Source organism: Pezoporus wallicus, unplaced genomic scaffold (genome assembly GCF_028554395.1).
Source record: "Pezoporus wallicus isolate ANWC-B61680 ecotype Strahan unplaced genomic scaffold, APGP_CSIRO_Pwel_v1 contig_7339, whole genome shotgun sequence".
Classification (NCBI taxonomy): domain Eukaryota; kingdom Metazoa; phylum Chordata; class Aves; order Psittaciformes; family Psittacidae; genus Pezoporus; species Pezoporus wallicus.
The window spans coordinates 1176020-1236967 of record NW_026636333.1 but is presented as its reverse complement, the minus strand read 5'-3'; the positions used below and the strand labels follow the sequence as shown (position 1 = coordinate 1236967).

General features: G+C 48.5%; 1 protein-coding gene and 1 long non-coding RNA gene across 3 annotated transcripts; both read left to right on the top strand.

Moving 5' to 3' along the window:
- Nucleotides 1-4476: 4476 nt before the first annotated feature.
- On the top strand, nt 4477-14424 carry LBH (LBH regulator of WNT signaling pathway). Its single transcript, XM_057400058.1, has 3 exons — nt 4477-4533; nt 5250-5352; nt 13903-14424. The coding sequence occupies exons 1-3, from the start codon at nt 4508-4510 to the stop codon at nt 14104-14106; spliced, it is 333 nt and encodes a 110-aa protein (XP_057256041.1). The 5' UTR covers nt 4477-4507; the 3' UTR covers nt 14107-14424.
- An 11120-nt stretch (nt 14425-25544) lies between these two features.
- LOC130594278 (uncharacterized) lies at nt 25545-52704 on the top strand. Of its 2 annotated transcripts, none has more exons than XR_008971046.1 (5): nt 25545-25826; nt 26107-26254; nt 27351-27536; nt 34199-34294; nt 51733-52704. It is a non-coding gene; the product is annotated as an uncharacterized LOC130594278 (long non-coding RNA). The 2 variants fall into 2 exon arrangements; XR_008971045.1 differs by lacking the exon at nt 51733-52704 and adding an exon at nt 35743-36510.
- Nucleotides 52705-60948: the final 8244 nt, after the last annotated feature.

Here is a 60948-nt window from a genome sequence, read left to right as displayed (position 1 = left end):
TCCCTAGGAAATAAATAGACCATGGGCCACAAATATGGAGAGGAGAGGGTTCATGCCAGGCCAGGTGCAGGTAGGGCCATGCAGGGACAGTCTGGAGTTTGTCTGGGCAGAAGACGATGCCTCTTAAGGAAGGTTTTGCTGGGCAGAGGCATATGGGACAGTCTCTGGTGATGCTACCTAGGTGTCAGGCTGCGGGTGGCAGTGGTTTCAACCTGTTTGGAGCATCCCTGGGCATGCAACCTATTTATAAGGGGGGCAGAAAAGCAAACTACTGCATATGCAGGTAGCAGGGATCAGGGAGAAGCTGAGCACCCCTGCCCTGTCGGCTGACATGGGGTCTTTAATGCCCTGGGTGTCAGCAAGCTGGAGCTCGATGCCTGGCTCCGATATGGCTGTGGCAGTGGCCTGGATTCAACTATTTCAAAGGGCACCGGCCGGTCAAGCCAAGCCCCAGATTTAAATTTGCTAAAATAGCTTTTTGCGAAACATGAGGATGGAGAGAAATGTTTCCATGGTTTTGTTTTTAAATTCCGAGTGGGAAGAGTTTATTTTTTCACTAGGAAACTTTCCCTGTAGGATTCGCGATGCTGGCGGGGAGACAAGAGCCAGCGAGCTCCTCTCCCGAATGGAGGGGACCTCAGGGGTGACCCTGTGCCTGTCACGTCGCCTCACGCAGCCTCACTTACCCCCTTGGCAAAAGGGAGGTGGCAAGGTGCACGGCTGTGGCGGGTTGGGATGCCAGTGCTGCTGCAGGGATGCTCAGCCCCATGGCTATCATGGTTAGCCCCTGTGCTACGTCTGGGCAAGTAGTATGGTAATAGCTGCATGGTTGGAGGTGAATGCAATGAAAACCCTTACACTGCAAGCAGATTAGGGGAAAACCTGGGGAAATGACCCCCCAGTAGTTTTATTTCTCCTTGGCTCTGGTTATGCGCAAGTGCCTTGTGGGGGGATAGCGATGGTCTGTTCCACACCAGCATGCTGCTCCTCCTAGATTGCTGCCAATTCGTAATGTACAAGTGAAAAAGGCTGTTATTTGTCCCCTTATTTGTCCCCTTATTTGTCCCCTCTTGGTTTATGCTGTCCTAAAAGGAGGACTATTATAGAGATTTATAAAATAAAAGCAAAATATTACAGAGATTTATAAAAATAACTGAAGAAAAAAAAACGAACAACACATAATGGCTCATCTGGTTTCAATCATTTCAGTGCCCTGGAAATGAGTTTACCCCAGGTGAGAGTTCAAGTGCTAAGGTTTCTGCCTGCAGGTTACCATTTAGTCCCAAGTGTTCAATGCAAAAACATGCAGCAGCGAAACAGGGGGCTGGTGAGCACTCAAGACAAGGAAAGAAGTGGAAATGAGGGCAGGCTGGGCTACATTTACTAGAACTGGCTGACAATAAAAGGATAAAAAATGGCAATTTGAAGTGCTTGCATCTTGCTTCTGTCCCTGGAGCAGAGGAAGACCACAGTGGTTTGTTCTCATTTGCAATTAAACACTTTGATCTGATCCCATTTTATTCTCTCCTCCCATGTCCTGCTTTATGGCTGTGGTGCTACGGGTGGCAGGAAACTTCTCTTGCTTTGCATCCCGAGAGGAGTGAGAAATTGGCCTTTAGCATCTGGGATTTAATGAAAACTGATTGCTTGGACATGTGGATTTCTAAGGTAGTGGCTCAGCAGCTCAAGGGTTAATGGGGCTCCCCCACTTTCAGCCCAGACATTGCTATAAAGGCTTACCTATAATGGAAAGCTGGTTATTACTAAGGTAGGAACTGCAGATGGGGGTACAAAACCCCTCCTGCTCCACCTCTGTAGCCCCAGCTTTTCATGCCTGCCTGGGGCAAGCAAAGAAGGAGGCACAGCTACTGCAGGACACCTCCTCTTCATGGAAAACATCTTCCCAGGCTTATAAAGCACCCCGTTTCGCTGGGATACCTGGATATCTCCACAAAGACTTTCCCCAAGGGAAGGGCCAAAGACGCAGCATTCCTGGTACACACCTCACCCAAGAAACATCACAGTTCGGAGAGGGGACGAGGCCACCCCTGCTCCAGCAAAGTACCCGAGCTGATGGAAATCACGGGAGGTGTGCCTTTGCTTTCAAAAGGACTATTAACACACTTATGGTTAATCACACACATAAATCTCACTGTGGCTTAAAGCCAAAGCGAGCAATAAAAGCTCACCGATCCCCAGGCCTCCCGATGGGAATTGGCTGGGGCTGGGGCTGATGTTCTCACCAAGTCGCTGGGAAGTAGCCTGCACCCTCAGCACATACATGAGCAGGGATTTCGGTTGGTTTCCCCCCTCCAAAAGCCTGTTACTGGGTAGAACCTCGAAACTACCTGCCGAGATGGCAAGGCAAGGGTGCAGAGGACATGGGTGAAGGGTTGATCTGAGCTGCTTTTTCTCAGTGGTGGCTGTGGGAGGGTGAGCCCCGGTCCTGTCCCTTTTAGGGTTCAGGTGTATCAAGAATCAGATGTTTAAAGGGATGTGCTTTCCAAGGAGGAGGAAACCTTGAGCCTCAAGCACTGCCAAGTGTAGAAGAGAATTTAGGGAGAACTCTGTGTGCAAGAAGAACCTGGGGGCACGTGGATTTTTTGTTGGCTTTTATTTTGTATGGGCAAGACCAGGAAATCCATAGCAAGTATGTGTCTGTCTGAGGGAGATAGGCCTGTTTCTGATGAAGTCTTTGTGTTCTCTTAGGGCAGAAGTTAGCAAAGCCAGTAAGCATGCGCGTGTGTGTCCTGGGGTACAAAGCAGCAGCCAGGCCAGATAAACACAGGGGAGCCATTTCCCCAGCACTTTGGAGACTTGGTTGTCTTCTTACCCCTCTCCCCAGCTCCAAACCTCATTATCAGGATGCTCAACGGACCAGGGCATGCACAGAGCCCACCCGGCTGCCTCCCTCCCATTAAGCTCATGGAAGGTTACCGGTGGCCCTTCGCAGCGAGCTTGCCCGCACCCACCTGCATTTCCACACATCTACAGGGGCTAGGTCAGCTCTTTGTGATTCGTTTTAATCTGGCACAAAGCAGCAGCTTGATGTAAAACACCCACAAGCGCTCCCGTTATATAATATGAATCTGAGAAGATTAAATTATCCGGTCTGAGGAAACACATGCACGTATGTATGTACACAGCTATACACAGGCTGGGGCTTGGCTGAGCGGAGCTGAGGGCAAAGCTTCCCTTCAGGAACATTGAACTTGCACTTGTAAGCACTTGAAGGGACAAATGATGTGTGTATACCCGTGTGCATAGACACGTGTCTGAAGTGCTGCAGCAGCTCTATGCCCTGCCTTCACTGTGAGACACTGGCACAGGGTGGCCAGAGAAGCTGCGGCTGCTCCACCCCTGGCAGTGTTCAGGGCCAGGTTGGACACAGGGGCTTGGAGCAATCTGGTCTAGTGGAAGGGGGTTTGGAACTGGATGAGTTTTAAGGTTCCTTCCAACTCAAACCAGACTGGGATTCTATGATTTGAAGATGATGCAAAAAGCATTTGTAGCTGTGTGCTTTGTTATCTGCTTCCCCGGCAAAGTCTGAGCAGCACTGTGGAGCCACAGGTGGAGCAAAACCAGACACTGCCTTAAACTTTATCTGCCAGCACAGGGCAAGATGCTGCTCACTGGGAGGGGCAAACAGAGGGTTGAGCAGTCCCCAGAACCACCCAGCATCTCTCAGCAGCCGTGGGGAACCTCGTTCATCCTGTGGCCAAAGGCCCTGCCCTGCACAGCACAAGCTCTGTCAGTGACGGATGTGCACAGCCTGGGCTTCAGCTGGGTTTGGGGGTGCCCAGACCTTTTGCCCAAGGGCATATTTTACCTTCCAGCAGTTTAATGTCGGGAAGGGAAGGCAGGAGCTCGTGCTTCCTGGGCAAGCAAATGGGTTCATCTCCTTTTCCTGCACCTTCCAGTCATTGATTCACATCGTTTTGCGAAATACAGCTCTGCCTCGTGAAGCTTCTCGCTCTGCTTATACTCGAGCTCGAGGGGCTGGACAGGGAGTGTCCGGAGAGGAGCAGGGCTGCTGCTTCCCTGTGCCGGGAGCCTGTGCCGGAGCCAGCCGGCTTTGCCCCCTGCCATCGCTTGCAGACAAAACCAGGCACGGGCGATGCTCGGGGCGATACTGGGGGCATCCCCCCCGGCACCCCACTGTGGTACCCTCCTGTCGGCACCGAGGGAGGCCGAGCCGAGCCGAGCCGAGCCGAGCCGAGCGCGCCACCGCCTCCCGCTCGCGAGGCACGTGCCCTTCACCCCAACCCCCCTGTAGGCGGCGGGGCGCGCCGAAGCCATTCATGAAAATGTTGACGTCAGCCGGGGGGCGGAGACTGAAGCCAGGCCCCGCCCCCCGGAGCCATTTAAGGCTGCGCGGCAGCGGTCGTAGGGCTCAGACGGGCGGCAGCGGCAGCAGCAGCGGCGCGGTGGGGTGGTAGCGGGAACCGCTTCGCAGCGATCGTCCCGCAGCGTCCCGAGGGCTCGGGGCAGCCTCCGCCGGGACTTCATGTCTGTGCTGTGTCCCCTGCCCTGGTGAGTGCAACTCTTGGTTAACCGGTACCAAGCGGTTCCCGCACAGGGGTGCTGTGGGGGGGGGGAGGTCGCGGATCACCGCTGCTGTGGTGTGGGGAGGGCTGGAAGCGGAGCCCCTTTTTCCCGGGATGAGGCCCTGGAAAGTGTTTTCCTGGGAGAGGGGAAAAAGAGGTGTCAGCGGCGGGATGAGCCGCGATCTGTGGGAATTCGCTTCACTTTCTCGAGCTGGGAATGCCATTTAGGCTGGAAAAGCAGCGCTGGAATTGGCGCCGTGCGAGCCGCTGGTGTGGGAAGTCCCGGAGGTTGTAAAATAAGTCAGCGGGAGCTAAAACACAGCAGCTTGGAAAGAAAGGGGAGAAAAAGACCAACCCCCGCAGCGCTCGCACTTTATTGAGTGTTTTTTTACTTACCCCCCCTTAGGGGGCAGAGCTGGAGGAAGTGGAGAAGTGAAGCCCTGCTCTGGAAGCCTCCGGAGGGGTTCTCGGGGGTTTGTTCTTGGGGAGCAAGCCAGGGAGATGCTCCCAGGGGCGGGGGGTAGCGCTGTTTTGCGAGGTGCTGAGATTTTGCACCCCCTTTTAAAGGGGGCAGCAAAGAGGAGTCCAGAAAGAGACTGCCGACAGCCTCTGCTGCTTGCTTTTCCATCACGATGCCACTTAAATCTTGCTTGGTCCTCCTGGAGCCCTTCAGAGCATTTGAATGATGTCTTTTGTTTCTAGCCCTGATTATCTGAGATCAGCTGAAATGACTGAAGTGATGATGAACACCCCAGCTATGGATGAGATTGGGCTAAGCCCCCGCAAGGATGGCCTGTCATATCAGGTAAGTGCTTTGCCAGCTTCTTAGGCAGTTATCCCCTATGGAATTGCTTGGGCTGGACTGCAGACTTGGTCTAATGTACCTTTCCATAGCCTGACCTAATCGCAGGTCTTGCTGTAGTGAGGACTAGTCAACAGACTGGAATGCTTGCTTGGCAGGAGATGGTTGTCTAAAATATCACTTGGTATCAGACCAGATTGGCAAAGGACTTGGTTGTTTCCGAAGGAATTGAGCCCCCACATATTCAGTGTTTATGGGGGCTTGGTGGGAGACAGGGGAAGTGTTAAGGAAGGGTTTGCACCTCTCACTGGGCTGAGAGGACTCTTGAGGTATCTGCAGCATGGCATACAGATGACCTGCCTAGAGCAGGGGAGAGTTCTTTATATGGCGCTTAGAATGTTTGGATCTGTTTCTTGGTTATCCAGACTCACGGTCCTATTTGAGACAGTAACACTCTTCTGTAAGACATGGTGAAGCCCAGAGACAGCCTAAACAAGCCTTGAAATGTCACTGGAGATAGCAGTGCCTGAAGGCATGAGCTGCATTCATTCTGAAAGTTCTGAACAATGTCATTAGCTATTAACCTCTAGATCAATGAGTGGGGTTAAGATGTGGTCTTGGAAACTAGCTTGAGCCTTAATCCTTTAGTCTCTGTATCCTTTTCATTTCTTAGCTTGTAGTTAATCAAAAGGCAAGTTGTGCATCTTAGCCTACTAGATCCATGTTTTCCTGTTCTTTCAGGAGACTTGTTGATGGGATTTAACACAGGCAATGTGTGCGTGCAGTTGACTCGCATCTGGTCTGTGTGTTGGGTGACTCTTAACTGGCAGATCCCGATGCAGGGCTCTCTTCATTTGCAGATGTTACACAACCTGCACAGAGGCAGTTGCTCTAAGTGTGCATTCAAATGAGGCATGCTGTTGTAGCTCATTTGTAAATATTCAAGTATACAAGGCAGCAACAATGCACTGAAGCATGAAATCAACTGAACTTAGGGGCCTCCGGCCAAAGCTATGAGGAGGAAGAGGGGCTGCGTTGCTTTTTTTGGTCAGAATTCTGGATCTGGATAGTGCAAGTTGTTTGGTTTATACCTGTGCTGTGCCTCAGTGCTTGAGTTAGTGGAAAGCATATGGCCTTTCTTTCCTGTACAGCAATGAGAGTGTTTGTTAAACCTGAAGCAACCAAACTAGCCTGTATGGGATGCTCAATTGTCTTTTATGGTCACCTTATGAAGAAGCTTAACTCAGTCAGGTCAATGCTTCTATTTACCTATACAAATTTTCCAGTGAGAAACAGGATGTAGGTGCCCTGCTTGTTCTAATGATTGCTTCAGCGAGGTTTTTTTCCCTGATGCTAATGACCTTGATAAGTCTGCTTGGAATAATCGGGGAACAGGCCTGTTCAGTTTTAAGTAGATCATCTGAACATGAAGGTATGTGAGTCATAAATGCTGGCAACTCATACCTATGCAGGACTTTTGCATCCTGGATCTCTTCTCTATATAGTGGTCGAGTCATAGATGACTTCTTTCAAATGCCTGCAATAGCTGGGGACTGCCTGTTGGTGCTTCACCTTGATGTAAGCCAAACTGCTGGCAGGAATGGGTGAGGTGTTGAAGTGGATGATCCTGATGGAGTACTAGCAGCATGTGGGCTGTGTACAAGGTCTGCCTCTAAATCAGATTAGTGTAAAGAGGATTGGGGAGCCGGCTCCTGCCTTCCTTCTCTGGCTAAGGATATCACAGTGTAAATCAAGGTAAGTTGAAAGCATCCTTAAAAGGCTGGAAACTCAAGTTAAAACAGCAAGGACAAATCTGATGTAAATAGCATCACGAGCTCTTTGTTCTATCTCAGACTTTGGCACTTTGTGCTTCATCTTCCTCATGGAGAGAGTTTGGTACATTGAAAACTCTATGCTAGTCTGAGGGCTGTAGTGCAATAACTTAAAACCAGATAGGGCTAACGGAGCATTACTGCTCCTACACTGGGGCTTGTTGTTCTGAGCTGCAGCATCTTCCCCTGCTCATCTGCAGCTGGGCACTTGTGATGTGAGTGTAGCAGCCTTTGGCTGACTATGAGAGGCAAAAAAGTGGAGCCAGAACTGGGAGAGGCAAGCTTCCAGTTTTGAAGGTTTCTCAGGTTCAAGCAGTAGAATTGGGATTTACTTTGCTGCAGAGATGACCTCAAACCAAGGTTCAGAATACCCCTCTTCAGGCCGTGCAGAGCATGGACTGCCTGGGAGGTGGTCCATAAGACGCTAGCTGTGAGCTTGGGGGCTGCTTCTGCTGCCATGTGCAGACATGAAACTGTCTGGAGCAGAGGAAACGGGCAGCAGCTTTGTGGGAACTGTAAAGCACATTAGTATCTGCTACAGACAGACTTGTCCTACCAGCAGTGTGGTTCCAAAGTGGTTTTGCCTTTACTTGGAAGCAAACTGAGGAAACTAACCCATACCCTGAGTATAAACTTCAGCAATCTGATTCCTCTGTCTTGTGGAGTTTACTGAACTTCAGGGCTCCTGTCTGTCTCACTGATTATGGAGGGAACTTGGCTTGTCAGCTTCTGCCTTCTCTACCCCCTTGCCTTTGCTCATGGTCTGGAGTGTCTGCCTTGAGATCAGCTGAAGCTGTGCACCTTGCCCCGGTGAAGCTTCCTGGCCTTTGTTGGGCTGCCCATCACTGCTTTTTAAGCACTGATGTGGAAAAAACTCAGACTGCAGAAGTCGTATGTGTGTAGGCTTAGTAATTTGTATGTTTCCACTTGCAAAATGCGCTTCCTCAGCATAGAAATGCCTTTTTCCAGTTAATATGCAAAATGCTTGTAAGCTAATGTGCTACTTTGAAAATCTTTCTATGTAAAGCAGCTTTTATTACTGTATTTGTGCTGTAAAGCTGCTCTCTGAGCCCCCTGAAGGTGGTTTAGCCTCAGCAGAAGTGAATGGTGAAATCGGGGCATTAATCTTGGAACAAGGTGGCATAGACAAAACAGAAGATGCAGCTTTAGAGATGATGTCATGCTGGGTCTTGTGCCTGCAGTGAAGAGCTATTTCTGGATCCTTAATAGATGTCCCATAATTCCCATGGGACTTACTAAACAAAAAACTCCTTGAAATGCAACTGATGGCTCAAGATGCCCCTGCTACAAACAGATGTGCCTATGGAGGGCTTCACGGGCTTCCTGCCTGGCAGTCTCCACTGAGCTGGGTCCTTTTCACTGCCAGTCAGAGCTAATCTACTGTTTCCTATTTCCTAGCCCTTCGGTATACCTGTTCTCTGAAAAGCCTCCTCGGCACTAAGTCAGCTTGTCCTCTGCTGCTGTAGCACAGCAGCACAAATGATGCTACAGAAACCAAGGCTGGATTAATCATTTCGTGGAGCTGTTGTCAAGAGATTGCCTTGCTTCTTGGAAGTGGAATGGGGTCTGAGCACAACTGAAATCACTTTAATGCCCCAAGTGTTTTATTTTGAGCTAATGCTGTGTCCTGAGTTGAGTCTGCTACTTTGCTGCAGACTGGCTTGCTGGTCCTGTGGGACCTTAGGTTCCCTTTTAGGACATGGGCCTGTGGAGGCTCAACTTGCCTCATGCCATCAGCTGGGGTTTGGTTGTCATGGGGAGCTTGAGCTCTTTAGGTCATGATCACATCATTAGGTTAATCACATCTACAGTTAGCTGTGAATCATGCCAGACTGAATCTAGGTAAATAGGCTTAATACTCTATCCAGTGTCTATGGTGAAAGCTCAGGTTGTCTCTGTTGGTGGGGAAGTAGTAATTTGTATGCAACACCTTCACCAGCACCTGTGAAGCACTGACTTTCCCAAGGAGCTGTGGTGCTTGATGCTGAGAGGTTCAAGCTGTATCTGCTACATCCTCCCAACCTAAACTGTGGGACTGACATGTTACTGCTCCAGGGGCTGATGGCAAAGGGTGGAAATTGCACTTCCTCTAATAGCCTTGCTTGCTTGTAGGTGTTTCATGTCTGTGCAGCCTTGATGTGTGCAGGGGAAGTCCTGTCATAGAGCTGGCGCTCGCTACTATGGAAGCTCTTGAGACTGGGCTGCAAAAAGATGGGGTTAGCAAGCGAGTTGAGGATAACTTGCTCACACAGCGCATCCGTTGCATGTTACTAGACAAGATCAGTAGATGTGTATTCTGAGTCAATGTGTATTCCAGGGTCTGGGATGTTAAATGAGGGCAGAAGCAGGATATGGGATAAACAGAGCCAAAACTCGTCATGTTCGCAGCCATGCTATGCAAAAAAGTGTTCCACTGAAATGCAGACTGAAGACAACAGCTCATTACATCTCGGTGCGTGTGTTTTCCTCCCTGCTTGATACCTTGCTCCTCTGATGGAAAATTGCTGTGATGTATGAAGTTTCCCTGCCACTGTGTTCCAAGATAGGACAATCTGTGACTGGGGAGTTGTCATATTTCATAAACCTGAGTCACGGGCTGCTGTGTGCATACTAGATGGAGCTCTGTTTCGAGTCATGACTGCTGTGTGAGTAAATATAGGCATTAGCACTGTTAGAGCTGGAAAATTCCTCCAAAGGAGGGCACTGAGAGATGATTTAAGTATTTCCTGAAGTGAGCTTGCCATGCTTCTCAATGGCAGTGAAGTTTCATTTTGAGAGCTGAAATGATGACCTGGGATTTGGGATATTGGCTTGATACTGCTGGCGAGGCACAAAACTTAGCTTCTTTTTTTACTGGGAGGGTGAGTGATATGTGTACATCGGTGCATATTCTGTACCTGAAGTGGTATGCCTCTCAATATAGCCTTTTCAGTCTTGGATAGTATTACCATAGTGAAGCAAAGCTTTTTTTCCCCCTAAGACAGTAACTTAATTTGGAAAGATCTCATTGCTTTAGTCTCCCTGTAATAGAATTGAAATAGTTTTCATCCCCATGGGAGGGGAGACAAGCATTTTAACTATGGGTGTTGGTATGGAGGACACATGTGGAAGTTGTTTTGAGTTTACAAGTGTCAGTTGGATTATCGTAGTGCTGAGCTAATCCTCTTAACTGTCTGACAGTGTCCTGCTTTTGGTGTTTCTCCATCCCTGTGAATGCTGAGAAGAGGGTATGAGCCTCCCCAGGGCAATGAAAACTTTCCATTCTTGTTGCCAAGGCTTCATTCAAGGATAGAGCTGGATCCTCTGAAACAGAGGCGAACATGATCTAAAATCATTTCAAGCATCTGTTTCGAGTTCTGCTTTTCCCTGTCCTTTCTAGCTGCGAGGCAGGAGTTTGGTTGATTTGTAGGTGATCTGAATCAGTCCATGAGGAGAGTGGTTCCCAAGACACCATCTGGAGAGGCCTGTGTTTGTGTTGAGTAGTGCAAGAAGGAACATGTATGTCCTCTTTGGGCTCAAAAGGTGTTGAAAAGGGGGCTGGGAATTGGGGCTCAGCTACAGAAGGGGAGCTCTGCAGAAGCAGTTGCAGCTTCTCATGCTGCATCATGCAAGGAGGCGTGTAAGAGGTCTTTGAATTGCTGCTAAGTTTGGTTTTCGGTAGCCTCCACAACCAGCTGGGGGCTGTCACTTGTCTTCCCCATCAAGTGGCCGGATCAGCTAGAGATAGGCATCCACTTCATTTGTGTGCAAGGTGTCTCCCTCTGATGAACAAGGAGAAGCTAACCCCTTGCTGCTAGGCCCTTTGGGTGGTGGGGAGATGCAAAGTCTTCCTCCCACATGCGTGAGCTGGGTATTGTGAACAGAAAGGCTCATAGGCAGGCTTTGCTATCCTGGCTGCTGTGCAGGAGGGTGCAGAGCTCACAGGTCAGAGCTGAGCTGCAGCATTCCCAGTGAGGACCTTGCCGCAAGCTTGAAAGTTGTTGTTTTTCCTTCCCATTGTGTAAATCTGGAGTGGGACCAGATTGGGCATACGGGGCCAGCAAATGCAGCGTGCCACCGCCGGTGCAGAGCAGCAGAAAACCGGCGCTTGCTTGTTTTAATAGCCTGGCAGTGCAGCTTATTTTGGGGTGAGTGGGGAGGCCGGTTTGGATTAACTTTTCCTTGCAGCTTCCCCAGATGTACAGCTCAGTCTTAATCTGAAAGCCTGTTTTCTTTGGTCCCGATGCTTGGCCTGCCACGACACCCTGCTTGTCACATGTGAGGAAATCTGCCTTTGTTGTAGTTTTTCCATTGACCGTCCACACCCCTTGAAAGCGCCGTTGCAACATCTCCCTTCGTGCTGCCTCGACGATTAAAAAGCATGACTTAGTGGAAAAAATCCTGACCTTCTTGGGTTCGGCCTGTCCTGCAGCTGTTCGAGATAAGATTGTGCTGGGGTTTTTTAGTATTAAAAGAGCTGCACACCACGTTTTGTGGGCATTTGTTTGTAAGGAAGTGACTGCTACTTAGTTTCTGGAAAAAAAACCTGGCAGGCTATTTTCAAAGAAATTGCTCCAATTTGACCTAATGTGCTTAAAATGATAGCAGCCAAAGGTTAGCTTAATTATTATACTCCTATTTTTCTTGCACAGGAGGCTATTTTCATGACATTATCAGCTTATGTAACCTCCTGAACCACACTTCTTTTTTTCCATTGCAACCTTCTAAACCGTGTAATGTCAAGGGTATTTTTTTTTCCTATCCCGAGTTTAGATAATGAGTTGATGCTTAAAAGCCACTGACTGAACTTCCAGTAATGCACCACATATCTGAAACTGTCTTTGTTTGGCCGAGCAGAAGCCACAGAGCTCCCAGAAACAGTTGTGCTGGGGGTGACTAATAGCAAGTAGCTTATCCTGCAATGCTCATGTTTATGTGGCCACTCTCAAAGACCTCCCTTGCTCTTGTGCACCTGAAAAGCATATGGAAGGTGGGTGGTACAGTGGGAGCTGGGCTCCTGCACCACCCTGCCCAGGACCAGATGGATGTGCGTGAACAGCCCTAGTTGTGCATTTCCTTCAGTTAACCTTGTCTGGCTGCGTTAAGTAGTAACCCAATGGCTTTCTCATGTTGGTAACCTGGTTGTCCCAAAGCTTTGGATGCAAGGAAGAAGCTGGACAGTAGAACACTGAGTATATTGGCAAGGATATAATGGTGGTGTTAGCTGCTAGGCTGAAGAGCAAGTTGGTGCGATATTCCACTTTGGGGTTTGGGCCAGGGGTTTGGGCCAGGGCTTACCAAGGTGGTGGGTTACCTGCACGGTTGGTATGAGGAGAATGATACTTCATGGTTAATGCTTAGGGTTCCTTGATGGGGAGGTTTTGTAACTGGAGCCACAAAGATCAAAGCACATCAGATCTTGCTCTCAAACTGAGGTACTTGTGAGCGGCATGCCTGAGGCTGGTAGTGCTGTTCCCTGCAAAGATGCTCTTACAGCTCACTTGAATTCAAGTACAGTGCCTGACTCCTCACCCCATCTGCAACCTTGAGGGGAAAACACATTTTGTCATTATCTTGGGGGTGTTTAAAGACACCTGTAAAGCAAAATGGGCACTCTGATAAAATTATTTAAAATAAAGAGATGGTAATTGTTTAATACTCTGGTTACCAACCACAGGGGTTCTGATGTGGCAATTGGTTCTTGTCGCCTAGGAGCTCTCTTCTGGATGAGCTGGGGTTTGAAGCTGTTCCCCTAGTAGGGCATCCTTAAAAGTACCAGCAACCTCTTCAGTTCACATTGTGATCTGAGTCATGCAAAGCTCCTGCTAACACTGCAGTTGGCAGTTTTTCCTGTTCCCATGTCTTTGCCTCAGTTTAGAATCAAAGTGTGCATACTATTGGCACTGCCACCAAGTATGGGCTCTGGTGCTGCTGTAGTGTATGAGCTTGTGCACCCATGTGGAATGGAATGGGTAAGGTACTGCTCTGTGCATCTCGGGGTGCTGGAGAAAACTGGTCCTCATTCCTTGCATGAACAATATAGTGCATAATTGCTGACTGTGCTGCAGGTACCTCCTGCTGAAGAAATATGGTTCAGTCTCCAACCCATCCATAAAATGAGTGTCTTTCTGCTGAGTTTGCTTAAGTGTGGTAGCTGTAGCATGCAGAACACTACTAAAATTGTGTCTTAAAATGCAGCTGAACTTCTTTCAATCTGGAGCTGTGGCTCTGGAGAGGTACCAGAGGCAGGCCCTTGCTGCAAGGGTCTGGACTGCCCTAGCACTGGGTTGCCATGTGCCTCCTCTCCCCTCTAGCAGCAGAACCTGGAGCACAAGCCTGTTCTGCGCAGCTTGACCAGCAGCAGGAAATGAGATCTCAGATTGTCTGATCGAGATAGCTCTGTGTGCAAACTCAGGAGCATTAATGCAGAAGCAGTGGGTGAGGGTGAGGTGTGTTTGGATAAATATCCAAAAGGGCAGGTGCCTGTTTGCCGAGCACTATCCAAGCAAGCATGTGCTTTGGAAGCCTCTTGGGTAGCGCTCGTTTCCAGTACTCTGAGATTAGAGAAGCTTATTTCCAAGTTCAAGAGTCTTTCCATCATCCAGTGGTTTACTTTGTGCCCAGACAAGTCTGCCCTGGGGAGCCGGGTGTCTTGAGCTGGATTTTGGCTAAGACTGCTTGAAGGCAGCCCCTCTCACAGGCTGTTTCTTGGCTCTTTCAGATCTTCCCCGATCCCTCTGACTTTGACCGCTACTGTAAGCTGAAGGACCGCCTGCCCTCGATCGTGGTGGAGCCGACGGAGGGCGATGTGGAGAGCGGTGAGCTGAGATGGCCACCCGAAGAGTTCCTCGTGCAGGAGGAGGAGGAGGAAGAGGAGGAAGAAGAGAACTGTGAAGACGCAAAGAAGGACAACAAGGAGCAATAAATGGCATCAGAGGAAAGGCGAGGGACTGCACCCTTCGGAAGGAAGAGCCACGCTTCTTTTGAAAGTCTTTTTAAAGGAAAAGACAAGTTCAACTTTGCACCTGCGAGATCTTAGTTATTTTGTAATTCTCTGTATTGAGAACTGAAGCCCTCGGTGTCACCAGACCTCCTGAGGAAGGAAGGAAGTAACGCAGAGAAATGTTTGCTGTTCTCGAGATCATTGTCTGTATTTTTCCGAGGTGGAGGCAGCAGTGAAATTCCAAGCACATGGCAGAGGGTGACCACATGAGGGACCGTGGGGGGGGGGGGCTCAGGGAGGGGGGGGCTCAGGGAGGGGGAGGAAAGGCAGAGGTGGCAGCGCTCGGTCCGGAGCTGCCTCCAGCTACAAGCGTGAGAACAGAGCTGTAATCCCTCAGATTTGCCTTTCTTACAGCTTCCATTTGTGTGTCTTGGGGTGGAAGGGTGTCCGTAGAGAGGAATGGCTGAAGGCTCTGCTGATGAGGAGCCTGTAGCTCTCCCCAGTTTGGCACCTCCTAGGGTAACGTGAACGTCCGTAGGAATAATTGGGTTTCTTGCTCTTGCTGTTGAGCCTGTTTTCCAGCCACTTTTCCCAAAGCTGTTTTCTTCCCCTCTGCCTTTAGACTCTTCATTGCTGAACAGCTGTATTTGCAGGGTAATATTAGGCTGCTGCTTGTCATCTCTACTGCGAGGCCCTAGTTTATCTTGCCGGTGGTTAGCGTGAGGTAATGCGCATCGGGTGGAAAGATGCTTTTGTCTGCAGCGAGAGCTCACATAGGTTTGAACACCTCAGATTTTCCTCTCCTATTTGCTGAGGCCGCTTTGATCTCATCTTTACAGCTCCCAAAGCCAGAGAGTGGAGGTTAAGCCTCCTTTCCTTGGTGTCCATGAGGCTGTAGGGTTTCATGTCTCCGGCTTGCTGGCCAATGGCCTTGAGAGAGCTGGCGTGAGGGATCTCTTCCAGCTTTGCATTGCAGGACAAGCTGGTAGGGGTGTGCATAGTAGGGAGCACTGCCAGACCTGAGGTAATCCGAAGACAAAACACTTGGATCTAGTGTGGATCACCAGTGGGAAAGGGGGGTTTGCAGAAGGGGTCTGTTGGGAGAGGATAAGCCTGGGTGTCCTGAGGCAAGATGTGGCTTTGCTTCATAGCAAGGGGAAAACATTCATGAGCTGCAGAGTGGCTTGCAGAGTCTGTGGTTGTGTCCTCTTCACCATATCCTGCTTCAAGGAAAAGTCATCTGTCTCTGTTTGGGGAGGAGGCCAGTCTGCTGCCAGACAGGGTAACCTGCTGCTTGGCTGGAAAGATATCTTGCAGCTTTGGGGACCAGCTTGGAAGCCAATTGGTCTTGGGATAGGATGAGAACAGGTACCACCTAAACCAAATCTATGGTCATGGAAGAGAAAAAGAAATGTCAAGGCCTTAACCAAACTTTCATAATAATCCCAGTGCCACCCCCCCCCCCCCTTTGCTTATAACTGGTTCCATTTTTAAAATCTATTTGAACATGTGTGTATTTGTATTTTTAATACCTCATGAGTAGTAAAACGCTGGTGGGGTTGGGAACTGCTTTTAACATATTGGCAGGATTGTTTTAGTCTTGTCTTGCTTGTGTTTAAACATAATGGCAATAATTTATCAGCTCTGCATAACTGTTTCGGACAGATAGGAGTTTGGAGAGGAGTTAGCACAAAGCAGGAGAAATTCAGTGTTCCTACACTGCGGCTGGTCTCCAGTCCAGCAACGCAGACCCGGTTATACATGCTCCCTGCCTGTCTTGGTGGACAGTTGATCACCAGATGGTCATGATGTGGTGATACCATTTTCTCTAGTGATGGATTCAGCTGTTGTACCTGTAACACTTGTTCTAGTCTTGCTGTCTTACTGGAATGAGCTTGTACACCTGCATACCAGCCAGTCATCTTACTTCTAAGTGTTACTCTCTATTGGTCTCTACTGTCTGTACCACCAAGTCAAAGCTGTATATCAAAGATATTACCGTATGGGCAGCAGCGAGATGGCAATCCTTGGACTTTAGACCTGCTGTCTGCCCTAAAGACTTGCATATTTCTGTCTGCATCCTTTTTTTTTGGAAGTATTGTGTATATTTCTATTTGTTGTTGAACGTATCTAAAGAACAAAGCACTCCAGTAAATCTCCTGTTGTATGATATACATTCTATATTTCTGTAATTCTTTTTGAGCCTCAGGGAGAAGCTAGCATTTTTTTCAAACTACATTTTTGTCACTGTGACAGTTGTAAATAAAGTTTGAAAATGCTTTCCAAATATTCCGGCTCTGTTCTTACTGCCAAAGCGGGTTTGGGATGGTCGACCTTCCAGCTAGTAGCCAGTCCTTGTGTTTGAGGTCTGGGTGTACTCACTTGCAAGGCTAATGCAGATCAGTTGAGTCTGTTCTGTGAACTTGGAGATACTTGTTTCATGGATGTGGCTGACCTCAGAGCATGCCCCATGGGATTACAAGCCTAAATCAATTTAGGGTGAGGTGCAGCATTCTTGCCTCTGTCTTCCTACAGTTGCTTACTTACTGCTGGGTGAAAGGCTGCAGGAAAGTGGTACTCCATCCTGGATCTGGAAAATCTGTATTTAGATCTATAACTATATACCTGTAATCTATGTCTACCACTTTCAGAGCAGGAACCTCTGGAGAGCAGAGGTTATTAGTTCCTGCTGTTAGTACTAAAGCAGTACCTGTGCATGTTCCCTGCTTGTGCTGAGCAACAAGCATGAAGAGAAGCTTTGCTATGCTGAGTGCTGTAAGGGTCTCAGCTGAGCTACCTGGGGTTGTTTGCTTTGGCTGGTTTGGGTCTACAGGTCAACTCTGCTTGAGTGGTTGGCTGGATCTTGCCGCTCACTGGTAACTGTGTGCTCTGTCTCATAGTGCTGCCAGAGGAAGACCTGGAGGAAATGGCATTTTGGAGTACGATTTTGAACTCCTTTGGTACCAAGGCAGTGTGTTGGATGTGGAAATCTGACCCTGTCAGGATTCAGTAACTCACATTGTGCACTTAATGGGATTAAATTTTCCACTGAAACCAGGCAATGAGAAGCAGATTCCCTGGAATGCCCCTGTCTTTCAGATACGTGAAGTTCCTGTGATTTAGCAAGTAACAGGCTCTAATCTTACATATGCAAACAAGCTGGATTGAGGTTAGGGCATTATGTTTACATGAGACTGGTTTAAATGCACTAACTAATGACCCTCAGATTTAATGCTTGATTTGAGATAATGCTTAACACCAGCCTCACAGTTCAAAGATTGATTGTATAATGCTTAACTCTCATGGATGTTCTAGACCATATCATAAATGCAATATTAAAGCTTGCCTCTCCTCCGAGCTTTAGCTAAGATGCCTTGATTCTTCCCCTCCTTAGGTGTGTATTTACTTATAGAAGCTGTTGCACCATTTCCCAGATGAAGCACCAGTCTGAAATGAATGAAGATGTTTAGTCCTGCCCTAGAAAGTTTCTGATTAAAATACAGCACTGGTTATGGAAACTGCAAATGAATTGAACTTGTCTGCAATGTGCTTCACGGGAACAGGTTTTTCAGGCTCATGCCAGAAGGAAGCCACTTGCTGTTTCCTGATGCATCATGCTGTTTTGGGGTTGGAGCAGAAAGGATGGCTTTGAGTAGGCTCACTGTGCCTGAGGGTCTTTGTTGGATGAGCCTGGAGCAGTGCTGGCAGGAGAGTGACGGGGAAAGGGGCTCTTTCCTGGTCCCCTGCTCTAGCTGTTATGGCCAATGGACCGGCATCAGCAGATGAAAATGGGCTTGCTGCTGAATGGGTGTCCCTGAGTCATCCCAAGAACTTGCTGAGTGGCATAAGGACCTTTCTTTGTACATGGAACAATGATTCTTTTCCTGGCCCTTACTTAAACTTGAGGTGTTTGTCCTCCTCGAAGCTTTGCCCTCTATTTGCAACTGATGACACAGCAAGCTCTGCACTGCTGCCCTGCTTAGTTCAGCCTGTGTTCAGTCTCTCGAATACTTCATTTATTGTTATTGGTGTGTATCCACTTGTGGCTGGCTTTGTCGATGCCTAGCCACTTGAAGCATGCTGCAGATGAGCTGTTGGCATCTGGCTTTGCATATGTTTGGGCAGAGCTAGGCAGAAAGAGCCTTTGTCCATGAGCACAAAGATAATTCACCATCAGTGCTGTACTACATGGGGAGCAGCCACCCCCTGGGTACATGTCATCTTAGTGTGGGTCTGAGTCCTGCTATGGTGAAACCACACTCCTCCTCATTGCAAGCAACAAAAGAACCAACACTGCCTTTCAGGTGAGCTGTCTCCTTCCCAATTTAGCACCTGTAGGAAGCTCCCAGGAGCTGAGGACATGGAGTTTCATCCCTGTGATGTTGATCTGCTTTGAGATGCCCTTAAGCACAATCAAAATCAGAACACAATCCCCCAAACGCTAGCCTAGTCACCTGTAACAAACCAAGGGAGTGAGGAGCAATGGCCTGTAATGCATTTGCTCTGAGCTCTCAAAGAGCCATCGTGGGCCCAAATATGTCTGTGTACATGAGCAATTGTTATCCCTAAAGCCTTGCTTGAGAAGAAAAGCTCGGGATGTTTCATGGTTCAAATGATGCCTTTTTGTGTACGTTTGGACAGAAAAGGAGCGGTTTTAGGAGAGCAAATACCTGGACCTGAGAGCAGCACTGCAGCATTTAGTTATGCACATGTCCAAATTCCCCCCCCCCCCCCGTCAGTGGCATCCATGTAAATGCATTTGTGCTTCCAGGACCACATTGCAAATTCATTTCTACCCATCTTGCTACAAGGTCATCGCTGCTGTGCTTCAGGGTCACCTGCTGAGAAGCTGGGATAGAGGGTGGGTCAGGCCGGTACCTGCACAGGAGGGCTGCATACAAAAGCATGGGGTCTCCCTTGAACTGCAGTTCTGCCCAGCTGCTCCCAGCTGCCATCAATGCCGATAGAACAGCAGCTTTGGCTTTTCAGCCACTCTGGTTAAAAAGGTGTCTCCTTCCTACAGCTACAGCTACCATTCACCTTTGAAAGGCAGTGCAAGCCCGGCTGGAGAGCAGCTCTGCTGGAGTAAGCTCCAACTGGCCTTAACAAAACTGAAAGCTTGTGAGCATTGCTGCTAGGAGGGGGAGGGAAGAGTTTTCAGGCCCAACACCTAGAAAGGAACTGAGTGCAGATGAAACCTGCTTCAACCAGGGGATGCCCAGGACCGTGTGTGCAGGCGGCTATGAGCAGAGCTGGAGAACAGGAGAGCTATTGCCAAATGAGGAAGATGAGGAAGAGCCTATGGGCAGAAGGGGGAAGAGGCTGGGATGGGGTTGTAAGGTGCAACAGTGGGGGGCTGCCCTGCTGAAGGTCCATGGTTTCATGCCCAAAGGATGCACCCAGTCACCTCCACAGCTCCAAATGTTCACTTGGTGGAAGCTCACCCAGAGGAAGGGGTGAGTAGGGCTCTGCTCTGTCATGCTGTGCCAATGGTCACAGCAGGAGCTGAAATCCTGGGGTAGGTGCTTGTCATACCTTGGTGCAGTTTGGGTGCCAGAACTGGAGACAGACCAGGTGGGGAAGGACTACAGAGCCTGAAAGTGTCTTCAAGTACAATGAGCTAGTGGAACACCATCAACAGAGATGTCTTGGGTAGGGCTGGAGCACATATAAATCCCCCGATGAGGCTCTGGTGCCACCCAGATGTGGGTCATCACTACCTAGGGATGGTGGGAAGCCCTTGAGTAGGCTCAAGGCAAAAGAAGTAAGTTTTCATTGCTTTTTCCAATTAGACTTTATCCTGTTGATGAAGAGTTTTTCCCCAACCCACATTATCAGCTCTAGAAGAGTTATTCTGTGCTTTTTCCACATCAAAACAAAAAAGCCCAGCCTTGTACTTGGGGTCAGAGACCTGTACTTCACCCACCAAAGACAGCAAAGTTAGGTCAAGGAGAGGGGAAAGACAGCAGTGGCTGGTGGGCCAAGTGAGCAGAGCCCAGAGAGGTGAACCCCTGCCCATCACAACAGGCAGCGTTCACAACTAAGGCATCACAGAGTCAAACATTCTATTTTGAGAGCCTTGAGGGGTGGGAAGACTGAGCGGGGTGGGAAGCCACAAAGGAAACATGCATTTGAGCACTTGTTCACTGCCAGAGCCGTAACCACACAGGGTTACCGTAGCAGCGACCATCAGCTTCATCTGATAAAAATAAGCAAGGAAGTCAAGTGTACGAGAGGGAGAGGATGTCAGAAGCCAAGCATGAAAATGTCACAGCAGCTTGGCTTTTCTTTTCAGTGCTTCCTTCTTTATTCTGCCCTCAGCCAGCTCCGGAGCCCAGGTATTTCCTGCTTTGTGACTCCCAGAGCGCCTCCTGCCAATAAGTACCTCTCTCCCAAACTTTTCTGCCTTCATGGGCACACGCTGGCGTGCATGATGCCCTGCCATACCTGCTGGGAGCCAACAGCTCTACTGCGAGCTGCAGAGACGGAGCTGCAACGAGGCAGCTCCCCTGGGGTTGCATCGGCTGATGCCTTTGGTTACGGCCTGCGATGGTGGGGATCAATGCAAGGGAAAACATGGGAATAAAATCTCAGCACGGTCACTGCCATGTCATAGCCAATAGCCCGCTCCCACTGTGCTCCATGAGGAGACAGCCCAGGACTGCAGCTTTCTCCAGCTGTGCTGGGGGAGGGAAGAAGGGTGGTGATATTAGAGGGGTTTAAACTCTTCCCCACAGGTTCTCTGCATTCAGAAGCATGAGCCAGGCGGGCTGCAATCAGCTCCACAAATATTTGTCGAGCACAAGCCTTCCTGAGCAGGGTCTGACGACTCTTTTCCACTGTGGTTGCTGCCAGCACCGTGGCTGTCAAGGCTGCTCTGGATGCTGCTTGTGGGGGCAATGACCAGCCCCTGCTTCAGAGAGAGCTGTGGTGGGATTTCCCCAGGGTAAAACAGTGCCTGTTTGGTGGCTGGTGTGGCAACACCTCTGGGTCCTGCAGGGGGGAGGTGAGCTGGATGGAGTTGGGTGGCTTGCTTTACCCTCCACAGCCTTCTGACACTGAATGGGTGGGTTTCACCTGGTAATGATCCAGCTAATGGGATTGGGGATACCCTTGCAAAAGGGGGATGCAGAGGGGGCATTAGAGCAGGGTCTCATGCATGAACTTGCTCTGAGGAGGGGAGTGAGGGACTGAGGGCTCATCAGTCCCCATGAGGCTCAGCTGATCCATACTGTGGTTATTATCCCCTGCACTGAAGGACAAAGGAACTCTGTAGTGCACAGTCTCAAGAGTTGCCTATCCATGGGATGCAGAGCTGAGCTGAAATGGGATTTGCTGAAATCCACAGTGCTCAGGTGCCAGTTCCTGGCTGGATTTGCTGTGGGTGCCTGTGTGCAGCATATGGGAGATCCTGCAAGTGTTCATCTATGGCAAGCAGGAGCCATGCTGTGTGCCACTGTGCACCCTGCCCCTGCTCCCAGGTGGAAATCTGTGCTGTTCTGGCCTATTCCAGAGCCTTTCTGAGCTGCTTGCTGCAGCGTGCTTCACAGACCCTATCTTGCCCATCTGCTCCTGTCCACGCAGCATCCTTCCTAGTTTTTCCCAGTGGGAACCCTAGACACATGGGCAGTTAAATCTGTGTAACTAAAATGGGATTGGCCACAGTTTGCATGAAGTATAATATGTAACTTCAGTGGATATTCAGTGCTTTATAGGGGCTTGCCAGCAGTGACTTCCTGTACCTTTCTCTTCCAATAAGCCTAAGACATTTGTCTCCAGGGGAAGTTCCTGGTGTGATGAAGCAGCAGTCAGTTTAGAGGAAACCTGATCAGAAGGAACCTCCAGAGCCACTGCTGTCAGGAAAGAGTTGATTTGGCTGAGTTTCACCCAGGGAGGCAGCAAAAAGCTCCCAGCTGCAGACCCTGTGATGCCACCTCTCTGGCACTGGGCTAGTCATGCTAACCCTTATTGAGGCCTTTCAGTTCTTAAAACAGGCTTATAAGAAAGATGGGGAGAGACGTTTTAGAAGGGTCTGTTGTGATAGGATGAGGGGTGATGGTTTTGGACTAAAAGTGGGAGATTCAGGCTGGATGTGAGGAAGAAATGTTTTACAATGAGGGTGGTAAAACACTGGCACAGGTTGCCCAGAGAGGCAGTGGATGAACCATCCCTGGAGACATCCAAGGCCAGGCTGGATGTGGTTCTGGGCAACCTGATTTGGTTGAAGATGTCTCTGTTCATTGCAGGGGGGTTGGACTAGATGTGCTTTGAAGGTCCCTTCCAACCCAAACTATTCTGTGATTTGATGATTCTATGCAGAACTGCTTCCATTGTAATTAAAACTTGGGTGTCTACTCTGAGCTAATTGTTAGGTCTCCTCCTGTACTCCACAGAAGAAGGTAAACACCTCCAGATACTGATTCATTTTAGCAGCCTATCTGGAAAGAATTACTTCTTGGAGATCCTCTGGCCCTCACTAGATAACCTTGTAGTTTGCATGCCCGACTCTCAGGCAGCTGAAGCTAGATGAGCTGAACCTCACCCCTAGTTTCTTCTGTGCTTTTGCCTTTTAGGTTTGTCCCTTCGTATGTCAACGGCTCTGTTTCTATAGCATAAAAAGGTCTGTACATCTATGACCAGCCATTCTGCATCCACCCCTTGGACTGAATTCACTGTAAACTTCTTGTTCCTCAATCACCACAAAAAGACCTCCAAATCTGTGCGTTGGTGACATGAAGGGACACAACAGGGTGAAAAAATACCCAATGCGGAATGGGAAGAGTGAAGAAAACAAGGTAAGAATGTGCAGCGAAGACAATGGAGGTGGAAAGAGAGGTTGCAGGGGCAAAGCACATGCAGCTTGTGCCACCTGCATGCTGCTTGTGCTGGCTTAACTTGAGGGAGGAGGGAAGGGAGGAAGGCAGAACTTCACAGGCAGGTCCAGTTCAGGGCCACATTCAATCCCACTCGCAGCTGCCCAGCCCATGGACATCCCATTGACTTCGATCATGCTGAAGGTCACGCATGTACTGGAGATGCTGACACAGGCAAGAGCTCTCCTGAAGTGTGGTCACGTAGCACAGACCTCTCTTCAGCCTGGAAAATGTGATTTAAATAACATTGTGTCTCTGTTGGTGGAAATCAGTTTTAAGTGTAAGAACAACAGTTCGTGAGCTCATTTTCTGACCTGTCTGAACCCAAAATTAGCTACAGAGGTTCACAAGCCCTTGAACTTCATGAGGCTCATCCCACCTGAGCAAAGGAAAGCAGTTAGACCAAGAAGTCTGACTTAAATCCACTGCCTGTCTTTTGTCTCCAGCTGTAGAGCCTGATGCTGTTTGTTCCCTCGCTCCCGTGTGTGTGCTTTCCCTCCCAGTGAAACCTCTGGCTGTAGGTGGGTCTTTCAGAGTAGCACTATCTTGCTGCATGCACCAGATTTTCACTGCAACACGTGGTAGACAAAGACAATCCAATAACCAGGAATCACCTGAATTATTCAGCAAAAGTTGTCCTTTCCTCTCTAATTTTTCATATGTAGAGTTAAGCATTTCTCTTGAGTATTTTTCTGTTCTCACACACGCCAGTCCAAGTACTACCAGTGGTGGGTCACCCATGCAGGTTGGCTGGACTAGGGTCTTCCCAGGGATTTCAAAGGGACACTGATCTTTTAACCTCCTCCACTGGGGTCTTACAACCAGTCTGTCCCACCAGGGAAGAAAACCTGGGGACCACCAGCGTGCTAGAGGAAACAGCAGCTTCCCCTGTCTCCTCAAGAGACGCAGGCTCTCTAACACCCTTTGAAATGCTTCTTAGGCTGAATGCCCATGAGCGGTGGTGAGTAGCAGATTGCCATTCGCCCTTTATCTGGCTGCAGATGCAGCAGTGTGTAGTGATGTACAGGTAGTAAAACGCTTTGTGAGCAGAGCAGATGAAAGCCACTGTGAAAACACAGTAGGAGAAGCATTGTTAGTGAGGCAAGGCCCTTAGTGACATGATTTAGTGGTGGACTTGGCAGTCCTGGGGTAATGGTTGGACTTGATGATCTTACAGACCTCCTTTTCCAACCTCACTGATTCTGTGATCCTATGGTATTTTCACTTTGCATCTGTCGATCCTTCCTAGCTGTAACTAGAAAGAGAAATGAGAAAATGATACCTCTGAAGTTTTATTTCTTGTCTTGCCTGCTATTTACCATGCTATATAAAGACCCGGTCTGGAGCTCCTTCAGTGTTCAAGTGCTTTAAACAAAGATGTGCAGAAGAGCTTGCAGGCTTAGGACCTATTTTCCTCACTTGTCTGTCTTAATTCTCCAGACAAAAGCAAGCCTTGGGAAATGAGTGCCAAAGCATTGCCTGTGACCAGAACGCAGTGAAGGACAGGTTAACGACAGGAGCTGATAACAAGCTGACTTTGCTAATTACTGTTTTTAAAGTCCAAAGTCATTGGAAAAAATGAGTAAAGTTACATTTTGCACATGGAGGACAAGAAGAAAGCACGCCGGAATGTCTGAGTCACTGCTCTGAGCACTCCTCATTATACACAGATAGAGATTTCATTCGCGGCGTTAAATAGTACAGATGTGCATGGACGCTTGGAGAAGCCCGATGGCTGTCATTATGCATGTTGTTTACCAGAAGATTTGGGCTGGGTGAGATGACCCAGTGGGCTGCAGTCAGAGAGCTTTATTTATGTATTTATTATTACTATTATTTGCAGGTGATTTTATTTGTTGTACTAAAATTGGAGCAAAGTCTGAAACAAGCAAACTGAAATAGTACGTGATGATTTTCTTCCAGCCCTGATGCACGCACAGCACATGCCAGAGTGTGGCTCACCCACGTTTCATGCATGTGCACTTCACATGCTTCACCCGATGTGCCTTCTACCCTGTGTCTAGACAGTGCCTGGCTCGAAACCCTGTCACAGGCTTGGTCCCTTGGGAGGTACTCTAACACAGATCACAGTGCTGCTCTGTGTGTGTGTGTGCCACCCCACTGCTGGCAGCCTAAGTGAAACATAGACACTAACTGCTCATCCAAGCTTCCCAGACTTGCACAAGTCAGGGCATGGCTGGACCCCAGTGATGCTGAGCCCTCAGTGAGGGGAAGCAAACCCAGGGAGGTCTGTCCAGTGCTCTGGTGTGTCTGAGTGGTGTGCTAGAGGCATGGCCACCTCTGCAAGAGGATGCTGCTCTGGTAGGTCCTGGACTGTATCTGGATAGGTGCCTCAAGTGCCCAAAGGAGCCTCAGAAGGTGGCAGGTACCTATGCACAGGTTCCCATGTATGTCCATGTGGGCTTCCTGGGCAGTTCCAGGGCAAAAAGCGTGTATGTTTTTGCTATGAGCCAAGTTTCCCACAGGGCACATGGACCAGAAGCTAGAGACCCAGCGCCAGTCTGCACTGAGAGGTGTAAAGATGCCCTTTTGCCGAGTGACCTCCTGGGATGCTGGTCCCGAGGCTGTGGGCAGAGTTCAATACCAAAGGCAGTGCCAGCCCCCTAATTGGGCACACTGATAGTGCTTTTCCTGGATTACCTTTGCACCCATGTGACTAAGCTTTCCCAACAAAGCATGCGAGCAATTAAGGAGCTGAAGCCTCATTAAACAAACAAGCCCACAAAAGGGCTTGTGACAGGTAGTGCTGGTGTCTCCAGCACAATTACCCGATAAACATAAGGCTTTGGAAAAATCCAGCTTGGAAAGGTAGGAGCTCAGTTGCATAATTCCTTTAATAAGCTGTTTTGTCATAGACCGTATCATAAACAGGACTGGGGGCAGGAGGACGGGAAGGAGGAGGAGGATGATGAGGAGGATGGAAGACTCCTCTTACCCTCCGCAGGCTGAAGAGGTAGGTTGTTTGCTGGGTGGTGACTAATATTGTTATCTATCTTTTCCTCTTTGAAGTGGTGATGTTTCATCTGTGGTTTGGCCTCTTTATCCTTTTGTTCAAAACATGCCCGTTTGCTTTCCCTTTGCATCCCAGGCCCCCAGGAAACAGTGGTGGAGACCGATGCCTCCTCAGCTCCTGGACAGAGGGCAACTGATGACCAGAGCTGCCAATTGTTGCAGGAAGAGGAAGAGACAGGCAATCAATCACTTGTGTGGTGCCCAAGCCCCATCAAGTGTTTTAGGTGAGCTGGTGTCCCAGGGTGCCGGGTTTATCCCTCTGGTTCTGGCTTTGCACTGCATCAGGGTTTTTGTTTTAGAGCACTCATATTTTCCATCCTATGGTGGGGATGGTGCCTGCTTATTAGTGCGACTGTCACCCCAAGAGGGAGAGATGCTCTCAGGCATCAGTAGTACCAACCAGATACCAGGCATCAGTAAGGCACAAGCTGGAGGTGCTCTGGCTGAGCTAGTGCTTTCCAACAAAGTTCTAGGGGAGGAGGGGGTGGGATGAGGGCATTGCTTGATGGTGACTGCACGTGCACGGACATGCCTGTACGTGTAGGAGCATCTCAGCCTCTTGTGTTTGCACACACTTGTGTGGATGTTCAGCTAGCTCCTTGTGAGACAAGGTTTTGCCCATAGTACACAGTGCTGGGAGGGTGTGCGGGCATGTGTGGGGTCGTTGGGTCCTCCTCCTGCTCCCCAGGGTGTACCAGAGCTAGGCAGGCCTGGATTTTCTTAGGGGAAAAAAAATCTTAACGGCTTAAATGACATAAAAAATGACCTGAAACATAGAGATGAGCATGAAAGAAAGTAATAGGAGCTTTCTGGTAATGGCCCCCTGGAGCCTGGGTTGTTTTACGGTGACAGGTCAGTGCCATGAGGTGGGCAAAAAGGGAAGGAAGGAGGCCCCTCTTCCAGCTCCTGCCTCTTTTTTTCCTGTTGGGAAGGTGTTGCTTTTATATTTTCCATCTGAACACTTTTTCCCCAAGCTCTAAGTGGGGGTCAGGGAGGGGGTTGGACTGTGAGCCTGGATGCAAAGGTGCAAACTCAGCCTCAGCAATGCAGACAACACCGAAGGAACCGCAGCTCCTCCTGCTTCAGGAGGGATAATTAATCCCCGGAGGTGGCTGCTGGCTGCTGTTTTGGGGAACCAGTTCACAAGTGAGGGACTAGAGCATTAAGGAGCAGCTATTAGAGGCAGCTGGGAGAGCAGAAAGGGAGGAAGGCTTGAATTTAAATGAGATTTGAAGCTTAGGGCTGGAGCTGTGAGAGGGGAACGGAGGGGGGATCTAATCTTTAGCTAATAAGCACTGTCCTACCTCTGCCTTATGCCAGATGCCCAGCACCCCACAGTAACAGTCTCCTTACCAGATGCAGAAGGGAAAAAAAACAAAGAATAAAAAGAGAACAGGGAAATTCTTGAGATTCTTTCCAATGGAAAAAATGCCTCCACTTATCACTCAGTGTCAACAGCAGCAGACACCTGTGTTTAAACACCCAGCCACAGTGGCAAGCCAAAAGGTAACAGAGAGCCTTCGCTTGCACGTCCCTGTGTGCATGCAAGTGGGACAACGGACTCAGGCACTTCTCCATCAGCCTGGAGGCTCTGCGGCCAGCATCTCAAAGCCACGTGAAGGCAAGCTCAGAGGTGGCAAAGCTGCCAGCATCCTGAGGTCAGGAAATGCCTGCAGCCTGGCTCTACGCGTCGGGCGTTATCATGCGTTCCTCGGTCAGACTGTCACCTACTTACCCTTCCCTTCTCCCTGTCCTCCCTCAAACTCTTGCTTCATCCTGTGCAGTGGTAGATGCTGGTGCTCGCTCTTTTCACAGCCTGTGCGAGGGGCTCAGAAAGGGGGATGAAGAACAACGTGGGGTGTAAGCATTGGGAAACTTATCACGCACTTCCCACCGTTTGGGGATGCAAGGAATCATGGGGATGCATGGAATCTACACTCTGGGGGGAAGCTATGCACTGTTAGCGGCAGGCTTATTTGCTCTTGTTGGTGCTAATGTGTGGCCCCTCATACCTACACACCTGAGCCACGTGCTGCCCATCTTCACCTCCCAAGAATGCCAGCCATCTCACATACTTGCTGCATGGGGATTCCTTGGTCAACCCAACAAAGCTCCTGCTCTTCCCACTACCCCATCCATCAGTCTCACTGCTAACCTGCGCCCATGAAGGTGAGGGCCTTAATAGACTTTCCCCCATTCCTTTCCCACTTCGTTCAAGTTCTTGTCCGTGAAAAATACAGAAGTTTTGGGGAAGGGGACCTCCAAGCGTTACAGCAGCCTTGTGTTTCCCAGGTCCTATGCAATGCTAAGGTGTTGGTAGGAAGGCATTACCATGTGACAGTCCAGTCAGGGGAACACCTACTTCCCATCCCTCAGTCCTCACCCGTTTCCTGTGTGAGCTTGAGCAAGCTGCTTATCTTCTACATTAATTTCTTAATTAATGCTTAATTTCAGCTTGATTCCTATATGTGAAGAATGGAAATGGGTAAAGCAAAATCTCTGTGCACAAGCAAAGCAAAACAGACAATTCATTTATCACTTCCCATAGTCAGACATGTTCAGCCATCTCCTGGACAGCAGGGCTCCATCATGTCTAATGGTTACTTGGGAAGACAAAGAGCGTCACTCCAAATGTCCCCCCCTCTTCCCTCTTCTTCTCCCAGCTTTATATGTTGAGAATGACACTATATGGTCTGGAATATCCCTTTGGTCAGTTGGGGTCAGCTGTATGCCTGTGTCCCCTCCCAAATCCTCATGCACCCCCTCTGCTCATGTGGGGTGGGGTGAGGAGCAGAAAAGGCCTTGACTCTGTGCAAGCACTGCTCAGCAGTAACTAAAGCATCCCTGTGTTATCAGCACTGTTTTCAGCACAAATCCAAAACACAGCCTCCTACCAGCTACTATGAAGAAAATGAACTCTATCCCAGACAAAACCAGCACACTTGATTAAGGTCTGTGCATCCCACAGCATCTGAGTCAGCAGGATGGAAACGTTGGCTCATGCCTGCCTCCAAAACCTGGTTCATCCTGAATGGTGCTTTTTACCTGTTACAGCAATGCAGACGCTCCAGAGGGGAACGTATACATGTGGTGGGTTGAAACATCCTCTAGAAGGAGATGTCCTTTCCTAGCACGTTTTACTGTTTAAAGTGGGACTCCTGTGGTCCAGCCCCACCACGCAGACAGAGGAGTCTCTGTTGTTTCTGTTTGCTAATAGAGTTGCTAACAGCATTGCTGTACCATTTGGACAAGTGATTTTTTTTCTCACGTTAGCCAATGTTTTTCCCTGTGATCAACCCACTAAGCAGCGTCCGCTAAGCGCTGCATAATTCAGCATCATTTGGTGCCTGTAATGCTACAATTACTCTTCAAGGCTCATTTGCTTCAAGGTCTTCAGGCTGTAAAGTTATGGGAGTGTGGTTAGTGGATTTTCAGGAATGTCTGCTCTCTGGCAGGGGCTGGAGAAGGAAGGAACCGAAAAGAAATGCATGCAAATTCAATGACATAGCAGGAACTTTAGAGGCATTTCAACACAGTGATACCCACAGGCAAAGAAATCATAATTGTTCAGGGGAAATAAGGCTTTGCCAATCCTATGATTTTATCAGGAGTCTCATAATTTCCAGAGTGTCCTTAAAAGCCCAGCTGCTGGAGTCATCCCATTGTCAGGGAGCCTCAGCTTCCTTTTAAATGAGAAGGAACATTTTCAGCCCTTTTCCCCTCCCTTTTTTTCCCCAGAGAAAACCTTGAGAAAGTAAAATATAGACTCATTGAATCACGGAATATGCTGAAGGTTCAGGAATGGAAAGGAAAGAGGACCCAGGTCATATTAAAAAAGAAGCAGAAACCAACACAAAAATGCATGATCAAATCCCCGCTCACTCAGGGGTTTGGTTTTTGAAAGAACTCAGTGCCAAACCCAAGCCCATTGCCCTTTTTATCTGGACATCTGATTTGCAGACACTTGTGCTTGGCTGTTCTAATATTGTGTGCTTGCCTTGCAAAGGCTCCGGCAGCCTTTGGTGACTCTGGGATGGGGCAGGAGGAGATGCTGAGGCTCAACCCTTACTCTTTTTATGTCTTTTCTCCCTGTTTGCACCTGTGACTTGCAGTTCTGCAGCTCCTGGGGGCATTTTCAGCCCTTAAAGTGCACGTGTCCTGGCACAAATGCTTCCTGCTTTGTTACTGGTGTAGGTGTCTGGCACATGGGATGAGGGTGCATGGGATGGCTGATGGAGGACATCAGCTTCACCAGTGCCGGTGAATTTGGTGAGACTTGAGAAGAGCTGACCTCCATGGGGAGGCTTGAAGGTGCTTTTGGAAGGTTGGCCATGCCTTGCCCTCTGTCACGGCTGTGTAGTTAAAACCATGATAGGCACAGGCAAAGGCTGAGGGATTGTAACTCCCTGGTGTTGTGTGAACGAGGTCAGGTGAGGGGATTGAAAGCCACTTGCAAAGGCATGGTTATGCTTGCAGGGTACCTGGGCCCTTCATTATGTGAGTAATCTTCCTGAGCGGGCTTGTGCAGATACAAGCAATGAGTAAGTGCTGCAGGGTCATGTCTGCAAGAGGAGCGTAGGCTTGAGGGCCAGCCAAAGCCTGCACATGGATGTGGAGGAGAGGCAAGGGAAGGAGAAAGGCAGGTGAGAGCAGGGCGAAAGGAGTCTGCCTTGACCAGAGGACATTGCTTGCCTTTCCTAGGAGGGCCCTTATAAAGATCAGGGGTGGGATGCCTGAACTGAAAGTGAAGAGACTGCCTTTCCTTAAGCAATGCACTTCTTCATTCAGAAACAGCACTGGGCTTTTTTGTTAGAGGCAGTGAGCCTTTACAGCACCTTGCAGCAGTACTGTACGTGCCCTCATTCCTCAGCGAGGTCACCCGAGCAAGTCTGCAAGTAAATATAGCCGGGGATGGGAAAACATCACGTTTGTTGAAGTTTCACCCGGTACTGGATCAGCACACAACGTTTTCAGCAGTTATTTTGAGCATGTTCGGGCTGAACTGGGCTTCCTGACTCCTGGAGGCAAAAAACAAGCCTTGTCACAGGGTTTGTTCTGCTTCCAGCAGGCTCGTGGCAGCGCAAGCACAATGTTGCTTTCCTCCAGCCTTCCGAAATAGCCCTTTGGCTAACCAAGAAGCCTCCCAATGCATGGAAGCTGGTGACTCCTGAGGAGCTGTCAGGTGTCACAGAGGAGGTACATGTGTGGGGCTCTCTCCCCAGCCTTACTGTTTGTCCAAAATACAAATCCCAGACTTCCAGCGTGGATTTCCCTCTTTTGGGAAACATGACGAGTGTCAGTTCTGCAGGCCACTGATGGAGCTGGAGCTGTTGTGATGCGAGGAGCTGTTCTACATGCAAACAAGGTACTGCAGTCTGAGCCCTTTCCTGCTCTACCTCTGAGCCAGCAGCTCTGCAAACACCCAGTGCTGTGAGGGGAGGACTCCTGCGCCCTTCATGCAGCACTGAGCTGTGATCCCCTTTGCTCTTCATACTTCAGCGGAGTCTGTCTCGCTGCCTGCATGGCTCTGCCAAAGGTTTGGGTTCATAATGGTGCCAAAACGTCTTGCTGAAAGGGAAGAGGGCAAATATTTCTGTTTCTGAAAGGATGCACGTTACTGCTGACAAGGAGTGAACTCTTTCTTTCCATAGACAAAGCCCCAGCCGTCTGTTCTGGCTCTAAACTTCAGCCTAAGGAAAACAGCAACACATCAGGAAAGCAGAGTTTCCTGCAGAAATCCCAGTGTTTGTCTGTCCAGTAACTGAGTGCTAATTCCAGGAATAAACCAGCTGCTATCCTTGCACACAGGCCGTTGTCTTGGAATGTAAAGAGGAAATGAAATAGGGAAAGGCAGGCTTTGCAACAACAACAACAAAATTAAATTAAACATCGTGTATAAAAGCATGCCGAAGGTAGAGAGAAACAGGGGTTCTCACTCCATGAAGTGTTACGTGATTGCTCTATAGGTCAGCAAATACTGCAGGTGAAACTATGGATCCTCTGAAGTTGATTGTCAAAGTTTGGAGGCTGGACCTTTCTCACAGCCCGAGCTGTACATGTGTAAATGCTTAGGCTGCTTTCATGCTGTTCGTGGCAGAGACGGAGTCCCTGGCCGTGGAAGAGCAGAGCCTGAGGTGCAACCAGCACTAAGTCAAGGTGTTCCTGCAAAAACAAAGTCAGAGAGACTTCAAAGTGTAGGAAAAAATGATCATCAAGACAGTTTCAGTTACTGATTGTGCTAAAACAGAGAGACCTGCTTACGTGGGAACTTGCACAACCCCCATTACTTTGTCATCTTGATGCTTCATCATCTTTATTGAGTTCTTTCTTGCGCAGCCCTAGGAGATGCAGCTCTCTCCTGGCACAGGTGAAGAATATAATGAGAGCGATTTACTGACATCCCTTAGCCTGGCTGGTCTTGCCTATAAAAGCCCTTTGTCTTCAGCTGGGGCTTAGAACTGCTGTGAGACCTCCTTCTGGTTCATCTCTCTTCTATCCCTGTTTCTTCCTCCCATCAAGAGCAAAATGGCTTCCTCTGTTTAGTAGTGATGATGAGCAACCCTGGAGAGCAACATCTTGAGGTAACCCCAAATGGCTTTCAGTCATGCTGGGCTGCTTCTTGCTGCAGGAGCCTGTGTGCACAAGAGTTGCTTCTTAGCTTCTCTTTGCTATGTCTGCTTTACCCTCCCTTCCTGTACTCCACAACTTTCTTCTGTGAGGCTCCTCTTTTATTCTCTCTCCTCTGCTCTGCTGTTCATCCCCACTGATGTGCATGATGCCCATGGTGGAAGGTGTCCATTGTCTCCACCTGGGGCACCTTTGGGCCCTGCTGGTATGCCCTCATTTTGCAGGAGGCTCCTCTCCTTGCCCATGCAGAAGGCACCAGGCCTCTTTGTGGCATGACACTGACCTGTGTGCATCAGAAAGCAGAATGGCTCTGGAGAAGGGGTTGCTTTGGACCAGCTGAGAAGCTGCCATCCTCAAAAGGCTTAAAAGCTCCTGTTGTTGGATCTACAAGGGCTTTAGAATGCATTTGCATCTTCTAGATTGCTAGAGAAAAACAATCTTCCTCTGTCTTTTTTGCCTTTCCTGCAGTTGGAAGATGCCTGGGGAGGGAGAAGCTGTGTTCCTAGCTGTGCGTGATCCTCCTGTGGTAGGAGATCACTGACTTCACAGTGTCTTTCGCTTTACCTCCCTGCAAAGTGCCACCACTGGTGGGGAGCAGGGCTGGGGCAGCCCGCTGGGATGCTTTGCTCTCTCGTCCTCTCTCCTGGCAGCCTCCTGACTGTATGGGAACAATGGGATGACGTGACCAGAGCCCTGTAAATACTAGTTCCCCTTTGAGGCTGTCGCACTGAACGGGAAGTGCAGACAGCCCCAGAATAGAAATTCAGTCCTTGCCCTGCTCCTCAGCAGAGGTTGCTCCCAAATAATGCCTCCTGCCAGACCCTTCCTTGCATGGCTGAGCCACTCTGCCCCTCATGTTGTTCTCCAGGCCCATAGGAAGGTCATCTCCTACCTGGGGCAGGCAGGGAGGTGGTTTCTGGGGCATGCCTTGCCCTGGCAGAGCTGGGGCTGGCAAATGATGTTTCCTACAAGGATTCAGACACATTGGGAGGGTGGCAGGAGCCTTGGGAAGCTGAACCAGGAGGTGACACTGGTTTTGAGGGCAGGTCACAGAGGGGAGGCTGTGCTATGCCTGCTTACGTTACCTCTGCTCTGAGGTGGGCTGCTTGTTGCCAGAACTACAAGTGTCACATTGACCTGCCAGCAACCTACCCTCTCAAAACTCATTTTCCCTTTTGCACTGAACAGCAGGGTGCTAGCACATGAACTTACCATTGCTGATGGGCTGCTGATCCTTCTGCAACATGTTTACTGGGACATCTCTTGAAATCAATAGACCATTAGGAAGTACCCTGTAAGGAGTGAGGTGTTGATCCAAGTGAGGATGCACCCCGGGTGGAAGGTTTGGATGCGTCAGCTGAGTTGCTGCTAAAGCAAAGCATTCATGCCTGCTCCCTTTAAACCACTCTGAGTACTCGGAGTAATCCCCTTGCTCCCTTTGCTTGTCCTTCATATTTAGTGTATTTGCAGTTCCTGTGAGTGTGCACGCTGCATTTCAATGAGGCTTCAGTCATCATGACCTGCTGCTCCTTATCCTGCAGGCCAGCACTAATGTGACAGTGCTGGATTTTGGATGTCAGAAGATTAACTGGTGCTGAGCATGTGCTGGTCAGTGTTGCAGAGACAGCACTGAGCAGGTCAGTGATGCTGGGCGGGTGCAGAAGCGTGGTGGTGCAGCATGGCATTGCATGTGGTCTTGAGGACAGCCACAGCCTTTGCAGGGAAATCCTTTTGTCCCCCAAGCTTTGACTGGCTTCTTGTAAAATGAGGGTAATGGGTCTCTGTTAGGCTGAGCTGTTTGGGGTAGGTACCATCACCTTGTCTTTGTGCAGTAACAAAGCCCCTTACACTGGGAGTGAAGTGTTACCTGCAGCACTGGCCTCTGGTACAAAGGCACGAGCCACGCTGTAGCCAGAACCAAATCTTTGGTGTTGAATTCAGTAGAAAATGCTTGGGCTGGGAAAGGGCTCACAAGAGACAGTTACAGGAACAGTGAGTGTCCCAGTGTCTGCAGATGAGTTCCTCCTCTGGGTGAAGAGGGATGTGATGATGCTTTCCTGGGGGCATAGGTTGGCTTTCTAGCTCAGTGACTCATCAAACCACGAAGTGTCTTTGAAGACCGATGCATAGCTGGGCTCCAGGCATGCAGATGGACTTTGGAGTTGTAGGTATACCCTCCTCTACCAGCCTGGCTACCTGATGGCATAGCAGATCTTGCCTCTACCCGCCTTGAGTCTCTCCATCAGTGTCTGTATTGCTCTAGGGTTTGCCAGGTTAAAAGAGTTCAGAGGGCTGGGGGCAGGCAAACTCTTCCTTTTGTGCCGCTGATATGTTTTAGCAGTTTTGTCTGGTATTTCCTAGAGTTAGCTCTGAGCAGCTAAATGGAAGCAAAAATGCGTAAGCCTACATGGAGGAAGAGTATTTGCTTTGGTAAGCCCCAGCCTGGCTTTTTGGATGGCTCCAGGCAGCTCTTTAAAGACCTGTTTCTAGGGGCTTTAAAAATGAGGACATCCTGAGCTCAGCTGCAGAGGACATAGCTTTGCTTCACTTCCCCAACTGTCTTCTGTCTCTTTTCCATTGCTGTTCTCTAACTTCAGCCTTGCCACCTCCTGACTGCTCTCCAAGAAGTGCAGTAGATAACATGCTGCTTTCTTCTGCAAATTGTGCTGGTACCTACTGATGAAAACACTCGTTCTACTGTACTGCTGGGAGGGGAAGGATTTTCTGCCTTGGCACTCAGGATCTGCCAGGCTTCCTTTGCATATGTAGGTAGCCAGGAGGGTCACCAAGCTTGTAAAGTTTCAAAATGGGAGCAAGGCTTCCTGATGTTTCCAATAACCATCTCTAATCATTATTTTAATCAAAGGAGAAGGGATTGAGCTTGTTACTTGTGTGAGACCTGAAGGTGTATCTAGCTTTCAGCAAGCAGTTTGTAGGAGAGTGGCCCCCTGGCAGTTAGGCTGGGGTAAAGGAGCACATCGCTGCATCCTCTCATGGCTGTGTCTGGAGTTTGCCAGTTACAACACAACTTACTCTCAGCTGTAATTGTATTCTCAATTGCCCATATTTCAGTGCGTGTTTCCAGCTTCCACCATGTGGGAGGTTAAGTGTGAAATGCTGAGTGTCTTCTCCCCTGCACCCTCAAGGTGATGAGCAAGGAGCAGATCAGCTGAGGAGGAACAAAGGAACACTTGGAGACAAGGAGATGTGTTTTCACATTGTTTCTCAGCTGAGATTGGAGGAGAAAGGGCAGAGCCCGAGCTTCTGTGTAACATGGTGATCTGCCAAGAGCAGTGGCAGCTGGGAACTGCATGGCTCAGGAGTCTGGGTAATGGGCTATGCAAGTCCTTCACCTCTGGGCTCAGTGTTCATCCAGGCACTGGCCAGCAGTGAGGAAATAATGTTGCTGTGCAAATAAAAGGACTTGCTGCTTCTCTAATAAGCCCTGTTCCTGCTGTGGCTCCTAGCAAGTGCTTAGGGAGCCAAGAACTTGTTCTGGCAAGACTGTTGTTGCTCTGTTGAAAATTACCAGGACAAATGGCCCCAATTAAACCAGCTGAAACTGGTGTGCCCTTGTGACCTGGGCACACAGATGTCTTCTCCTCTGTTTGCTGCCAGATGAGGAAATGTGTGTGCTCAAGAGAACTGATGGGCTGGATATCAAAAAGCACTAACCGGGTGAGCTGGCGAGGCAAGTAGTGAATGGAGGAGTGTTCACATGGGCAGATCAAACCTTGTCAGTTGTAGCTGGGAGTCTGGAGAATACTCCAAGATTCCAACCAAGTCCCTGATGGTCCTTTTGTGGGAAAAAAGATTACTTTCATCATCAAATGTTGATGGAAACCACTTCACACTCTTGTTACTGGTACCTTATCAAAATGTTGTGTGGGATCCTGGAGAAATCTGCTCCCAAGATGAACAATTTCCTAGCTGAAGGACCAGCTGGCTTGACGTTCAGAAAGAGGGTGGTATAAAGACCATTTGCTATTCAGGAGAGCACCAGGGAGTGCTGAGAAGGTGGCATATGCCTTTGGTGACTTTGTAGGCATCAATGGTGACAAGGCATAAACCTCCCTGAGCAAGGCTGCAGTTCGCTGAAGGTATGACAGTGCCAAAAGATTGGTCAAAGTATGACTGCCTCAGTGGCTGTGGGTGAGGATTGCAATAATGGGCTTGACTGCAGGAGAAGTGTGAGACAGACTCGTGCCTGAACACTGATTTGTGTCAAGAGACATTGGAAAACAAATGTTCAAATAACCACTGATGGAAAAACCTACAGAAGGATGCTCTGTAGCCCTCACATGGGAGAGTAGTTAAGCGACTGCTTCACTGATGAGGCTGGCCTAAACGGATGCTTGCAGGAAAACTGAGGAAAAACTTTAGGAAAGAGGTTCAGGAAGAAGACATGATTGAAGATGAGCATAGATCCGAGTTTTTCTTTCACCTTAATCCATCTTGATGTAGTAGCCTGCCTGTGAGCAGTCTTTCTTTTCACTGGGCTTTGAGCAGCCTGGTCTAGTGGAAAGTGTCCGTACCCATGGCAAAGGATTGGGACTGGATGATCTTTAAGATCCCTTCCAACCCAAACTGTTCTACAAGTCTGTGTTAGATCTAGAGAGCTAATATGTGAAGGCAGAGGTAAATAAAATCTTGTGCAGATCTTGAGAGCCTGCAGCACTTTACCCTTCCTATGTATTTTGGACACCTTGGCAAGGCAGTGACAAGGAACTTTAAGCATCACCTGAGTCTGGCATCAAGCTGAGTGTGTGACCCTGCTCTAGGTGAACTTGCCTGCTTTTAGAATAGGCTGTCATGCTATAATGTGGTGTGAAATTAAACTGGTGGTGCCTGCTTTGGGATCCTTGTGCTGTGAGATGGGCATGGAGAAAACCTGGCATTCAGAAGCTCTCTGAAGTGGAAAGACAAGAGACAGCAAAGCACTAAACCCATGCAAAGCATGGCTGCACCCCAGGTGGTGATGGATGTTGGGGCATGTGGATTGAGGGAGTGAAAGGCTGCAGCCCGAATGAGCCAATGGGGCTGGTGGCTACTGAGCAGGGCGCACTGAAAGAGCTGTGACCTGGCTGAAAAGCCTTAAAGCACGCAGGTAGTGAAGGATGGAGGGAGCTGACTGACCATTGGCTTCAGTGTGCCCTTTTGTGGGCTGAAATCCTTCTGTCAGGGGTCAGGAAAGGGGCTGGGGATGTTTGGTTTACCTTAACATCCTGTGCCAGCTCCTTGGAGCTTTCTGAGCCTATGCATCATGTTATTGCAGTGACCTTTCTCAAACTACTTTGAGCTCAGTATCGGCACAGTCTATCCATGCCTATATTGAAAATAGGATTACTTTCTACTTCCCACCTCAAGAGGCAAATTGGCATCCACAGAGCAGGATTTAAGCTGTTAAAGCATCCTATTAGTTAGTCTCCTTTCCAGCAAACTCCCTGGAAGTAGAAAAGGCAGAAGAGGTAAGATGGCAAAGACTCTTATCTCTGGGGTGGGCTCTATCAGAGATGTTGGGGTTTATTTTGCCTCTAAGATAAGTATGCTCACTGATGGCCTGGGGGGAGCAGGGAGTGGGGTTTAGCAAACAAAGCCCCGTGAAAAGGGAGAGCTAGAAATAGAAAGGCTGTGAATACAGAAGCCCCAGGCAGTGTCTTCCTCTGCCTGGAAGAAGCTTTCCCTATTACAAAGGCCACCGTCTGACTGGCTGCCTGATGGCCCCAAGCAGTCAGGGGAAAGCAAGGCCCTCAGAGAGGCATTTCTTTTCCTGAGACACAGTAAAGGCCTATTCATAGAAGAAGCAGCAGGAGGGAAGGTGGGGAAGGGAGGAGGAGGGAAACAAAGGGAAGTCGTAGCCAGAGCTTCTTTCGCTTTGTGAAAACAGTCTTGGTATTAACCCTTCAACAGTGCTTTGAGCATCATCAAGCCCTGAATGTCTGCTAATTAATCCACAGGCTTGTACAAGGGTGATAGGAAGATGAGAACTGAGTTCTGAAGGTTTTGGTGGGTTACCCATCACCACTCTACCCTTCCTTGCCCATCCCGGCAGGGAACAGTGTGGCTCTCAGCAGGAGCATCCCTGCAAAGGACAGGTCTGCTCATATAGAATACTTCAAAGCTGTTTCAACGAGACTGCAAGCTCTCCTAGCTTTGGGTTTTGCTGCAAATGGGAAACTTGCCTGCTGGTTTGAGCTTTCTGGTCTGGCCCAGGAGTCTGAATGAAACTGGCTTTTATTCAGTGAGAAACCACTCGGAACTTTACACAGGATCCAGTCTGAGCTATGATTTGCCAAAGAAATGTTTTGCTTATGATTGATCCTTCTACTTAGAAGTTCTGGGATCAAGGAGGAAGTTCCTGGAACTTAACTTTGAATGGCTGAAAGGAGGTAAACCAGTTGGAAAGGAAAACTGGGGAAAATTTAGCAATATGAGGCTACCAAGTCTCACATGCCTGTGTTAAGGGTGTTAAGTCCTGTCTGGAAAGAGTGTAGCAAGTATTAAAGGGTTAAAGATCCCAAGGCAGAGCCCCCTCTGGGCTCTGTAAGACAATGCTCAGTGTAGTTAAGTGTTGTTCACAGAGGATATTTTTCTGCTATCTTCTTATGTCACTTCACATCTCGTTTTGGGTTGTTTTTATGGAATATTTTGTATTTGTTTGGGAAAAAGCAATGGAAATTCATAGGAAACGTAAAAAAAAAGCTGCTCTCAAACAACCTTCCAGGAATTCTCTTAACAAAAGGTTCTGATTTTTTTTTTTTTGCAGGTAGCAATAATCAGTCTCACAGCCACAGCATGCTTGCGCTTATCTGTCAATACCCTTCAGCTGAATTATGTCAAGACCTGAAATAAGGGACATCTGAAAGGCATAAGAATACGTACCATGTGTTGAGGTGCCATAGAAGTTGCTGACCTGGGTTATTAGTACCTAAAGCATATTAGAAATGTGTATGGCTGCTAAATAGAGTTAGAGCTTCTCAGGGTGATGGGGCTGTTGAGGAAGGGTTAAGCAGAAACAATGGGATAAACTGGGAAAGGGGAAACATAAGCTGAATACCAGGAAGACATTTCTTCACACTAAGGTCACTTGGGCTGCAAGAAGGGGAAGTGGCAGCTCACCCAGGCTGCCTTCTCCAGGCACGCAGGATGGCTGCAGGGTTGGGGATGCAGAGGGAAAAGGGTTGGGGTTCTAAGGAGATGCAGGCTGCCTGGCTTGTGTTTTCTGCCTCTGGGTGCTTCGGAGCAGCTGAAAAAGTAAACGTCCTAATGCTTGTCCTCCCTGAGGGCTTTTACTGCAGCCAAGCAGCAGGGTTGGGATCTGAAATAAGAAAGAAGGAAAACCAGGGAGTGAGTAAGGAAAAGGAGTGGCCTTAAAGGAATCCATAGGAATTTTTCCTGAATAGATACAACCATTGCCCAGAAGTACCTGCAAAGAGAGGTGTGAAAGGGACAGCTCTGACCATGAATCAGGCTGATTTGGGATCCCTGTGGGGCAGAGCAGGATGGTGGGCTGGGCTTGTGCTCGGACTTGGCACTGTCATGCCACTACTGCCTATGGCAGTTTCTCTGTAACATTTTCCTACAACCCCTGTCCCGGACAGGTCAGTACATCTGATGAAATTGTGCCCCTCTGCAGCCTGATTTTCTGCTGTGGTGGACGCAATATGTGCTGATGTATAACTAGAGAACCATAGGCCACAATGAGGGTATGCAGAGATAAGCTGTAGTGTGCAGATATGACCGAGTTGGAGCAACCCAACTAAAGTGGATCTAGTTATAAGGTACATAGAATGAGTGTAGGATTTTGGAAGAATTATTTTCTTCATTTTGTTTCTGCAGGTATTTAGCCCTTTGTGCTGAAGACAGTTATGATAACGTGAGGAAAAAGACAAGGAAGCTTCAATGAGACACTGGGATAGGCCCTAGCTTTTCTATATTGCACCTTGACACAAACAATAACTTTGGAAAACTGATTTTCCTCTTGCTATTAAAGTTGCTGCACACACCTGGTTTCCTTGCTGGAAATCTTCCTCCTCCTTGGAGGTACTCTAGGATTTCCTCTCCATGTTGTACTAATTCTGCTTGGGTGAGACAGAACTTGCTTTGCTTTCAACAGCAGAGGAAATACACCAAACACTGTTAATACTGGGATGCTATAGGCTTGATCTGTAACAGTGAGTTGGGTGGCTACAGGATGCTTAGGGGGCTGCCTGGAGATGCTCAAGAAGAGTAAGCATGGATAGGAAATACCTACCCAAACAGAACTAAGAGCAGAGACCTAAAGTGTAATTGTCGGATGAGCAAGGGTGGAAAAGCCTTTTTTACATTGCAGAACGTTTAAAGCCTTGGCTTACACTGCTGTGAAAGCCCCCAGTGGCATTTGTAGGGAGAGAGAGCCCTAGGAAAGGGGGTTGAATATCTTCAATGAGAATGGCCATCAGGGTGGAGAACTCTCATGAAACACAGAGGCCAGTTCCTAAACCTGGTGGAAATGATCTCTGGGGCCCTGTGAGGGGGTTTTATTTTGCTTATCTCCCCTTTTTAAATTGGAGCAAAGTTGTTTCCTTCTCCTCAAACCACCAGACTTGAAGCTCCAATCTGGCTTGCACCTACACTGACTTCAGTGTGTGAGCTGAATTTAGCCTTTGGCCCTAAACTCCATGGTAGTGGAGACACCTGACTTTAGGGTTTGGCAAGCCTGTATGAATGCACACTCACAATGCAGCCGTGGAAAGTGGGGAGGAGAAGCTGCTGCAACCTTGTGTTTTGGCCTTCCAAGTTCTGCTGATTCAAACACAGCTCAGTTTGGCTTAACTCTATTCTAGCAAAAGCATCTGTGCACCAGCATGGTAAATGGTGGTGTGGGTTTTGGCCAAGCTTCATTATGCAATAGGAAACAAGACACTGTATCTGAAAGCAAGAGTTCAGGTCTTCAGAGATCCTGCTATAGACTCTTGCTCTGGGTGGAAGCAGCTCTGAGTTTCCTGCGTGGTGTGGTGAAAGAGCCCGGCCAGAAGCAGTGCACTGAAAGCTGTGGGGCAGAGATAGTGCTCAATGTTCTCCATGCTGGCATAAGACCTTCAACAGTTGTTGATCTTTGGGTAACTGGTTGAAGGAAATGGACTTCTTGCACTGCAAGCAGGATGAGCTTACGTGCTTTCATGGAGAGCTAAGTTTGCTTGGGAGGCTGGGTTGGACTGAAGTCTCCCTCTGCCACAGACTTTCAGTATGACCACAACCAAATCACTTAATTTCTGGCCCTGCTGAATTCAGTGACAGAACTGGGACTTCAACAGGATGGGAATTCAGCTAAATAGGAAAGAAGAAAACCCCAGCCCACACCACCAAAACTGTGTATTCGATTCCTCATAGGAAATGACTTCTGTTGTTGGACCCAACATCTATACAAGCCGGTGTCTCTGGCGTCAGACGGCAGTGGGAGATTGGCGATAAGGACATAAAGAACAAGGCACAGGTGGGACAATGGTTCCTAAAGTTCTTTTTCGTGTGACTGTCTTAGCAAATCCAGCATTTGAGTCATGCTGTTCTGTCTCTTCTTGGTTATCTCTTTGCTCCTGCTGAAAACCATTTGACAAGCAGCAAGGCCAACATGGTGCTTCAAGCTTCCTCATGACCTCTGCCTGCCTTCCAGCATGGTGAGCAGCGTTATCACAAGCTCCCTGGGCTTTGAATAGGATGCTTTCAGAACAAGCCCTGGGAATATTTAAAGCAGCACACAGGAGGGTTATTTTCCTCTGCATTGACATTCCTGTGTTATCAACCTCCAGAGCTTGTTGCTTGCGTAAAGAGAGCTGTGAACAGTCCAGGCATGTGATGTTCCTCTCCCTTAACTCTGTCTCTTATCAGCGTACATGAGGCTGCTGTGTCTTGTGGAGAGCTTTTCCATTGCCATTAGCAGCTTGTTTCTGCTCCTAAAGCTGCTTTTTGTTTTACATAAATCCTGCCTGTTCCCCTCCCCAAGGTACTCATCTGTCTCTAACTGCAGCTACCTCATTTTCTTTCAAATCCTTTTTGCCCTGCCTGCTGCAGCAAGCCCAGGGCAAGGCTATTCCCTCTTGTTCCAGGGACGCTTGAGCAGTGTCCTTCCCCACCTAATAGTTTTGGAAAGTCTTCTCTGAGGCAGTGACAGCAGTAAGTACATGCTTCAGAGGGTGGTGGTGCAGGGAGCAGCTCCCTGCAGACAAAAGCCAACCCCATGAATACAGCAACAGCGTAGTGGCACGTGAAACTAAAGCATATGCAATAAGCAGGTATAAAAACACAGGTAGATAGCTCTAGGGAATTATGTCTTTACAGGACACAGGATCAAGCAATGACTTCAAGGGTCGGACTGTGCCTTGCACATCAGTTGGAGCTTGCTTACCACCATGGGGACCACTGGGATATGTGGTACTGCTTGGAGAGCCTGACCCCTGAAGGAGTCCTTTGCAGAGGCTGATGAAGACAGCCAGGCCATGAAACCTCAACAAGAACCTTTGGTATTTGTTTGAGAGATTAGATAAGCTGACAGAAATGCAGAAGACAATTGTTTACACACACACACACGCAGACACTCACACCATGAAGAACGTGCTTTTCCCAAAATAGCTGCTTACTCTTTACTTATAGCCTTTTTCCCTTTCCTTCTTCTGAGATGAAGCAGAACATTTGCAAAAGGGGCAAGGAGATCTGATGATGAATAACCATTTCTTGTGCAGACCAAAGCCGTCATTAGACCTGCCAGCAGGGATAGATGTCTGGGTCTAGTGGAGCACCAGAATTAGCAAGTATCATTTAACTGTCTGAAGTCTTTATCTAACAGAGGACGATCTCCTAGAAGTTCAGTGTTTTGGGGTTTTTCCAAACCATGTCAATGATAATGGGCCTGATTTATTCAGTCTAAAAAGTTTCACAGGACGTAATCAAAGGCTTAGATTGTGCCTGAGCTACAACCTACTCATTTTGGCTCCTGCTCCCATCCCCTTGATCACCTCCCAGCCAACAAAGAATGTATAATGCTGACACTGGGGGAGGTAGGGTTATGAGGCCATCTGAATTTTACAGAGGGAGGAACCACGAGATGCTGAGTTCTGCTGAAAACCCTCACAAAGGGTTTTCCTTAGGCCTCTGTGGGTCTGTGCCTAAGGTGCTGACCCAAGATCACTCAGACAATTTTGGGCAGAGCAGAGAAGTGACCATGCTGCATTGCCAGGTCATCTCTATGTGCTGCTCTGAGACCAGAGTATGGACCTGTGGAAGTCTTGCTTCCTGGCAGGACATCTTCCTTCCTCCATCTGGGGTCACAAGGCTATTGCTTTGCATAAAGGACTCTGCAGCCGGCAGGTAAGGGCTGCCCCAGATGCTAAACCTTGTCTGGTTTAGTGCTGCAGCGTTTGTCTGTGGTTGCCTTAAGGTAATCCTGTGTTCTGCTCCAGTGTTGCTATCACATCTCTTTGTGGCGGAAGTGCTTGTGGTGTCCTGAGTGCTGGACTGTGGTCTCAGAGGATGATGAAGGAAGAGGAGGAGGCTGGGTACAAAGGAGAAGCCTTGCTCTGTGCAGGGCCTGTAAAACCTTTGGCAAATGCCACCACCAGGAAGAGCATCATGGGAGGAAGGGCACGGCTGTTTTAATGAATCTTATGAATGTGTTCTTTACCTATGTGTGCATTCATTTTTCTAGTCTCATAGAGCGCAGAACTAAACTTTGAACAAAAATAGCTATCTACTTACATAACATTCCTGCTTGTAAAGCTCCACTGCTGAAGCTCTCCAGAGGCTCCTGGAGCAGAGAACTGTCAATCACATCAAAGCCATGACTCGGGTGCATACGCACATCTTGGTAACGTAAAGTCAAGATTTACAGTGTTTACATAGGATGCTCTGTACAAGGCATGTGATGGCAAACACAAAGCAGCATCTGAGCTCTGCTGACACAAAGATGAGGTAGGGCATTGGCAACAGTGGAGAGATGCACATGGGGCAGGGCTTCCCCTTTCTTCCCCCTCTCCGTGGCTGCACAGGGGGTAGGAAGGATGAAGGAAGGGTTTTCATTCTATGGGTTGCTGGTTTTCATTTTGCTTAGGTCTTCCTGAACAGGAGGCAGTCCAAATGCAGAGCCCGTGCTCTCTGTTGCCTTACGGTGGGAGCTGCTGGTCATCTGATACAGCTCAGTTTTAGTGTCCACTGCTGTGATTAATTGTCCTAGACAAGCAGCTCCCAGAGCTGAAGAGGTTTGGAGTCACAGCTCTCTCCTTGACCCTCTGCTTAGGACAGAGGCATACTCATGCTAAGGGGAAAGTTGCCCGGTCACAGCCAGGGCTTCAATTATTCCAGTGATAAACACGGGAGTCTAGAGTCAAGGGTGTTCATTCTTTCCATTTGCACTTTAAACATGCGTGGTTAGAGATTACAAATGTGTCATCCTTTCTTCATCCTGTTTTCCCTTGGCAGCCATGCCGTACGTGGATGAGCCCGGGCAAGTAGTTGATACCAGTTTGTTTGCCAAAAGTAACATTACGCTGTGATAGCTCGTGTTGACTCCAAAGGACTGATTCTGCTGAACATGCTTGTTTTCCTCAGGCACCAAGGTGGAATGGGTTTCGGTTAAAAATAACCGACCTCCCTGTGCTGAGCAGAAGAGTTTCTTCCTGGGAAGCCATTTTTAACCACAGATGGTCACCAGATGCGGTGGTTATCAAGGAGATGAAAGCTGGAAGCCCACCATAGGGATGAGCTGAATTCTTTCCTCTTGCTATCAGACCTTCTCAAGTGGAACAATTTCTTGGTCATCCTCTGGTGTGAGGGGAAATGTCTGCTTCAGGGGGATTATGTGGGAACCATTGGGTCAGTAAGAGACGTGCGGTGGTGGGCGCGCGTGTGCGTGCTTAGGAACAAACATTTACTGCGACGCTGATGGATTCTGAGAAAGCCAGGGCTGTCCGCTGTGTCTTGAAATAGCTCATGAAAACAGGCAGCCTTACACTGCTTCCGTGCTCCGTGATGGAGATATGCAGCCCTGAAGCATAATTTGTTATGCAATTTATCAAAATAGCTATCCTCCGGGGGCTTTAGTGCCTTAGCGAGAAGAGACGAGATAAAACTAGGGACTTGCTTTCTTTAGTGAGATAAATAGTAAATTGTTTTCTGAATGCCTTGGAGTGATTTTATTGGAAGTCTTATTTGACCTCAGAATACAGTGGTGCATTTATAGAAGAGCTATTTTTATCTCGGCTATGTGGAGGGTGGTGCTAAAACATCCATATTGTTAGTGACCATGAAAAGAGTGTCTTCCAGTTCCCTGTCTTTCCAACAACATTAGTTTTGGACGCTGTTGTCGATCAGGTTTCTCCTATGTTTCTCAGGGGCATGCGCTCATGTCACGCATAAGGATAAACATATATGGTCTATGGTCACATGTGTCAGGGAGAAAGCCTAGTCTAGCAGATTGAGCAGTAGATTTGTTTTCTACACTAGTTTTCTTTAGTACATCGGACGAGGTGTACTGCTTACCCACAGACTGTGCTCTGACACCAACATGTGGGGAGCCCTTCCTTGTGTCCCAGGTGTGCTGTGATGACAGGATCCATAGCTGCTTTGAAGGTGCTATCAGGCAGTCCTTATCCCTCATACAGCAAGGCTGAGCTCCATTGCATGCAGGTACCAATGACTTGCTTCCCGCTTGCTTTGGGCTGGGCCACCAGCCTGTCAAATCTCATGCTGGCAATTTCTACCTCTGGCTGCTTATTTACTTTATAGTTTAGGGAAGTTCAGGCAATTCTGAACATACAGTGAAAACTCAGTGTTTTTTTTCCCCAGTGAAAATTCTGGCAAGCTTCTGCAGTAGCTCTAATACTCATAGAGCTGGGAAAGATGAAATGTGTTGAGCCTGGTCTGTTTGCCAGGTTATGTTATGTCAAACCTTGGGGGGGGGGGAAGTATTTTGCATATGCTCATGTGGGTTTTACAGAGAAATTCCCAGAAGATTTTATATGCTTTAAGCAAGTCCAAGCCAGGGTCTGAGTAAGACTTTGGCAGCTGGCAGGTCTGTGTCCAAATAGTTGGGTTGGAGGCAAGAAGGCTTTCTTCCGGTGCTGTTAAGTGTTCGCTTCCTTAATGCACAAAGATCAAACAAAACATTCCTGAGAATATTAATAGACCCGTCCTGGGAGCAGAGCCTGAGTGTGGTACAGCAAAAAGGCAAGTGGAGGGGCGTCAAATGAAACCCTGAGTTCGCTTTCGGTGAGTGATCGTGATCCAGAACAGGAACTAAATGTGGGAGGGGGAAATAGTCTGCAGTCATGTAGTTGATGATTATGTGGTACTACCTACACAGGGAGTTAAGGAGCACACTTCCGAGCGCTTCACTTCATAGCCTAGGCAAAAGGAGTTGTCTTTCAGTGTGGGCTGCTATGAATAGCAAGGCGTTCGCATCCCCCCGAGATGTGTATGATCCATCCTCTTTAGGGTGGCTTTTGTATTTTAGTGGATATGGCAATTTGTCTGTATATACAAGCACAGGTGCATGCATCTGTAAAATCTGACCCTACCTCTGTGTGTGCAAGAGGAGGGTGTCCGAGTAGGTTTGTACCTCCACAGAGCTCAATATATGTGTGTTGTACCCTCCTCCACTCTGCGTTGAGTCTTCATGAAGACCTCGTTTTGTCCGAGGCTCGCTGAAGTTGCTTAAATCCATTCTATAAGCTCCCTTGATACCTCACTGCCAGAGAAAACAAACCCCAAAGGCCTTTGGAAGCTCTTGCTGAGCACTGACTCCTGTACTTTTTCTCTAATGATGCACAATTTGCTATTTCCGGGATCCAAGGAGGATTTGTTATTGACTTTTAGAGGACCCAGGTGTTGCTGCTGGTGTTTAACATCACTGCTGTAGCTGTGCAACCTGCTATCTCTGCCTAGACAGGCTGTAGGAATAAAGTGAAGCCATTTACCCCCAAGGCTTTTCCCCACCCTTTCAGCACTCCGCTGTGTCTGGGAGTACTCTCTGTCCATACACAACGGTCTTTCTTAAGATGTGCAAAGCATTGAAGGAGGACATAGTTTCATGCAAAGGCAAGTCCCGGCCCCCATCTGATCCCTAGCACTTCACTGCAAACAGGAGAACAGAACTAGCATGGAAATATAATTCCCTTACCCTCACTTTCCCTTCCTTGCCCTCCCCTCAGTGCTTGCAGGAGAGGGGCTAGCCAAGGGCCAGGTACCATCACAAGTGGCACGTGATGCACAACCAGCAGCATCTTTATTTAAAGCTCCACATAGCCAAATGCTCTTTTCTCAGCAGTGGAAAGGCAGATACGTGCTGAGTCTTGTTTATACCCACAATGCCATGCACATGTTCCTAACTTTTTATAGAAACACTCTTGATTCTCTGGGTGTGGGTTCGTTTTGCTGTTGGTTTTTTTATCTGTGGGGACTTATCCCACCAGTTGGTCTAATCAGCTCCCAAAATTGAGTGATCATGGGAAGCTGTGCAGTGAAAATAACTCGTGAGAACCAGATAGAAAAATGCTCAGGACATCCAGGCTATTAATAAAAGTGAGTGTTGCAGAGCCCTGTACAAGCCTGCTGCATCAAGAAGGCAGGAGCAGCCACCCAAACTGTTTTGCCTGTTCCGGGTCATGTTGAAGTTGCGATGTTTTGGCATTCATTTTGAGCAAGAGGAGATGGTACAAACCTGCTCCAGGGGCATGGCTGCAGCACAGCCTCCCTGAAACACCACGGAACATCCCGTGGCACCTTTCCTATGGAAGCAGCAGGCTCACGGGTGATTGTGGCCGGGCTACACCTGCAGTTGGCTTTGGACAATCTCAGCTTACCACATGTCTGGGTTTCTTCCATTCTTACCCATGACTCTATCCATGCTCCTTTAATGCAGTGCCAAGCTTCCTGCTTCTTCATAAAGCACTTGCAGCATCTATTTCCAGTCTTTGCACTATGGGAGCAATAGCTAACCCCTCTGTAATGTTTTCCATTGCATATTTAACTTTGCATGCATGGTTTGTCATTGCCAGAGCTTTTATTTTCCATTCTGCAGCCTGAGAAATGCATGCATGAGGTACATCTTTAGTGAAGGAACCCCTTCAGAGTGATGCCTTCTCCACCAGCACATGAACAAACTGCTGTGCTTCCGACAGAGCGCTGCTATAAATACAGGAAGAGCCTGTTTTACTGTGATCCACGTCTTCCAGTCAGATCCCAACCCCCTCAGTGTTGTGCTGATGCCAAATCAGCAAATGCTCAGGGAAACAGGATAGGCCACAGCTGTAAACCAGCAATGGCATCTTGTGCATTGGCTTGTTTGGGGTGGGTTTTTTTTTAGTGTAAAAGACTGGAGTGGTGCAACACTGAAATTGCATTGTCGAAGATGATAAATGGAGCAGACAAATATAGCTGGGCATATGCTGAGTGTGGATATAGGTTTTTAATTTCCCTTCTTCAAACCAAGACCTATAATAAGATGTTTCCTGACTTGAGTGTGAGTGTTTTTAATAGCTTTGTCTTTTTTTTTTTCTAGCTGGATACTTTTGGATGTGGATGTGGCTGTACTGGCCAAGCACTGCACAGTAGATGCAATGAATATTGTTTTGAAGCTCTGAGCTGAGAGTACAGGAGGTGCTATAAACTGTCCTTCATGTCCACTCTGTCAACGGGTGAGCACATTAGTACTCTTTCTTTGTAAGCTGAAGCAGCATCGGACAGGGCAAAGGAAAGAGGTTTTGTTTGCAAGAGAACGCATGTTTCTCCTCAGCTGGATGGCAGCATCAGAGCGAGGGAAGGTGTGCTTTTGTTTTGTCTGCCTCTGCAGTCATAACAGGCAGTGGGTTTGGTCCTTGATCTTCTCCCTTACTGATCCAAACTTCTGGCTCCTGTATGGGCACCAGCAGATCCCATGGCCATGCAGCAAACAGGAGCTGATGGAGGATGAAGTGGCAGGAGGAGCTGGTAAACAGATAACTTCACCCAGCGTCATGCATACACACACACACAGCAGCAGCTACTCCATGGACTTGCCTGAAACTGCTCTTCATGTAGCTTTGCTGAGTCCTTCATCTCTTAAGATGAACTAATTCAGATTTATGTTCACCATCCCTGTCCCATGATGCAAAGGCAGGATGCCCAGAGTCACGCTGCGCAGCAGCACGGGGCCCTGGCTGCTGCTGGCCGGGTTTCTTCATTGTTGTAAGAACCAGTAAGCCACCTATGGATAAGTAGGGCCTCAGGGCTGGAGTCAGTCATGTGTGGTGACTGCTTCTTGCACTGGTCTCTAAAGTACCGGCCAGTGGAGGCAGATTATTAGAAGCCCTATGAAATGCGTGTGCTCAAAACCACATCTTCAGACATCATTTGGATAATGAAGCTCAGCTTTCACTTAAACAAAAGCCTTAGCATCTTTGTCCTAGGTGGTGCAGAAACCTGAAGGTGTATCCAAGGTACGTTCTTGTTTTAACCCACAAGATTCATTTGTAAAGCCAGTGTCATGGCTGGGAGAAGCCTGAATTGCAGCCACTTTCAGACTGGAACCAGTTCCTATGTCTCAGGTAGGACATTTTGAAGCCTCTTGCATAATACTTGTACTTCAATTTGATGTGAGTCAGCGTTGTACTGATATAAGAAAGGCAAACATTATACTAGGAATGTGGTCTACAAGAAAAGATCCAGCTAGGCATACCTACGGACACTGAAAGAAGAGAAAGCTGAGGGAAGGGCACATCTCTAGGGCACAACAGGCCATCTGAGGGAGTGACATGTTTCTGCTGTCATACTAAGACACTTCCATCCCACCTCTGTGGGATCAAGTACAGGACATCCCTGACTGAAAAGGGACAGCAAAGCAGCCATGGAGCATTAGCCCCTGCTCTGACAGACTTTAGTGGGGAAATGTTTTACTACTTTCGTATCTCTGCTCCTCTTTTCAGGAATGGGAGCATCACCATCGTTCTGCCTTGTGCATGTTAGCAGACCAAGTAATCAGATGTTATAACTTCAGAGCCATGTCAGTCCTGATATGCAAGTTGATAGCTCCAAGTGGATGCAGAGTCAGGAGTCAGCAGTGGCTTTAGGAAAATCTGAGCCTGAGTCTGGGTGAAGGACACCATCCTGATCAGCGTCTTCTGCAGGCAATAACGCATGCTCCCCCTGGACCTCTGAAGCTGTTAACAGGGGGCAGGGGAGGAAAACAGCTCTGATGAGCTCTGATCCCAGCTCTGATGAGCTGAGCCCTAATGGGCCCTCTTGGCAGGGGCTGTGTGCAGGGTAGTACGTCTGGAATCAGCTTGACAAAGGGGTTTTGTCTCCCTCTTCCCTCTGTATCCAGCTGGGCCGTGCTCAGCTGCTGGGACAAGAAAGAGCTGGGAACAACTGCAGGGGCAGCTGTGCCGATGAGGAGCATACTCCTTTTGCTTGGCTTTGGCTGGGGCTGCCCTGCTCCCAGTCCCATGGCTGTGCTGCCATCCCTGAGGCTCTCAGCTTCGCTGCTTGCTCTTTAGGACTGAATGCAAACATGGCCCTGAGTGCCTACACTGCTGCTAGAGACTTTCATAGAATCCCAGACTGGTTTGGGTTGGAAGGGACCTTAAAGCTCATCCAATTCCAACCCTCTGCCACAGGCAGGGACACCTTCCACTAGAGCAGGTTGCTCCAAGCCCCATCCAACCTGGCTTTGAACACTGCCAGGGATGGGGCAGCCACAGCTTCTCAACATAGCCATGGATGTTGTGTTCCCTTTGTCCACCAGCAATTGCTTCCCAGGCTTTACCACACATCCATGTGTTCTTTTGCAACAGCAAACCAGGGCTCAGGGGGTCATGCATGTCTCCCAGGTCATGTAGTAAACTCATGGGTGTCTCTGTCCACATAGTCTGCATTGGGCCCCTCTCTCTTCCTATGGCTGTGGTGCAAACAAGAGCTGAGATTGCGTGACACTTGCTAAGTAACACAGAGATACCTCTGTTTTGGGAGGCTGCTTAGGAAATTCTTCCCGTTCAAACCAACCCACAGCTGGCTGCTTTTCTCCTGTGCTGGCTTGTGCCGAGCAATCACTTCCCACTCTTCTTGATTCCAGCTTTGCAGATGTGCGCAGACACTTCACACCAGCCTGAGATCAAGCTGATGCAATGAGACCATCGGGCTGGTGAAAGTCTACACACAAGGCGTCTTACTTAAACCATAATTACCCTTGTGGTTACTTCCATTGCTGCCACAGCATTGTCCCTCTCAGATGTCAATCACCAGCTTCCCCCAGGGGACATTTATGTTTTCCAGGAGGTTGCAAAGCTTTGCTCACAGGCCATGGAAGTGTGACATAGCACATAAACATCCATAAACCCTTCTGATGCTGACACCAAGCAAGATCAAAGCTTGCTGGTGACAGTTCAGCGTGGCACAAGGCAGGGTACTCTGCACCGTGCCTCACATGCCCAAAGGGAGATACAAGGTGTTTTCCCTGTCCTTGGAGTAAGTGGCATTGGTAGCAACATCCTTCTTCTCAAGCCATGATAAGAGAAGGGGTTAATTCACCACTGACACCAAGTACTGTTTTATCTGGAGTACCAGGCAGTAATACACTTTAGACAGAGAGATACTATATAAAATGGAGAGGTGACCCATGGAGGTCTGGATAGGTGTAATTAGCTCTGCTGTCACATAGGAATGAGCATGTTTGTACAGATTATGTCCAATTTCTAGCAACACCTGCTCATTTGCTTTAACCAGATTTCTCAAAGAGGGACTAATTAGCACTTCCTTGGAAGCCCAGCAATGGCTTTACCTCTCGATCGGTATTCCTTCTGCTGGAAGGCAAATTAGTTACTGTATCAGGGAAAGCTGATGGAAGCAGGAAACCATCTTCATGCCTAAAATTAAAGGAAAAGGCAGAGCTCACTAGACCTGGACTTCCTTTCTCATGCAAGGGGTGAGGGCTGTGTGGTGAGTTTCCTTCTCTGCATCCTTGAATGAAAATACTGTTTTGGATCTATATGATTTCTGAGGGTGAGGGCTATGTGGTGCTGCTTCCCCAGGGTTTGAGCCCAGCAGCTCAGGGCAGTGCTTGTGCCACCCCAACAGTGGCACACGGTGGCTTGGGAATGAAGGGACCCCCTTTAGCGTTGATGCTGGAGTCTTCTTCCGGGTGACCCTGTGCCAATGGGGTGGACAAGGCTCCCTCTTTTCTTCAGCAGCTATAACCATGAGCAAGGCTTTATCTGACCATATTAGCACTTACTACAGTTGGGGAGCTAATGGTGTTCATCGATGCTACTGTTTGTAGAGCACCAGACTAGCGAACCCCTTCCTAAAGAGGTGGATTATGATGAAGTTCATGAAGGCTCCCAGTATCCTGGGGTGAGCGTGCCAAGGCACAGGGCACATGTAACTGACTAGGACAGTTCTCCCAGCCCTTCATCCTGCTACTAACCACCAGCACTGCTGAAGCTTTATAGCTAAAGCAACCCTTTAGAAAACCTGCTTTCCTCTCCTGCATGAAGGGATGAGGCGTAGCCATCTAACCCGGCCGTCCCACACCCTCGCCTCAATGTGGGAGGTGCGGATGACCCTTCTTGTTCCATGACGCATTCTTGGGGGTGTTTCTGTTTTCTTTCAACACCCTTATCCATTAAATCAGTCTTCTCTTGACAGCTGCTGTAGGTGGCTTCTACAGCACTGCAGGCTTTATGAACAGATAGACGCATTTTGGGGCAGTGATTTGTGCTAAATCAACTCCCTTGAGTCTTCTTTGCCACACACAGAGCACAAGGTGAGGAGACATGGCCAGTCCTACCTTCCCCTTGTTTGTGACCCTGCAACCACACACTGAGTCTGTTAGCTTGGTTTTTTGGCTGTAAACCTATCATCCAGGCCTCTATCCAAACTGGCTTTGACCATCTCAAAAGATGGAGACTGCTGTATCCTTTGGTGTTTGACTCTCAAGTTTGCACTGCTCATGTCTTTCTTTCTTAGTTTGTCCAGCTTCAGCCTACTCATTTTACTTTTTGTTCTCCCTTTTTCTGATGATGGAGCCTTTCAGTGCCTGGATTTATGTGCTCATGCACTGTAACTGAATCCACTGTCTCAACAAGATAGATGGCTCTTCAGGTGCCTCCCTGTCAGTGTCTTCTCCAGCTCTCAAGCTGCTTTTGTGGCCTGGTTCTGTCCTCTTCTCACTTTTACTGTGCCTTTTGGCAACCATATGCACCAGGACACGGATGATATGTTCTAGTTCCAGGGTAAAAACTCTTCTGAACGCATACATAAGGATCTTCCCTATACCTTCTTCCCTGACTTCCTCTCCTACTTGTATCACACTGAACTCTAAAACAGTAAAAGGGGCAGAAAAGTGCATAATGCCAAAACTTGTGTAAAGAAACTATTTGGGTGGAGGGGCTGTGCAGTGAAACATCTGGCAGTGCTGACTGCAGGCCAAGGTAGAGAAGGAACAGGACCAACAGCCTGGCAGCTCCTACATATCTGTGTTTGTTGTCACATCTCTTGAGGGGAGAGGCGTGTGACCTTCCAGAGAACAGAAATCCCAATTCCCCAACTGACCTAGTTTAGTTTTGAGCATCGCTTAACACGCCTTATAATATTTTATAGACTCACTTCTGTAACTCAACATCGAGCTAGTATTTAATGCAATGATCCCCAGTAGGGACCTTAGGAGAGCTAATTGTACATGCTCTGGGGGTGGGGTGGGGGAAAGCATCCACAAATGATTTCAATAATGAATTTTGCTTCTCTTTTTAGCTTTGGTTGTGGTTGCAATTCTGCAGGTGCTCATCAGTAGTGACACTGATGAAATGTCTGGGGCTGATGCGAGCCGCTATCAGAATCAGGCCCATAGAAGTAATATTTTAGTTTTCCTATGATCATTTTGCCAGCTGGGACCTTATTTTAATGGCATCTATGCAAAACAGTTCATGAAGAAGACGTCTAAGGGAGGGGTTGGGGGAATTCGAGGGTGTCCATTCATCAGTGGGTCTGGGAGTTTGGGTATATTTCCAGGCTTGAGGTCTCCCTATGGAGCTCTGTCCATATCATCAGCAGCAGGAGGCTGAGCCCATGGGTCAGGCAGCACTGGAAGGCCCCCCTTGAGAGGGGTTCCTTATTTATTATGTTTTCCTGCTTTGCATCTCAGCACAAAACTTGCAAAGTAAATATGACCCGTTGAGTTTTGGTGACCACCTGAATGCTTTGTAAAAATGTGATGAAGCATCAATGTATTATTATATTGTTATATTATTATATAATTATTTATATTCTTTATTATATGTCTGCTATCTGAGCAGACCTGTGTTACAGCAGACCCCAGGAAGACTCACAAAAAATCACATGAAGTTGCCCATCATGACTTTGTACTGGGGAACTGAGAATAAAAGGGAGCGAATTTCACCCTCCAGGACCCAGAGGACAAAGAAACTTAAGGAACCCCTGAGTACTGTTGATGGTATGAAGTGCAGGAGGACCTGGGAGCTCTGCTTGTCGTCCCACGGAGGCTTTTTAGCGTGCCAATCACCACGGAATGAGGACAAATTCCAGTACAGGCTGATGAGTAGTCACTTTTCCTGCTGCTGCTGAAGCCACTGGAAAAATCTGATTGATCCAGGATGTCACGTCAGAGCCTAATTCCCCTTTCTGCAAACACCCATATGCTCGTGTTCAGTGCTTAATAAAAGGTAAGCTCCAGTCAATGGGAAAATGTGCTTAAGAGCTTTATTCGCTTTCTTAAGTGCTTTGCTGGGTCTGGCCCCATGCAATGTGTCAAGCACCTATTAGTCTCATCTTTTATTGCTGTAATGTAGATAGCTCCTTGGAAATAACCCTTTCAACACAAAGGTGGGGTGTTTTTCTTTGAGGGGAAGCCTCCCTGTGCATATGCACTTACTAATAATGACAAGTGTTTGGGTATGTTTTGGCTTTCTGCTCTGAGGAAATAAAGGGAGGGAAACATGATGGTTTTGGAGCAGGTACAAAGCTTTCAGTCGCCTGGCTCGGGTGAAGTTGCAGAAAGCATTTCTCTTTGTGTTGCAGGGCCTGGCAGCCCAGCAAGATAATAAAAGATAAAGCAAACTGTACGACAATGGAAAATGCTGAGCTCCCTGAGTAATTACAGTTGTGTAAGACGGTCGCATGTCTTGCAAGGCTTATTAATACAGTCACGTTTGCGTTATATAAGGGGTAATTACAGTGCAGCCTGCTCACCATTGATTACACCCTTTGCCTGGCGTTCACAGCAGCGGGTCCACAGCCAGGCTGCAAAGGTGGCTCAAGGGGCAGTGAATGCCAGGGAAAGGAGAGGCAGGATGGCCAAGGCTGTGGGGCCACCACCATGCTGTGGCTTTGGACAAACCCCAGACAAATCACCCTGGAGACCATGTTGGCACGGGCAGGGGGGTGCCTTATCCTCCTGCTGTGCCACAGCCACCAAACTTTGCCTTTTGGGGTCTGGAGAATGCGGAGTTAGAAGCAGCTCTCAGTAGAGAGTTAAATGGCCATAGGTTACAGATTGGTGCTCCTGAAGAAGCTTTGCCAGGGTATCCTAAGGAAGCTGGGAGTCGAGGGATGTCTAACATAGAGGGAGGCCACTGCCTAAAGCCACTGGGAGCCACCCTTAGCCATAAGCAGACTGCACTGGTTTTGCCAGCCCTGCTCCATGTGGAAAAGCGCCTGAGCCTCGTGGGTACCACATGATGCTCTCAGGAGCATGGGGTCAGTGAAGAGCACGTTCCTGAGGTGCAGAGCAGGCCCATTGCAATTCCTAAAGCCTGGTTATGTTAACAATGAGGCACAAAAGATGGGAGTGGGCCTGGCTGTGGGTTTCTGGAAGCCCCACCTTGAAGATGAAGGGCAGCTTCACTCATTTGGTGCTGCACATGAAAGTACACACAGAGGGGGGCTGAAGTGATGCCTTACTTGTGTGGAGGTTGCAGCGGGCATTTTCCACTAGCTCCAACAGCAGGGAGAGTCAAAGTGCCTGGACCAAGGAGAAAGGAGTGTAAGCTCCCTGATGTCAGCTCCCATGAGTCCTTGAACCCCTGCTTTGCATTTTCTATTGCGTAAGGTACTTTTGATGCTGAAGAGGGGCTCAAGTGGAACCACGGAAGCTTGGTCTCCACAGGATGCTCCACTTTTTGGAGCACTGCATTGTCTGCTTCTGGCAGGGCTTGCGAAGGAAACGCCACAAACCCATGTACAAGGCTGTGATGGATGCAGTGAGCACACCGTGTCCCTGTGTTCCTGATTATTTCTCTGTATTCCTGATTATTTCTCTGTATTCCTGACTATTTCCCTGGACTCCTGTCCTTTTTGAGAGGATGCTTCTCAGGCAGCGGCAAAGGCAGCGCCTCTGAGGAGCTGGAGATAAGAGCACACATGAGAATGAGCTGGACCTACTGTTTTCTCCATGGAAACACAATTGGCACTCGGCTGTTAGGCCCAGCAAATCCAATTACAGCTGTAGACAGAAATGTGTTTAAAAAAACCCCAAACAAGCCAAGCTGGTGTAAATGAAACATTATGGTGTGCTTTAGAATTGTTGGGTTATTTCTTTGTTTTTTTTACACTCCCAGCTATGTACTGTACCCCTTGAGGGGTGTGCGTGTTGAGTGATGCTTCCCTGTGGTGCTGCTGCCCTCTGAAGCCGTGGTACACTGCCCCTGCGGTGGCAAATGCTGGCTGGTCCCAGCATTGATCTTTCCTAGGGCAGACAAATGACAGGGCTGGACAGGCAGCCAATGCTGAGCATCCAAAGAGTGAAGTGTTTCTAGAATAACCAAAACCTGAGCTCCTGGAGGCTTGTAGCCTTCCTCCCAGCTACTCCTGCCCCAACAGCCCTCCAGTGGCTGCAGAAATCCCTTCCAAATACACATTAGTGTTTCTTGCAATGCAGGGGACCCCTTTTAAGGATGCTTTAAAGCATCCTTAAAGCATCCTTAAAGCATCCTTAGTCTAGACTTGGCTTAGAAATGTGGGGCCAGATGATTCTTGAGGTCCCTTCCAACCTGGGATTCTATGAGTCTATATGTGGAGAAATGGTGTGAGGTGGGGAAGCCATAACCTGTTACACATGTATGTCTGTCTCTAATAGCCACCATGAGTTTTCTACCTGTGTTTGCATAATTCCCCATCGCCACAGGTGATGCGTTTGTTCTCCATTGGGCTGGGAGTGAAAATCATTTCCTGCAGCTGAAGAGCTGCAACTGGGTTCTGAACACAGCACTTTAACAAAGAACAAAACAGGCAAATTAAGATCCCTCTATCTCAGCCCTGCCCTTGACACAGCGTTTTAGCCCACCCAGCCTCCTCCACGCAGGCCTGGGTAACACTGACGGCACCTTCCGCTCCCCAGGTAGGGGAACCCTTCATGCTGCCTTTTATCATGTGCAGGTCATGGGAAGGAATCTGCCAGCAAAGCCACAGACTTCAAAACTATTCATTTCTGCCATTTAATTGCTTTAACTGCATGTTCTGGTGGGTACAATTCAGCATCTTTTTAATTGGCATCTCATCTGCACTTTCTGCATTCCCTCATGACTGGTTTGAGGTCTATTTTCCTTGTTTAATCCCAGGGTGGCAAACCTGTGGAAGTCAGGAGATGCAAATGGCTTTTCCAGTGCTGCTACTGACTTTGCCTGAGTGGCTTTCAGATGTTTATCCAAAATACGACTTGGTTCCCCTATCTGTAAAATGGAGGTTGTTGCTTAATCCCCTTTAAATCTGCTCTGAGAGCCTGGGGTAGAAGCCAGTGGGCTCCAAGATGAGTGAGTTTCTATTTTTCAACGTTATGACAGTTTTCTCTTAATTCTGTGCTTTGAAATACAGAGATGTATGGAAATGTTCAGGGGATTTTTTTGGGAAGGTGGTTTTTAAAAGCTCTGTAATTGCGGTGTGGTGGAGAACATAAAAATAAATCCTTCCCACAACATTTTAGCCTTGGACTGGGCTAAATCTTGGAGGAAGCGGTATTGCTGTTGGTTCTAATTGTCAGGCTTCAGCATTTCTCTGTTGTGGAAACCGTGTATCAGGGTTAGATGTTGGGTCTCATCCCAGCTGTACTGTGTCCATCTTCCAGCAGCGAGCAAGTCTGGGTATCGTTCCATGGATACAGGGAGAGGTGCATCACCCCCTGCATCACCAATGCTCTCTACAGAGCCCGGCCAGATGGGCTCCATTTGGCTTCACCAGCACCTGGAGCAACTCCCATTCTGGAGCAGGTGGATGCTCATTCCCATCCTGCCCGGTGGTGGATCCAGGCTGGAAGCAGACACCCTGGTGTGTGGCCTCCGGAAGTTCTCCCCTTACACAGATGGCTCCATGCAGGTAGCTCTGCTTAATGGTATTAAACAGAGGGTGATAATGTTACCTTGGGGATCAGGTGGTGAGCTTTGTATGGCATGACCTGCAGCAGCAGCCTCTCACGCCACAGGGTGTCATGGGGACCAAACAGGTAGGGGATGGATTTACTGGGGAAGGTGGCTAATGCCCTGGAATGGGTGGGCTGCTTGCATTAAACCCCACCTATTCCCAGCTGCAGCTCCTCTGCTTTGAGCCAAGGGCTCAGTTTCATTTTGTGGCATTTTAACTATGATTTTGTGTCCAGGTCTGAACATGTCAGAGCCTTTCATACCCCAGACCCCTCCATATCCTCTTGCCCAGACCCATCATCGGCCCAACCTCCAAACTTGCCAATGCTATTCACCCCCCTCCATTCAGCTAGAGAAAGAAGATGCTATAAGGGGGAAGTTATATGTAAAAGCACATATATGAAGTGCTGCTGATCTCCACTGTCAGTGCAGCAAGTGTCTCAGCTGCATTAAAACAAGCTGCTCCCTTAACTTCTGTGAAGGCAGCATGGATTTCGGGCGGGTTTCTGTCAGAAGGGAGGGCTGATGAACTCTTGATGAACTGGGGCTGGAAGCAGACAGTCGCTCCTATTGAATCAGCATCGTGTAAGGATGGGCTGATTAATGAATGTCAGAGAGCCCGCCTGAATCGGAGGTTTCAGGCCTCTGCTTTTTCTCTTTTAATTGCATTTTCCAGAGTTCACAGGCCAGAGTGAGCGGGGAAATCTGTGATGGGTCAGAAACGGCTGTGGTTTGGAAAGAATTTCAGGCATCCTTCATGTGACCTCCTCCTCCTCCTTGCGCACAATTGTTGCTTTTAAAAGGAGCAGCGATAATGGGAGACCGGGGGATCTGCCTTGCAGAACTCTTGTCCTCAGCCCTGCCATTTTCAGGTCCCTCCTTTGACGTGTGGTCAGCGCTGTGGGGAGATGTCCAAGGCAGTCAGGAACCCCTCGCCCCCCCCTTCCTTGCTAGAGCCAGAGCCTACAGCAGCATTTTACAGTAGCAGCTTCAGACTAGTCAGCCACAGCTCCTGTGCCATCGGCTGGGTTTAGAGTTAGTCTGGAGCCAAGTCAAAGCTTGCAAGGCCCTGGGAATGGATACAGCTTGTTTGAAGAGGATGGGGGAAAGCCCCCTGTGTTCCCTTGCTGACTCAGCTGGTCTTGTTAATCTTAAATAAGCCAATTAAGGCTGCAGGATAGGAATGCTTCTCAGCTGAGGGCTTGCTTGAGTAAAGGTTGCAAGATTTAGCTAAAGTGCCCCAAATCCCAGCAGGCTGTTCCTTACCTAAAGGGGCAGTCGTGCCCTCTCAGCTCTTCCTGTAGGCAGGATGTGATTAAATTGAATCAAACCCAGCAGGCAACAAGCAGCAGCCTCAACTTGCCCAAAAGCCAGAGGATGGGGAGCAGCTCAGCTCTGCTTGTCACTAGGTAAGTTGTGACACAGCTCCTGTGTCTTAGTTTTTTCCAGCTTCCAAACCAGCGGTTGTCCTGAAAGGTGTGGGACAATGATTGTGTGGTAGTTGTAGCACCGGGTTAAATCAAGTGTGTGTATTGGGAGTTACCACCATGCATGGAGGGGCAAAGAGTTTGGCTTTTGAGCATCCCCCATAAGCCTGGTGGTGGTCTCTCCATGTAGTGTTTTTAGGCTTCCTGATAAAAAGGTGAAGCAAGGCATCCTCAGCTCCAGCTGACTGCCCTGTGCTTCCTGACGCGAGCGCCATAGGAAGCTTGACCCAGCATGAACAGGCAGTTGTTATCCCTGCAAAACTCCAAACCAAATTGCTTTCTTTGGACCTGAAACCCAACATGGGGCTGGCTGAAGCTCATCTCTACCTGCAGTGCTCTAATTCAGCCTAAGGGACAAGATGAGGTCGTGAGACCTCACCTGGAGTATTGTGTGCAGTTCTGGTGTCTTCAACTTATAAAGGACATGGAACTGTTGGA

Bases quoted from the DNA above. Each gene is read 5' to 3' on its own strand.
- LBH (XM_057400058.1), top strand. From the start codon at position 4,508: ATGTCTGTGCTGTGTCCCCTGCCCTG. The intron at 4,534-5,249 runs GTGAGTGCAACT...TTTTGTTTCTAG, and splicing joins GTGCTGTGTCCCCTGCCCTG to CCCTGATTATCTGAGATCAG. The intron at 5,353-13,902 runs GTAAGTGCTTTG...TGGCTCTTTCAG, and splicing joins AGGATGGCCTGTCATATCAG to ATCTTCCCCGATCCCTCTGA.